Source organism: Malus domestica, chromosome 17 (assembly GCF_042453785.1).
Source record: "Malus domestica chromosome 17, GDT2T_hap1".
Lineage (NCBI taxonomy): Eukaryota > Viridiplantae > Streptophyta > Magnoliopsida > Rosales > Rosaceae > Malus > Malus domestica.
Genome location: NC_091677.1, coordinates 23562406 through 23632187, shown reverse-complemented (window position 1 = coordinate 23632187; position 69782 = coordinate 23562406). Strand labels below are relative to the sequence as shown.

Here is a 69782-nt window from a genome sequence, read left to right as displayed (position 1 = left end):
GTAGGTGCCACACAAAGTAAGAAACCATTTAATACTTTTGTTGGTTCTTATGGAGCACCCTAGTGAAAAGTAATTCTGTCAGCAGTCCAAAAAAGCAGCAGCAGGTTTGCAATCGCAAAATTCTTGGTGCTCGCGTACTCGGAGTGTTCCGGATTTTTTTACAGTTAAATTTTTATTTTTATATTTTTAATTGAAAACCTGACAGTTAATTAACCAGAGTATTCATGAAAGAGGTGTGATATTTAAATTTTATTTTTTATTTTTTACATACTATTTTAATTTTAATAATTAAATTGAAGAAAATTAAAAAACATAAATTAACAAGAGGTGTATAAGAAGTAAAAAATGGTGCGTGAATAGAAAAAAAACAAAGAAAGTACTAGATGCAAGAGATTCAATAATTCAAACTGGAAGATTAAATATATTATTCCCAATTAATTAACAGCATGTATATCATGCTTTTTAAGGGGTAAATAAAGTTTAATAAGTTTGATTTGATGAATTATATAATGCGAAGAAGAACTTAAATAAGTTTGATTTAATGGATTGCTTCAACTTCTCGTGTTCCTCTTTTAATGAAGTTTATCTTAATAATAAATAAATAAACCGTGAAGAGAAAATGTACTACATTCTCGAGATTAAGTAATCCCAGTAAAACATCATAATATCATGCCTAAATGTGTGCTAAAAATTATCAAGCTCGGATATGCTTGACATTGACTAGTAAATTTACCCGATGATTTGTTGCACTAGTTTGACACCACGAAACTAGAAAATCTTAGTAAGATGTAACAACAAAATAACTACATATTTCTTATATTTCTCAACTCCAAAGCTAATACAGTAATTAGAAGCAAAAACTTGAGAGAGAGAGAGAGAGAGAGAGAGAGAGAGAGAGAGAGAAGCAAAGCCAGCTGAACCAAACTAGAAGAAATCAAACACCAAACCACAATTTGTAATTTTCCATCAGCCAACGTTCTGAGCAGGCTGATGGAAAACTTGAGAAGGAACAGCAAACCTAGCAGAAAAAGACCTCGAAAGAACGTCTGGATCTGCCCAAGCCGCCGAACCCTGATCGAAATTCTTGGAATACGTATAAGGATCGTAAGGAACATGCACGACCTGAGTGCTAGTCGAGCAATCAAACAGCTGCAACGTCCTTTTCTTCTCCTTCTTTATTCTTTTCCACAAAACTCTCCACTTAATATTAATCGGCATGTTAATCTTGGTTTGATCTGCACTAAGTACCAGCTCGCTGAGGGACACCATGCTCCCAGACCCAATTTTGGCATCGGTTTGGATGTTTGAAATCACTGAGTTGCACCAAATGTGAAGGTCCATCGAGAGAGAGAGAGAGAGAGAGAGAGAACTGAAACTAAAGCTGGTGGTGTCTTGGTCTTTTTATAGAAGGGTTTAAGTGCATGATGATATCTGGTGCTATTTATGGTGGAGGGGGAACACACTCTGAGTCTGAGGCTTTGTATTTATCATGTTTTTTTGCCAGCATCCATTAAGCCATCTCCGGCTCAAGGTCCAAAAGCCAAAACATGGTCTGATAAATTTGCCTAAAAACTCATTACTGAATGTTGGGCTATAGTTTTATGGAGTCTATCAAACCATTATTTGGTCAAAGGGGTATCAGGCTGGCCAAATATAGCTCCCTCTTAAGCCATCTCTAACCGAAGGGTCCAGATGGCCAAAAATAGCCCGAAAACCGTCTCCAACCGAGGGCTCGTGAGCCCCATGGAATCTGAACGGGCCAGAGGACCCCACTTTGATTTTTTTTTTCTTTTCACTTGCTCAGCTCATTTTAGGGCCCTCAATTTTTTGTGTCAACCCTTTTTTTTTTTTTAATTTCTAATTTTTTTTCCTACACCATTTCTCACATATTTTTTTACTATTTCATACTGTCTTACCTCATTTTATTTCAATTCTTCACATTTCATACTATATCCCTTTGATCCTCGGTTAGAGATGATTTTTTTGTGACAGGGCTAAAACGAGCCATCTGGCCCTTTGGCTGGAGACAAATATGGTCATGTATCGTTCATTAAAATATTAATATCTTGGAGGGCCAGATGGCTAAAACGAATCCTCTAGCGAGCCTTCGGTTGGAGATAGACTTAGCCCCTTTTCCCGAGCCCAACTCCTAAGTTGCAATAATTAATTCAAATTGAACGGCTAGATTTTAAAACATTCAAATGTAGTTTAATCAAATTAACTAATAAATTTAAAGTATAAACTAAAAACTAACAAATTATTGAGGGGACTATATTTAGCTCATTCGGTTAGAGATGGTATATGAGTAGTGCTTGACACGGTTCATTTAAAAATAATATTTTGCACGGCTATAATTCTGGCCATGATTATATTTAATTATTTCGGTTGGAAATGGTTGGACTGAAAATTAATTAGTAGAAGTAGAAGTTCCTAAAAGAGTGAACGCGTATTTATTGTGTTGGCACATAAAAGGGCACCTCTTTGCTCAGAGTATTGAAACATGCCTTTGCATTTGCTCCTCTTGTACTGAAGTGGAATACTAGATCAGCCACTAGTCAAGAACCAAAGGATAATAGAAGGTCCAGCCCAATCGACACCCAATTTCTTTTATATATTGAGATAGAAATGCAACTTAGGATGGCCAATCAATACATATCCAAATTCAATTCTACTTTTAAACTGATCAAGCGAGTTCAGATTTCAAATTAGATAAAACATTGTCTCAAGTTAACGCGACCTCAACTTCATCATTTTTAAGTTGGATTAGGTTGAGGTCTTGGCCGCCTGAACCCATCTTGATTTGTAATTCGAATTCTGATATATATTGTATATGTAAAATTTTGGCCTTTATTACGCTTATGCTAAATTAGACTCTAGAAGTAACATTATTTGTATTAAGTGGTTGTTCATATATATATATATATATATATATATATATATATATATATATATATATATATATATATATATATATATATATATATATATATATATTATGCGTACTTTACTACGACCCAGATAATTAACCCCAGCTCGCCTTTGGTTGGGTTGGATTCACATTTTTTCCAAGTCGATGAAATCCAAACACAAATTGTGAATGATGAGTTAGAGTTCTTTAAAAAAAAAAGAGAAAAAAAAGGATGAGTTAGAGATTAGTTGACCTTCAAATTTGCCTAATCTGCACGGTTGCACTCCTATTTGGACTTTCATGTTGGTTTGTGCACCAGTGTAGGTTGCTTGGCCCAATAACTGTTACGAAATCTTGTGGAAGGTTGTTAGATAGAGATATTTTCACTCCAAAGCGTAGAAGGCTAAAAGAGTAGTGGTATTCCTCTTCACTTGTAAATGAGAGTTTTTAGATTCGATTCTCGTTAAAGGAAAATTTGAACTATATAATTGCTAGCCTATTGTGAAGCTAAGCTCACCCTCCCCCTTTGTAGATAATATCATTTCTTAAAAAAAAAATAATGTGTGCTAAAAAGATCACTAACCATGTTTTTAGGTAAGAGAGTTCATATCTCAAAGAGAAGCTATCGAGTTTAAGTAAGGATTTGAAATGCAATTCAATTTAACCTAGGGTATCTCTACCTTTTCTTATCAAAAGAATTCAACCACAAATTTTCATCGAATTATGAATGACGTAAAAATGGAGAAATCTCTTTCTTCCTAAGTGGTTGGAGTGGAATTTCAATCAGAAAATTTGTCAACCAATCCAAGTTAGTCCGTAGCCAACGAATCGAAGCAAATAAAAAGGGTTTATACTTTTGAATTGCAATAGAGATTTATTTTACACACAAAATTATAACTCTAGCTAATGCTATACATATGTACATTCAACATATAAACACTGACCCATTGAAACTTCTTGTGCTACAAATGCATATATGCGATTCATCACTGCGGGAATAAATAAATATTGAAGATTAGAAGATGTACACACACACACAAAAACACACATTTTATGATTTAACACTAATCCAAATTGTTGCAGACCTGAACGAACTAACGAGAACTTTTTCGTTCTAATTATAATATTGCTTATACTTGATTGATCAATTCATTCATTTTATAACATATGTATATTTATCGATTGATGTGATAAAATTAACATAAATTAGTAACAAAAGAACTTCACCTAAAAAAAAGTTCAAATTAACACACAAATATTTCTCCTCTATATAAGATTAATCAAATTGCATGCTCACCTCATAGCAATTATGACGAAAAATTGTCTGATTTACTGTATTCACCATAACTTCACACGAAACTCTTGCCTGTCAATTGTGGCAAACCAAAACATCACTTCAAGCCTTTCTCTCTTTCCTTAACCATGAATTGATTAAATCTTAATCCACAAATTAATTAATTAACGTTACCTATAACATACGTACCTGCAAGGGGAACTGAAAAAACAAGAAGCCGAGCCGCCCTTGTACCTCCGTGACGGTGTCAAACGGCACCGTTCCCTTAGCCAAGTCCTCAAGCAGGAGCACCACGTCGGAAAACACCCCGACCTCATTAAACTCCACCTCCGCGTCCAAGTACGACGAGCCAAGCGCCCGCACGTAACCCTGCTGGAACGTCGCGTGCCCCAGCCTCCTCCCTCTGTACCCAACCGCCACCTCCAGTGCCTCGTAGTCCATCGCGTAAACGTCAACGTTCTGGACCTTAATCGTCACCGACATGGACACGTCGATGGTCACTCGTGGCCGCGTGTGGACTTGAACCTTGTTAAGCCGAAGCCGTACGATCTTCAGGGAGGGTTCGGACGGCCAGAGGAGGAAGGCGGAGAAGGTGGCGGCTAGGAGTGTAAGTATGAGAGTAGTGGCTAGGATAGTTGTGCGCCGTCGTTGGGAGTGAGAACAAGATGGTGGTGATAGAACGACGTAGTTTTGGTCGGCGAGTAATGGGGTGCATGGTTGGGGTGGTGGTGGTTCTGAGCGGGGGGTGGCCATGGGCATGGGGGTGGTGGTGGGGAGCGTGAAGTGGAAGATGAGTTGTGGGGCTTGTACCGTTTGTTTGTTTGGTTGCTCTTTTGAGGCTTTTCGTTTGAATGTATGGGAAACTCAGGTGGGGTAGAGTTGGTGCTTCCTAGTTATTTCTCAACCGTCCTTTTTATTTTATGCTTTGTTAGAGCATCTCTAAAGATTTTTAATTTTCTTTTTTTGAACAAACGTATTATCTTCATTAAAATGATGAATTAGTTGGTTAAATTTTATAATGAAATAGTAATAATGTGATTTAAATTTATTTTTAATGAGAATTGAAATTAATAACTCTTACTTGTAAATAAAGAAGACTACTATTAGACTGTATTACTATGTATTTCAATTAAATTTGGTCTGCCACCTAAGCAAAACTTGGCAATTCAAACTCGAGTAATTATCGCATATTTGGGCGATGTGCCCCAACCTCTACACAGAAGTTTTAAATTTAAGAAAAACTAATGAAAATGGCTTGAAAACTTTGAGTTTTAATGATAAGGACAAAATAAAGGGTAAAGTGAATAGTACCATGATTAACATTTTAGTGTAAAAATGTGGTTTTTCGTTAAAGTGAACAGTACCGGGTGATTTTCGTTAAAGTTCCCTTAAATTTATCCCACCAACACAGAAAGGGCTCTCTCTCCGGATCCCTTCCACTTGAGTCAACTGAGTACAAAAATCAAGCTCTTAAAATTTAATTTAACGATTAAAATTATTATAACTTTTAATGAAATTCCGTTTCTTAATCTTTAAATCAAATTTTAAGAAATTAGATTTTATGCTCAGTTAGCTCATGGAAGGAATCGAAGAGGCCCTTTCCCACCAACACAATGGCGAGGGCATTGTTGCAAGCTTTCCCCAAAAGCCCACCCACCGACACAAACTCGGATCCTTTCGATTTAAGCTCCATAATCCGTTAGGTGATGAACTTGGCATTCGTGTCGTGGAGGCTTTAAAAGAAGAGATCTTCAATTTGTTTTTTGAGTAAATTATATTTTACCTCCTCAAATTTAAATATAATTGCAACTTTATACAACATTTTAAATTATTTCAGTGGAACACTCCGAAGCGATCTCCTCAGGCAGGCCGATTCACCCATCTTAGTGTTCTTGCTTTCTCTGGTAAAATCCCTCTACTTGGGGTCGTTGAATATATGGCTAGAAATTTGAATTGTGAATTGGAATCCAAGAAATGCGGCTTATTGTGTCCATTCCATGATTGGTTTTACAGTTTTTACCCAAAAATGTGCAGATAAAATGGAGCTTTTTAGAGAGAATGAGTGCCTCTGGGTTTTTTGTTTGCCTTTAATGTTTGGGGTTTTAGTTTGCTTGTTGATTTTCTTGGATGGAGATGTCTCTCTCTATTTTTTTGGATAAATTAGATTTATCAAAATCAAAGAATGCCGAATTCGGCCGGAGAAGAAGGTGGTGGGGGAATTGGTTGTGGTTCTGGCGGTGAGGGAAGGAAAAAATGGGTGGGGGAGGGGACGGATGGAGTGGGAAGAAGAGTGGGGATGGTTTAAATTATTTTACTTTTAAACGATTTTTTTTTTTTTTTGAGTTTTGAGTTTTTGGTTTTTTTTTTTTGTTTATGTGGCATCCATATCAGCATAAAAGTAAGTTTCAGATTTGCCACATTACCACTTAATAATCAAGTCAACGAATTGCCTAACGGTTGTATCATATTGAAATAAAATAGTAATAAATGTATGATATTGAAATGTTTTAAGATGTTGTATGAAGTTGTAATTGAATGCAAACAAGGGGTAAAATGTAATTTACCTTTTATTTAATAGGGATTATTTGTGGAGCTCACATCACATCAAATTTCAATTATCAAACCGATTTTTTTTTCAAGTTACACATCATAGATCATCTTGTAAGATATTAGCCTATTTGGAATGATTTAAGACATCTAATTGAGTTCCAAGAAATTAGCGAATGTTTTGTTTTATACGAAACGATGAAATTTCATCGTGATAATTAAATAAGCGAATAGTTTCAGCACCGCTTGCTTTCTTTCAGATCCTCGCCTTTGAGAAGCGCATTTTTGCAATGTTAATCTATTAATCAAGACTTACAAAATAGACGGTTCGAATAGTTGAAGTTTGGTGTGGAGTGGGTCTCATAACTAAAAAATGGGGATCCCTTTACATAAAGGATTCATGTCGTGTTTTCCATGTTCATGTCATTTTTGTAACATATTCGATATCTTAACGAGTAATGTCATGTAACACTCATTAAAATAAACAGGTAATATGACTCGATCCGAAATTTACCCGTAAATATTAACTGGTAATATGACCCAATCCGTTACTCGTTAAAGAAAATATAATTTTTTAAATCAATAAATAATCAAATGAAAAACATAATGCTAAATAAGTATCTACATACCACATTGTCACATAAATATTATGTCAAAACATAAAAATACATTTGTCCTTCATGTATTACATACGCCAAAATAACAACCTAACGAAAAAAAGTTAGATTAGTACATTACTACAAAATATCAAATGTTCGAGGATATGCAAAATGAAGAGAGTTTTTTTGTTAAGGTTGTGGAGCCTTTCTCAAAAGTCAAAACATTGCCAACAAGATTCAAACCTTGCACTTTTTTTTACAACAAATTCATGCAATTTTCATCAATCACCAAGGAAAATGGTATTGGAACTTTAGCTTAATCTCAGTCTTCATCAAGCATCAATCACCAAGGGAAAGAATGAAAGAGAGATATCGGTCTTATCAAATATAATCATGTAAATGAGATAAAAAATTCAACGGTAAGGATTTATTCTCACATAACTAAGATTAAATCTTATGGCTATTATTGTAGTGACATTTTTTTTAATAGTTAACCATTGATTGTCGTTTACGTTTACGCTCCATTCTTCACAACAAATTTCATTTTTTAGATTTTCTTGTTTGAAAACATGACTTTTTAGCAGATGTAAAAAGATGAATGGTTCGAATCGTTGATATCACATTCAGATTTTTACGGTTAGTGAAAATATTGCTTGAAGATCATAAACTCTCTAGAAACTATATAACATTGAACCATATTTCAGTTAGATGTAAACATCGGAACGTGATAACAATGATCGACGGTTAAATATTGAACCATATTTCAGTTATTATGTTGAAAAATGAAATTTGGTGAGAAAAATAGAGCGTAAACAACAATAAATGATTAAATATAAATCTAGGGTTTATGTATTATCGTGTCGGATTTCGGAGTTTAGTCATTCACAAAAGTTGTAGAGCTTGTCATTATGAGCGATTATATATTCTTTTTACATTTTGCACACTTCTACATTAATTATTATGAAACTTTTGTTAATTTTGCACTCAATTAAAAAAAGTATTCATGAGCTTTTGGAGGGTTTTAAAAATTTAAACGATAATGTACACATCGTTAAAGCGTAGAAGATGCAATCATGAGTGTGTGCATATTTTATTCACATTTTTCACACTTGTAAATGAATTTTTATGAATGTTTTAATGCGCTTTGGTATTTTTAAATTGCTTCGGATTTTTAAGGGAGTTTTATATATAGAGACAAAAAAATATATTATATTTCAAGAAATTCAACTAGTTTTTAAACATATCAATGAGAAAGAAAAACATAAAAACAACTAAAGTCCAACAAAAAAACATCAAAACAATGTTTTAAAATACCAGCCGTACCCCTAAGGCTTTAGGGTTTATAGAACCCAACCCACACAACTCCAACAAAATTAATATGTATCGTAAGCTCAACCCATCCTTGACTATTTGTGCAGAATCAGTTCAATCATTCTTCGACCATTTTCGCAGAATTAGTTCTATCCGTCTTTGACTATTTTTACAAAATCAGTTCAACTCGTCCTCAACCTTTTTTGCATAATTAATTCAATCAGTCATTGACCATTTTTGCATAATCAATTCAACCCACTTTCTTTTGCATAATCAGTTCAACTCGTCCATCACAATTTTTATAGAATCAGTTCAACCCGTCTTCAACTATTTTTGCAGAACTAGTTCAACCCATTCTAGACCTTTTTTGCAAATCAGTTTAATCAATCATCGACCAGTTTTTTGCAAAATCAGTTCAACTCATTCTCGACCTTTTTTGCAAATCAGTTTAATCAGTCATCGACCATTTTTGCAGAATCAGTTCAATAAGTCATCGGCCATGTTTGCAAAATCAATTAAACCCACCATTTTGCAAAATCAGTTCAACTTGTCCTCTACCTTTTTTACAGAATCAATTTAACTCGCCTTCTACAATTAAGTATTAAAAGTATAATCTATATATAATTTTTCCTATTTTTAATCTCACTTATGTAAGATTAAGTACTATGGCTATTGTAGTAACTAGTACGGTTTTCTTAGTAATTTAAAATTATCAAACTAACTTTTTTCTCAACTGTTTGAAACGGGTTACATGTAAACCCGTTAAGTACCCGTTATTAATGAGTTCTTAAAAAGAAACCTGATAACAACTCAATTAGTTGTCGTGTTGACCTGAAACTCGTTATTTCGTGTTGCGTGTTGGAACCAAATTCGCGCACAGCCATGAATTGTGGCTGTGCACAAACTCGAGTAAGTTGCAAAAAAGTACATAACCGTGACCAAGCCTAAAATCGGGGTTGTGCTGGCTAAAAGCTCTCCGATGGTCAAGTTAGTAAATGATTTTAAACTCAAGTAGTGAGTAAGAGAATTCAAGTGTTTAGATTACGGAAGTAGAGAGAAGATTCGGAGTGAGGGAGTCTGATGGTTTTTTATACAAATCTGTTGTTACTTCTTGTGCGTTTGCTTATGTTTTTTAAGAGAAATACGTGTATCAGTGGGTTGATTGGGAGCCAATATGACTTCTCAATCCCTCGCCGATAGCATGTATCGATTCACATTTGATTATTAATAAAATCCATCAATCATTTGAGAAAAAAATGGTCAATGACTCATTGAATGAGATTTGAGATTGGAGAAGTGCAAAGTGCAATAAAACTACCAGTCAATACAACAACCAGTCTACTACTTCTGGGATTGTCTGAGTGCTCTCTCTTCTTTGTCATCTTTCCAGTTTCTTCATCTATTAATTTTCTTGGAAAATCCACACAAAATTTCTTGTCACTTTTATTGCAACAGCTTCTCTCTCTCTCTCTCTCCCCCTCAAAAGCTGCTACAATTTTGATCAAAGTAGTGCTCCAATGGCGAGGCCTGGCAACAAGATCATACAAGCCAAACTGGTGGGTATGTCTTACCCTCTCTTTTATTTCCAATTCTTTTACTTCTGTATTTTTTTTCTATATCTTTTGCCTCTGTTCCCTTCAGCTGCAATCTATCATTACAAAAGACTAATGTGTGCAGAGATTTTCATGAGAATCTGAAGGGTTCTATGCAATTGCTTAGCTCAAGAACCTTAATCTTATATATTACCCAGAATACAAAATTTGATGTCAATTGTGTGTGTGTATACACTTTCTTCCAACTGCATACTGGAAAGAATCAACCCCACATAAGTTTGATGTAACTTCTGTGACTATCCAAATGAAGCTATGGGATGTCAATTGTGTGTGTGTGTGTGTGTATACACTTTCTTCCAACTGCATACTGGAAAGATTCAACCCCACATAAGTTTGATGTAAATTGTATAGTCTGATGTAATGGGATATCAGGTATTCCGTATTCTACCGCTTCGATTTCCTAGTTGATACAATAAAACTATGGAGACTCCCATAAAAATGATAAAGCTTCCTTGTTCGAACGCTTGCGGTGGTTCATTTACTAGCTAAACATTTAGTTATGTTGGCTCTATCAGGATTTCGAGCAGAGCAGCATTTCTAGGTGTGCCATTTTGTTACTCCAGACCGTCTTTTAGTTTTAGGATCGGATTTTTTATCTGCATTTGTAATCACACATTTTTAGTACCGAACGATGTAGAAAAATGTTGATTCTTATTTGCAGTTGTATTTACATGTAGTGCAAACAATATTAGTGGAATCGTCTCACAAAGACACAGCTTATTTCTAAATTTCTTGAATGTTTCCTTTTCAGGTGCTTCTAGGGGACATGGGAACTGGGAAAACCAGCTTGGTGTTAAGATTTGTCAAAGGCCAGTTCTTCGATAACCAGGTTTTTGTTGATCTCTTGTATTTTCGACATAATCTTTCCTTTTCCCGATTTATGTGTTTCACAAGGGAGCACCTCGGTGCTTATCTGTGATGCAGGAACCAACGATAGGAGCAGCTTTTTTCACTCAAATACTGTCTTTAAGTGAAGCCACTGTGAAGTTTGACATATGGGACACCGCAGGACAAGAACGATACCATAGCTTGGCTCCTATGTACTATCGTGGTGCAGCAGCAGCTGTAGTCGTGTATGACATCTCAAGCACGGTACTTAGCTATGAATTAATTTCCACTTACAAGATACCAAAAGTTGCACATTTTAGAAGACTGAATGCAGGGACGGAGCCAGAAATTTCTTCTAGTGGGGGCAACCGAAAACAACTAAGAAAACCTTATTATAGTATGGTTATACGCAATATGATATTAAGGATGGTTTCAAATGATGATGTATCATAATTCCAATGTTACAAAAATTTCAATATAGTAGTGGAAAGTGGCAAAGTGATGAGAAAAATATACGTACATGATAGGCAGGAGAGGGTTTTTTTGTTTGAATGACAGAACAAGAGCACTATTGCTCATATATGGAGTACAAGTAAAATGAATATATGTTGGATATTAGATAGATATATTTCTTCAAAGATAACCCGTGTATATTATATAATTGTAGTCTGCAACTAAACAAACAAATTACTTGAGTGAGTGGGGGCATCTGCCCCCGATGAGCCTTCATTGGCTCCGTCCATGACTGAATGCATGCAGTTCTCTCTCTCTCTCTCTGATTAGCTTGTGAATATCTATGGTTCTCTGATTAGTATTTTGAATTGTCCCCAGGAGACATTTACTCGAGCCAAAAAATGGGTTCAAGAATTGCAGAGGCAAGGTAAACCAGTGTTCGTATCATGTTTTTCCTTTCCTATACTCTGTTTCCAATAGTAAAAACCAAATAGTCAAATTATTAAAAATGATTTACCTCTTCTCTTGTCTTAAGATACTGATAATTATATAATCTTCCTAATATGCTTTAGTTAAATCCAAACTTCTGTATATTTTGCAAATATTTCATCAGATATGTGATATACATTACTTACTAGACTAGTAGTGTTCCGTTGCTTACTGTTTCCGTATGTGTTGCCCTATGCAGATGTCATGCATAAAGGGTGGAACAAACCTTGCTTTTCAGAACCTCCTATTTAGCTCCTATTCTCATCCGAATCTTTCGGGCTATTTGTCACCTTCCATGGTCTAAAACTGTGTTGCTTGTATTACTAAATCTGTGGCAGGCCTCAATACCTCTCTTTCGCGTGCCCTCCGCTGTCAAAATTTTGATTGCTTTTCTCTGGCTAGCTAGTACATTCTGAAACAACCTGGTTTAGCTCTTGTATTGCATACATCTCTGTGTATCCTACGTTATATATTAAAGTAGTAAGTCTGTTTTGGGATGATTTTTTTAGTTGCACTTCGAAAATGATTCGTTATCAGTATTGTGTGCTTATTTTAGAATGATCTCGAGCTGTTCTTGAAAGATGATCTATTATTTATCGCATCCTCTAGGGAATTTAAACTTGGTGTTGGCATTGGTTGCAAATAAGTGCGACTTGGAGGCAAAAAGGGAGGTCGAGAGTGAGGTATTTCCAACAGCTTCTCCACAATTTCCCATTCTCTTTCGCTTTCCTTCTGCATGACTTTTTTAGGAATGCACATTAAATGTTACGCTGTTTGTTCAATCAAAAGTTGTATACAGATCACAGGTCACCGTCTGATTTTTCTTGTAATTGGGTTGCAGGAAGGGGAGCAATTTGCTCAAGAGAACGGGATGTTTTTCTTGGAAACATCAGCCAAAACCGCGCAGAACATTAACGAGCTTTTCCATGAAATAGGTAAAATTTAGGTTTATTATCCGGAAGAAAGATGTGTTTCTGTTATATCAGTGCCTAGGAACTAGGATAGCAGGTTGATCCCAAAGGCTCATATCATATGAGACGTGAGCTGCTTGTTCGTGTAGGGTTGTATTACTCGAAATGACTTAGGATCACGGCCTATTGACATTCGGAAAATTTCATTTACAGTTTTGCATTCTAGCCTGGTTTTTGAAATTCGGACAACGCTTAGACGGTTCTTTTCCTTTCCACCTATGCAGCAAAGAGATTGGCAAAAGCTGCTCCCGCAAAGCCTGCCAGAGTGAATCTAAACAGCGAAACACGAGACAGAAGAAGAATGGGATTTTGCTGCTTGGGATGACTCGACGACATTTTTTGAGAAATCCCATTTTGCCTGTGGCTCGAAGATCGTGTTCTTCAAAGTGCAAGTCGAAGTCTCAACAAATTGCTGACACGAAATCAAACATGTTATTGATTGAAAGATACATCTGTACATAAGATTCTAATACGTTCTGCAGAACACCAATGTTGCCTTGACAATCATATTCGTATGTCACCGATGTTCGTCGAAAGCATATGAAGCAGTGTAGCCATTACACAAAAACTTAGGTTGGATGGATCAGCTCATCTGTAGACTAACTGTAAAGGCAGTCCTCATTCTTTTTCATCAGCTTGTGTGCGGTTTCCAACCATCTATACATCTTTTTCGCGGTTTAAGTCCACTGGATTCTTTATTTGGAAGGAAGAAAGGTATATATAAAGAGTACATCTTCCATAATTCTGAAAACACTTCCTTTAATGAAAGCAAACTGTTATTAGCACTCCAAAAATCTCATTCTACACTCACAAGTGAATTTTTCTTTCTATTTATAGATAATTCGGGGTGCAAAACGAGATTTTTAGAGTGCTAATAACAATTCCCTAATGAAATATTATAGGGGAAGGGGGTGGTCTTAACCTTACAATGGGCTAACAATAATGTGGTTCAAATTCGCTTTTGACGAGAATCAAATATAAGATCTCTCACTTACAAGTGAAGAGGAATACCACTAGACCGTAGTACTAAATGTCAAGTGACTCATTTAAATCTAAACTGCTGGTAAGAGCAACCTTTCCGTTGCACAAAGACTCGCCCACAAATCTAAACCATTGGTGATATTAGTAAAAGAAATTTACAATTCCAACCCTCTGTAACAAAATTAACAAAAAACCAATCCACCACATAAGACAAGACAACACCCCCTAATGACATTACAGTTATGGGTATTTTTGTAAGGGGTATGATATCCACACCGCATTTTACTTCTCACACACCCCTTGATAATTTATGTTCGTTGATCTTCTTTAATTCATCCGATCTGACGGTCGAAAATTAAAAAGGTGTGTGAGAAGTAAAATGGGGTGCGTGGATAACACACCCCTTTTTGGAATATTGGTGTGTGGGTGCAGGTGGTGGTTTGTTCTGGTGATTAGAGTCTCCTTCTTCAACCCGCTGCGTCTCGAGTTTAAATTCTCCTCTCCTACAGTGTAAATTAAAGTAGTTATATCTTGTATTCCGAGGAAAAGGAAATTCGGTGGAAAAGATTGTGTCACCTTTATTAGGAACCACATTCTTTAAAGAAAAAGTACCAAGCTCAAGGGTATCTAGAAACACAACCACATTCTTCCTATAAGTGTCCATGTCTCATAAATTTCTTTAATGCAAAACTGGTTACCTGACACCAACTTGGAAGGTTATAGTTGGACAATGACTTGGATGGAATAATAACACCAATGTGATAGCGTCTCAAATCAATAATACAGTGCCATGTGAAAGAACGACGATACCAAGTTGAGACTCGATATTGCATCATTGTCCGAAACACTTCGTCAGCATTCCAAAGAGAGTCTATACCAGTCAAGGAATATAAACATAATCCCCCCATGACCAAAACCAAGAGACAATTCTCAGTATGTATTGAAACAACTTTATGTATATGATTTTGAGGGCCTTGTCCCATAAGAAAATTGCACAAGCTTATAAGTTGGTAATAGATACAAATATACTTATAGGCAGGAAAAAATCATTTAAACAAACCTATTCTCTTGCTGAGCTCTCACTTGGATTATGGGGTGATCTGGACCTCAAGCCTCTGTACATTTCTGAACAAGAATAGGCGAAATCCGACAACGCCCTAAAGAGTTCTGGCAAGCGAGTTTTAAGACTTACTACCGACTTCTCCCTCACCTGAAGGCCTAGCCGTTCGTATGTTTCCTCCTCCTCCTCTAACCTCTTCTTCACTATCTCCACAGCAAACTGCTTTTCTGCAAGCACATCACTTCGAGTGTGGCCTTCTGGCCCATCTGTATCTCCTTCGTCCGGAATGGTCTTGTGCTTATTTTTATCGTACCATTCTTGGAACTGTCTCATCTTGCGGGAAAGTTCTTTCCGGGTGTCTTCACATTTCTCCTTCATTTTAATTTCTTCCTCTTGGTGGATCATAATAGTATTGATTGCAGCAGCAAAGTTGTATATAGCAGTTCTTGCAACATCGTCTGGAAGTTTCTCAAGATGATCATGCCACGCAAGGAGGAGTCCCTGAATAGGGGGCCGTTGAATTCTTGGAGGGGAAGAAACCTTCTCCTTCAAGCTGCTCTCAATGGGGATGAGATTAAGTTTTAACCAACTGTTGAGGGCCTTTATGTACTCCTTTTGTTGACTCACAAGCTTCACAAACTCACTCTGCCACCCTTGCACAACACCAAACAGTTGTATCGTGCGCTCATGGTGGTGCTCACTTGTGTGCTTGGGACATTGGGAGATGTCCAACCACCTGAGTTCTTTGGCAATATTCGATTGGGTCTCATGGTGAGATCGCATTGTTGCCCACATAATTGTCATCCTGCAGTCCGAGAGTCATATTTTAGTGGTTTCAAATTTTATGTTTGAAAATGAAGCAGTATAAAGATCTAAACTCCCACAAGGTTAGTTCGGTGGTAAAGTCCATCTCTGCCAAGGCACCATTCTGTGCCTAGGCAAGGCAATGACCCCGAGTGTTTACTAACCAAAACAAAATAAAAGAATCTCTGGAAGCAAAAGCATTAAGATCTAGAAACGGAATAGGATGGGTCACCATATATAGGTTTCCTTCAAAATGTGTATAAACAAGACAAATTTTTATAGGTCTTCACAGAGAAGGGTAGCACCATCCACTCATAAGTTGCGAGGAAAGGAAAGCTTACATTGAATGCTTTCCAACATTAAAAATATCCAATAGATCAGTGTCCAAATCCCTAGTTCTACATAGCACGCATAGCTAGTCAAATATGCCAGTGCAGATATTAAAGACTATATCGTTCTTTTCTTTTCTTCATTGCTCTTTCAAAAGAAAATTCTGAACACTCTATATTCTGAAAAACTTATCCAGTAACTACCGAACTTTTCGGGAGAAAATATAGCTATAATTCATTATTTGCAAAATCTACCTACAACTCATTTACCATCTATCAAATCCCTAATCAATCCAAACAATATGCGGAAGTAGACTATTGTTCTCTATCATCAAATGCAATAAATAAATTCAGATGCCGAAAATCAGGAACTCGTCCAAAACTAAGAAACCTGAAACAAAGAAACTGCTCATATATAAATGGAGTTGTCAAGAAAAACTCACCCCTCGACAAGCTGAACAAGTTTTGGGTACAACCGTTCGTCTCGTAATGAGTTTATCTCTGCTACTGTTGAATCCATGGACTGCATGTCAACAATGTATCTTGTATGCAGATGACTTACGGCTGCTTTTGCCTTCTCCAATGCTTCAGAGTTATTACCCCGTTTCTTCACCCTGTTCAGCGAGGCAACCTTCTTTTGGTACTCAAATTTCATAAGCTCACCGGCCTATCCACCAACCAATCCCACAAACGATTTCAGTACACAAGTAATGAATATTGACATCAGTGAAGAGAATTACTAAAGTTTAAAGGACCACAATACAACCGAAGCAAACGACAAGAGGGACAGATTCACAAAGTTGTGTGGAACAATGTAGCATGTAAACCAGGATACTGATATCAGTGAAAGAAACAAAAAAGAAAATGATGGGAGTTTTTTAGTACCTTGACTTCATCGTATAGCTTTTTCTCCCACGCCAACAATTTATCCAAGATGGTAGCGTGAGTTTCGTGCTCTTCCAAGTCGAAGTCATCCTTGCCCTCATCCACATTCGCCAATCCTCGAAAAGACCGATTCCATGTAATAACACGCATCACCCTAGCAGAGTGATCAATATGCCCTGCAATTGTAATCACAGTAATTGCCAGCAAACATCAGACTTACTCTTTTTCGGTCTCAAAACATCATAAGATTACTCCAACGAACATAACAATACCCGACAACAGAATCATAAGATTACCTCGATTATCAGCAAAATTGGAGTGATAGTGGAGCCGGGCGGCCTCCAACATCTTGGAAACATCATGGGCACTCTCCGAAGCCTTGAGAAAATGGTCATCAAGCTCCCCAAATATCTTCACCAAATTCACAGTCCCCTTTGACCCCGCCGCCTTCGGCTTCTTCAGGCTATTTCCAGTGGACCCCCCGGGCACCACCTCCGCCACCGCAGGCGGCGGCGGCGCCACTACCACCTCCTCGACTTTCGGACTCCTCTCCACCTCTTCCTCTTCATCCTTTTCCACCCTCTTCGGACTTTCGTCCAACACCTCCTCTTCTTCAATACTCTCGACTCTCGTTGGCGGCCTTTCGTCGTACACCCTTCGCTCAATCTCTTCGGCGTCGGCCAGCGTCGTCGCCGGCATATTATCCACCGAGAAAAAGTAGTCAAAAGGGCTGTCCCGATGCTGTGGCAACGGCGGCACCGACCGGCTCTCCACCGAAACCGGCGGAGCCGGAGATGAAACTGGCGGTGGACCATCCGAATTGTGATCTTTCTCCACAACCCCTCTTTTACCCCGGCTGCTCCTGCTCCTCCGCCTCAAGCTCTCGCTCTCAATCACCTCATCGTCCTCGTCCTCCTCGATGATGGGCTTGGGCTTGGGCTTGGACTTGGGCAGGGGCTTCGGTTCGGGTTTGATCTCGGGCATGCTGGCGGCGCGCTGTAAAGGGGAGCCGGAGAAGCTAGGGAGCGGCGGAGGCGGAGGAAGATTATCGACAAAAGGAAGCGGGGCGGGGGGGCCGAGGGCGGCGGAGGAGGGCAAATTGGGCTGGGGGTATGGACCGAGCACCTCGCCCTGGGCGTAGTCGCTTAAGGCGGCGCCGGTGTTCTTCAAGTAGATGGCGTAGGAGGAGTGGGCGGCGGCGAAGGCGTTACGAAAGGAGACGGCTTGTTTCATGAAGAGCTTGCGATCTTTGCAGCGGGAGACCGCTTCTTCGTTCTCGATCTTGGACTGGGTGCAGCCCATGTCTGGCTATTCAGCTGAGATTGGGGAAACGGGCAAGGAAGATCGAAGAAGATGCTGATTGGAAGTTGAGAGAGAGAGAGAGAGAGAGAGAGAGAGAGAGAGAGTTGAAGGAGGTTGGAGGTGCTACTTTTGAGTCAGCGTCTCCTTCCGTGAGGAAAAGGAAAGGGGCAAAACGTCAGATTTTTGAGTCAGCCACTGCAGGGCTGCAGGATTCGGCTCTCACGACAACGTCAGATTTTTTTATGTTGCAACTACGACATGATATATGTTAATTATATAAATTTATGAAATTTATTTTTAGAACTTTAACGAAAAAATTTTGGTAGTGTTTATTTTACAAAAAAACATATTTTTACATTAAAATATCAATCATATTACTATTTACTTTACTCTTTATTTTGTTCTTTAACTTCTTATTGTTAAAACTCAAAATTTTCAAGTCATTTTCATTAGTTTTTCTTTGATTTTTATATGTTTTTTCCACATGTACAATGGGACTAGCATTCTCTTTCTTCCTCTTTTCATCCTCTTCCCTCCCCTCATCTCACATTTTTTATTTTGTCTTTCTCTTTTTATATAAAATTAATAAAAAATATTGATATGATTTAATCGTAACCGTTTAAATAAAAAAAAAAAAGATGATGAGAAAAAAGAAAGAAGAAAATCATATTCCAACACAATGACTTGTGTATCTCACTCCATGACAAGTGACAACGGAAACGGTGTCACTTTTCACACGGTTTTATTTGTATTTTTACTTTTCTTTTTTTTTTTAAGAATTGTATTATTTTGGTAATTACAAGTGGGTTGTAGATGGTGATTTGGTGGGGGGAGAGAGAGAGAGAGAGAGAGAGAGAGAGAAGAAGGGACAAACAAGGAAAGAGGCGTTGGGATTTTGGAGTTGGACTTTCGGGGATAAGTTTTTGGAAATTAGCGGCTGAGTCAACAAATCGTAAATGATGGGTCAGATAAGTCAAATTTAAAAATACGATTTATCACAAATAAATATTAAGTAGATTCTTTTATAAGGAAGCTTTTTATAAAAAATTTGCCATCTTATATTTTTAGTATAATTTTTTAGTCATATTAGTATACGTATTAAACTATGAGATGATGAAGAATTCATGAAAAATCTCATTTTAAAATAGTCTCTTTAATCATAAACGTAGGACATAATAATTTTAAGCTAGAAATATTTTAAAAAAATTATTTCTGAATTAAAACCTAAATTTTAAGTGTTAAAGATTTAAATTTCAACTCCAACCACTGGAGCTGGGTTCCGAGATAATCTACCTACCATTCCCATATCAAACCAAGAAGCAAGGGTTCCTTCAATTCAAAAGTAAAATCAAAGCATGCATGATGATAAACTGAATTGCAGCCATTTTATTGACGGCGATGGTTTTGACAATTTTCAGAAAGAAAAAAGAAATGGGGGCAAAATGATCAATGGACCAAATTTCAGAAGAATGTAATCCTTCTTGATTTTTCAATATATCGCTACCGTGTTCCCTAAACAATAATATTAGGGGTTGGCGGTTGGGGATTCGACTAAGTCACACAAGTATCAAACTCCCCATTTCTCGAAAAGGTTTTACACGGCTTACACTTTACATCAGTTTTCTGTTGTTATACTTGATTTGCCAAAGCTCAACATCATTTCCTCGATCATACTCTTTCACATACTGAGGAATCTGTGTAATGTCAATGCATTTGCCCATAAAGCAAGGCACTGAACCACATTCGAGGCCTTCGCAATCTGCACCATCTATTGAAAATCCAAACTAACTATAAGCCAAAAGGATGAACAAATAAACGATAGAACAAGCTCACGAATCATGATATCGGTACATCTTGATACATGAACAATGCTTACCCCCCTCTAACTGCAAAAAGCTTCGGAAATGCAAGTAACCATTTGCCACAATGGCGAGATCGTCAAGACTGAAATTGTAACGCTTTTCCAACGCCAAGTATAACACCTGATATAGAAAGAAATCCCCGGTTATTGTTAAATGATGGACTTTAAACAATATGAAACAGACGAGGAATTGTCAAAAATCAATATGGGAATCTAGTTATCATTCTGATTGACACCCATTCGTTTCATGATCAAGCTCACTCTATATAACGGTTGCTTCAAATCTTAAACTTTTGGTATATTAAAGGCAACTGGGATTCCTATTTTAAAAATAAAAAAGGCAAGTACGAAAGGTCTCAAAACTCTGCCCAGCAGTTATACTCGCTATTTTTTACAATTCTAACATGTTGGCTTGTACCTTTTTTGATCCCAGAGGCATTAATCTCTCTAAAGTGCTGAAAAATGCGTCTGTCAGGTCATCACTGTAGATTACATCTGCAGCTACAAGCACAGAAGCTTCCTGGGCAGCTTCAACTTCTGAAAAGGTCCAAGAATACCTAGGTAACATCATTAGAATTTGATTTGTGTTTCCTGATAAATGATGTTAGGATATAACAAATAGTGTAAGTTGTTAAGCTACGTGAATGAGATAATACCAGAAAAGCAAATACATTAGCAGCGTACAAGACACTATCCGAAATCAATGTGTTTTAGTATCTTTCAAAATTCAACTAGTTGCAACAAACAATCAAAGTAGATACATAATTTTCACCTTTCACCCAGGGAGGATTCTTTTACGGTTATTCTTGGGGGCCATGGATTCATCCAATCAAGTTCACGTACATGAACAGAAGCTTGTTGACTAAACATTTCAGAATTAAGGTCGACATTCTTGGCACAGTTGTCAAGGACTTCATTCCCACGGTCTGACACAGAGGGCAACCTTATATCACTATCAATTTGAATTGGATGACACAACAATAAAGTATATCCGACCTAACTATTCGTAGCAATCATCAATAAAAATCAAATCCTAGTAATATACACTGAACCGATCGAGCACCCACTTTAAAAGAAATTGTTTCAGAGACTTGTATCAAAACTACAATGGAAAAAAAAAAATTAAACTTTTGAGGGACGAAAGGACATGGCAAACGAAATTCAGTATGTACAAGGTTCTTGTACCTGTTATAAACACTGTCTTCGCAACGCGTGCAAGTAATACACCTACCAACCCTGATTAAAAAATCAATTCAAATTCCTGTCATCCAATAGATAGTGAAGTCTCAAATTAAAGTCATTGAAATCTTGAATGAGTAATGAATGTGTAGTATGACTCCACAAAATTTTATATGTTTTAGTGGTATATTGAGAAACAATCATGAACATAAATCTAAATTAAAGCGTTTTCCTCCCGCAGACTATGTTTTTAGCATGACTCCTATGATTCAGTTCAGCTATCCACAATTTGAAGTATCTAGAATCTCTAAGAACTCACGAATACACGTTGACTTAATCTGAAACGGGTGTTTATGAGTCACTGACTGGCAGATACAGTATAAAAGTTAACATTAAGAAATATATTATTAATGTACCTGTACCAGCACCAAGTTCTAAACAGACAATTCCATCGAGTTCAGATGATGTAAACATCTTATGCAGCAAAAAATCAGATAAGACAAGTTCTGCCCTCCACACCTGAGGGGCAAAACGAGATTCAATATAAACACTTAGCAAACAAACCAAACTTAAAATAAAAGTTCAAAACCAACAGCAGCAACAACAACAAACAAAATTTACCTGCAAGCCGACACTTGGAATTGACGATGTGATATTATGCTGGATACTCACACTGCAACTTGATGTTGATAATTCTGCACATTTTTCGTGTAAATTTTGTATAGAAAACAAAACAAAATGAACTTGAAGAACGAAATGTGGCATTTTTCGATAAGAATTACTGGTTTTGGTTAATGGGTAAATACAAAGAAAAAAAAAAAAATCAACCACCACAAGCATGCAGGGTTGAAGTACGCCATCAAATGCATGATACATTTTGGTTAATGGGTAAGTTAGCGCGCATCGCCGCTACATAACGGATATTGTATTGCAGTACCTCCAACATGACGCGATTTAAAACTTTGGTACTAACAACCACAAGTGAAAACCGAAAACTTACTGCTGCGCCTCGGAAGAACAAGATCACCATCCTCATCCAAGCTAATCAATTGATTTGGGGAAGCAGGTTCAAATCCTATGAGTAATTGATTGCGTTAGAGGCCTAGTTAAAGCTTGGATTTTTTTTTCCATTGAATAAAAACCTAAATAAATAAAATGAAACAGAGGAGAGGCTATGGAGGTTAAATTCAGTACCAGGTGGGATGGAGAAGGTGAAGTGGGAAATGTGGGGGCCACAGAAACCAGGTGGGCAGCCCAAGTGCACTTCACTCATCACCTGCTCTTCCTCCTCTGAATCTCTCCGCTTCATTTGCCCCGTCACCTCCATTGGACCTTCTTCCATTCACACCAATATTGCTGAGAAACCAAACCCTAACCCTAATTGCAGTGTATCTCTGGGAAGATTTCGATTTCTAGGCGTTAAACGCCCCGTTTTTTATTTACGAGAAAGAAAACTGAATTAGTGCTTAGCCCATCTGGAAAATTCATAAGCAGACTAATCCATATGAGGGGAAAAAAAAAGCCTCATAATTTTTTGTGTAAAAAAATACCATTAATTTGTTTTAAATATTTTTCTTTGTAAAAAATGTTGGAGAACGGAATCAAACACATAATCTCGAGTGTATGGTTGAATACTTAAAAAAATATTAGAACTTATAATTTTTTTCTTGAAAAATAAACGGTTAGCTCTTGAATATAGAGATTTAGTTGATCTTTGCAATAATTACATCTTGTATGAAACTCGTATCATTAAGCAGTAGCCGAACCTTATGTGATTTGTGCATGATAGAATCTAATGGACTTTTTTTAAGTGATAGGTTTTAGAGAATTTCAATGGACTTTACAATTTTATATGGATTTTGACAGATTTATATGGAATTCTATTATAGATTTCTATAAACTTGTTTCACTAATTTCTATACCCGGTTTTAAATTTTTTTAATACTTTCAAAATCTCAAATTCACTATACCTGAATTTTAAAATATATTAAAATTTTATCAAATCATAATTTGACTGCACCCCAATACACAACTGAAAACATAAAATATACAATTGGAATTTATATCTAAAGTATTGTTAGATTGTGAACCCTAAAGTTCAACCGTGCAACTTTGGGGATTTTTACATTGATATAGGACCAGTAAACTAATGATTAATGAATGTTTATCAACTCTAATAATATTTTCCTATTAGGATTTAGGAGGTAGAGAATATGACACCAACTCACTTTTTACATATAGACACACTTTAATTTCTAATGCTTTCTTTCTTCTATATTCCCCTAAGAGCCGCAATTCGAGCTGCCAGTTCATCATACTCCGGTAGCTTTGGGTGCACATGCGCATCCGGTTCCAAGGACACTGCTCGGCCATGCTTTCTCGGTGCCTCAATTGGACTTGTTGGCTCTGGTGGCAGAGATGATGCTCTGGCCGATGGAGCTTCTCGCTGAGATCTTCTGCTTCTCTTCCATGTGGATTCACCACCATCATACTCGTCTACATTTCCCTTCTTCTGGCTCGATTCATAGGGTGACTGTTTCTTGCTGTAATGCAACAAAAGCCCGTCCATTATCCTCTCTTCTTTGTCCCTTGGATCACTATCATCTCCGTGTCTAGTTTTATCGTTCATGTCAAGATTCTCACGACCTGGTGGTGGTTTCAAGTTTTTCCACCTTACTGATCTTGGTTTTGTATTATCTTCGTCGACTGAAACATTGCTAGGCTGATCTGTTTCCTTTTCGCCGTGACTGCTTTCCTTTTTTCCAGGTCTTGGTTTGTAGTAAGGTGGTGGAATAAATTTGGAGTGGAAGGGCATCTTCTTGTTATCTGCTTCATCTGCGGATGTGCTTCCTACTGCGCTTGAAGAATACTTTGGGGCAGATTGGGATGCGTCTGTTGTGGTTTCATCTTCACTGCTGCTCTGCAGCTTGTATCTGTCATAAGAGTCACCCTTGCTTGCCTGAGGTTTCAAGTCGATCTCACTTCCTACTGATGCAGTAGAAGCCGTTGTGTGGCTTAATTTGTCCCCAGCATCCTGGTTTCTTCTCTTCGGGAAAGCATTATCCTGCCCTTTATGTGATTTGTGCATATCGTTATCTCTGTCAACTGGAGACCCATACCTGCGCTGACCCTGCAAAATAGGTCATACTGTTACTATCAATGAGATGAGACAATACGAAGCATTACAATAACACAACGTGGGAAAACATGGAGGGAAATGTTTGGCATCTAAGCAGATTTGGGATAATGATTTGAGACGACTTATATTGTGACACATAACTCAGCCTTCCTCGTTCGCCAAAAGGTTCATACTATGTGCCAGATCCTAAGATTTCCATATGATTCCTTCAAGCATAAGTAATTTATAACAGATATATAAATAGACTTACTTGGTCTGGTGCAGGCGGAGTATACAGTTTCTGTTCCAAGGCCTTTGAATCCCATTCAATTGAGAATTCCCGTGCTATGTCATGCATTAACTGAATCTTCATCTCCTTCGTTGAAGGCTTTGATTTCAACCTCTCCACAAACTGAGCACAAACGAAAATTGGGTCAGACGAGAGACAAACCTATAGAATAAGTATGCATCGTCTGATTATTCGATAACTAAGAACTTAAAGGGCAAGTTCTGAATTATCACCTCTTTATTCAGAAAAGGTTCGAGAGAATTTCCATATTTTTCACTAAACAGAGTTCGGAGGTCACGCAGTTCTGGCAAATCAGAAAATCGTGCTGCAGCGTACATCAAAGATGGAACAGCTTCCTTGCATTCCTCAGGGCACTCACTGTAGAACAAATGAAGGCTAAGGAGAAAAAGTCTAAAAAACTTAAGGACATATTATTCTGGAAGCGACATATACCTCTGACTTTGCATGAGAGACAGATGACTCGAGATGCATCCAAGAAAGTTTTCAGTTGATTCGTAACAGGCGGACATATTTTGCTCAACTAGAAGCCCCTCAGCCTGTTTCACCAATTATGAAGCGTTAAGAGCATTGAACAAGATATAATAATTGAGGCTCTCTGAGTGAACTACTGCCGCAAGCATATATGTAAATCATGGATCATCTGCAACGATGCAATATGCGAGTAATCTTCATTCAATATAAATGCAACGCAATCAACAATTCATCACATTGTGAGCAGGTTTATGTGAATGTGGTAGGGGATGGAAGATTAACCACTCCAAGACCTACCAACTTAAATTTTCGTGGACGTTCTTGCCAAAACGCCAGTGCAGAAGAAAATGTCATCCAAAATCAAGTATTGCACCTACGCCTAATATAAAAAATGTTTTGACATTTGCCCATGTAACTCGTTATTGTCAACATAATTGGTAACTTGGTAATTGGGTTAACTAGGTAAAGAAAACACAGAGCAAACCTATTCAGTTACCTAGTTAACTTGGTAATTAGGAAGAATCACAGTTAATCATTTGGAAGCAAACTAATAGAGACAAAGCTAAACAAGTCTTTCAAATGAATGATTTATGAGTAAAAAGAGGGCATGAAATGGATGACCAGCATGTGAGGAACAACAAGCCATGGCGTAACGAAAAACCGGGCCACAACCAGTTGTTCTAGCTTGTGTATCAAGTTTCAGAAGCCGTGAGATAATCTCTGTGCAAGTGGGATTTGTGTGTTCAATGGAAGCAACAATAACATGCCGCCATCGCCGAAAATGATGCACCAAAAAAGGCGAAGGAAAAGACACAAGGAAAAAGTCATAAGGCAGGGCATGGAAACAAGCCTATTTCTCAGGCCACAGAAGACCATAAAATCAACAAAAATTGAGAAAATTATAAACAAGATTAACGTTAAATATGTTTAATTAATTAATCAAAAACAAAAACCAAGAACAAGATTAATTAAGCAGAAACATACATACCCTGCCATAAGCATTGATGCCAAGGCCACTGCTCAAAAGATCAGCCATATCGTTCTTCAAAAACTTCTGCACTGCGTTCCTCTTCTTCTTTATCGCCTCGAGCCGCATCTTCGTCATCTTTATATCCGATTTGCTGCATCAGAAAACACCCAAATTAGAAAGGAAAAAAAAAGTAACAATCAATGAACATAAAAAATAAAGAAATAAAAAACTGAAATGCGACTTGGGTTTTTTGCAACGAACCATTTGGTGACGAATCTCGGCTTTCGGAACCCCCTCAACATCTTGTTCTCTGAGGACTCTGCAAATTCACAAAACCTCGGTAAAAAGGAAACAAAGAACCGAGCTTTAAACAATGACTGAGAATGTAACGACAACAAGGAAAAGAATGACTGAGGGATTAAAACATTTCGACTCACCGGTCCACGCCAAGGATCGGATTCAAGAAAACCCGGAAGGAAAGAAAACGGGTATTTTTGGCATTCTAAGCAAGAAACAGAGAAAGAACAATCTGGGGTTTTTCCTGCAAACGGGTTCAGAATGTTGGGCAAATTGGTAACAGCAATGCCTTGGAATTGGGATCACCACGAAGAACAGAGCTGGAAGATTAAGAATTCGGAGCTGTTACATACACACATACATAAAAATATACATATTTATATGTGTGTATGTATATATATTTTTTTTTCTGGGAAGAAGGTCGACAGATGGAGACGAAGGGTCAATGAAGAACCTATATATCCTAGGCAGACTAAGCTCTGGGAACAACTGAAAGGACGTGGGCTTTTGCCACGTGGCCTCCCGTTAAAAATAAAAACTAGCGCGCTGCATTTACGAATTTCGCTACTGAAAAACCGAAACTTACCTGGATTGCCTTGTATAGACAACGAACTGACGAGGGGTAATTTGGGAAGAACAGTTTGTATTGGTTGCAGGCCTATTTGTTTTCGGTTGGAAAGTGGCAAGGAAGTAAATATAAGATCGCGGGAAACCAAACCGTCGAGAATATAGCGGTTTTATTTTTGTGGATTTGATCTCCGAAATTCTTGGGTTCAAAAGATTTTCATGGATTTTGGTAGTATTAATGGTTCTTAATTTAGCCACCGAATAATCGGCTATGTAATTAATTTTTCTGATCAAATGCCTACCATTATCAGATTATCATGTGAGTTTTCATAAATACACTATCGCATTATTGTTTAAAATCATCAATAATTGGAATTGATTTTACGATGACACTCGAATAACCAAAATCTTGTACAGAAGAAATTTTAAAATCAAATCTTATGAATTCAACATGCAAAGAATACAAGTTTACTTCATTTAAGGGTTTGCTTTGGATTGAAATTTTGACTGCTCAAATTCTCAAATCCTAATACAAATATTCATCAAAATAATGCATATAGTTATTTGTTGAAATTGTTTGTGGTTTTGAGTGAAGGGACCAGATATGTAGGAAGGGAGACAGATAAGGCATGAACAAGATTAGGTTGAGTGTTCCTAAATTTATGAGATTGGAAGGCAATTCAATAATGATAATGTCACTTAGTATTACAATCTAGTTGTACTTCTTTCTATTTGTAAGTGAGATGTGTTAGGTTCAATTATCGCTAAAGGCAAATTTGAACAACATTATTATGGATAACTCAGTGTGAGACTTAGTCTACTTCCCCACGTTTTAATATAGATAATGCCGATTGTTCAAAATAATAATAATAAATGAAAGCAGCCCGTACATAGCTGTCCCTATCTTTACGGGCCTGCATGGAGCTTTTCAAGTATACATCAGCTGGCAGGCACAAATAAAGGGAAATAAAGAACCATAGATTGCTTGACCCTCAAGACTCAAGTTTACTGGTTTTTCAGTTTTCTACCATATAGGACTCTTGTGTGAGAGACTGAAATTTATCCTTAGTTGGATAACCAGTTGTTAAGGTACCGTTTGGTACGCAGACGGGACGGGACAGAACAAGACGGGACGGGACAAGACGGAACGGATGATGTAAATATTGAAAAAGATAAGGAGAAATTTTGTCATAAAATGTTATAAATTTGTGTTTCATGGATATGGAACAGGTTGTTCCAGGGGGAAAAGGTGGAACGAAAAATCAGCCAAATTTCATCCTATGCGACAACCCGTTCCACAGTTTTTAGGCGCACCAAACGTGGGACGAAACTGCAATAATGCAAAGCAGCCAAAGAAAAAGGATTTTTGAACTGCATTACCGACTTACTAATCAATAAACGAATAATGGATTAAAAGAGACACACAGATATGAAGCTTTGATAGTGCATGTAATTTGTCATGTCAATTGTTTGCTAGTACGTGGACGTTACGTACCTTACTAACGAGCACAAAACAAAACAAGTGAATTCACAAGCTTTTAAATTCTAAACGAGAGAACTCTCAAAACTCTAGAGCAATGGTCAAAATAGGATGCTATAGGCTTTATATTTGTATGGGCATGCATCAAACACTAATTTGACTATAAAAATCCTCATCAACCAACGAAACCTAAGTGATTAAGTGATATAAAGTAAAGACATAAATTAAGTGTATTAGTCTGCGTCCACTTTAAGCCAGCTGATTAATGTAAGTATTGAGCATGTATTATATATCCACATGTCACTACCAGCGTGTTGCGTGAAACGAGCAAAAGCAAGTGAACTGAAGCAGGCCAGGTCTATTTGTCATCCGGTGGAAAAGTAGCCAAGCTTACTGTGACCCAGCTGTGTGCATCATTAATTATGCTTTGCTGGCATGATTATATCATGCTTATATTAGAGTCGAGATACTCTTTGGATCTCTATGTCTAGAGTAATGAGATTTGGAAATCCGAACCGTTCAAGAGAGAGATTCAGACGTTTCAAAGACTTCATTTTCTGTGAGGGTGGACTAATAGAATGGGTTAATGAATACCGCATAACTTAAAATGAGATGTCCGAATTTCCGAATTTAGCTACTCAAGACACAGAGATTCAAAGAGAATCTCAACTTCTTATATGGCATAGTGAATTGCCATTCGGTACTTTATTTTCTCTAGAAATTGTTTTGGTGTCGTCATAATAATTTTCATTGATATTACACGTGAACTAATAGCATTGCATGACATTTTGATCGTCAGTTTTGAAATTTTTTTCCTACCGCTCATGTTAATATTAAACTGTTAAATTTAGTTTTTTTTTTAATTACACTAGCATGTGGGCACACACAAAGTGTGTGAGAAAATTTTTTATTTTTGTTTTTGAAATAGGAGAGAGGAAGAAAGTGATAGAGAATGTGGGAGTGGGAAGTTTTTTTTTATTTTTAATTAGAGATATGTTAGTATTACATGTAGGTGATGCTTTAAAAAAATATAGCAAAATTTAGTTGTGTGAAATTACATTTATGTCCCATATTTATTATTCATGTTCTTTCTTAATTAGTAGGTTAAACTGGTAATTTCATAAAGTTTTGGTTGACAAGACCCAGTACGAGCCACTAGAGTCTTAACTCTTGTTATTTGTACATTATGCAATTCAAATATTATATAGTTGTAGGATTATATAACATATTATAATATCAAGATATCAATATGGATGATTGATTAAGAATTAATTTGACTTACGTATATAATTAACATTCATGCAAAATATTTGACAAGAAAACATGACTTTTTGCTTGCAATGGTTGGTCTTCGTCAAGAAAGTTGTTTAGAAAAGAAAAAGTGAACCTTTCCGGCCAAAAAAGAAAAGTTAATAAAAAAGGAAAGCCAAGCCCGTAGTTCTATTGAATGTTTAGTCGGAAAAAATAATGTTAGAGAAATTAAAATTTTTAAATTAAATGATATGGTTGTTAATGATTGAATTATTATTTAAACGTTGATTAACGTACTTATTTCTTATTGATGATACATCATTTGATTTAAAATTTTAATCTCTCTAGCATTAGCTAAAAAACCAAAAAAGTGTGAGAACTTTGGTTTTGAATAATGGCAAGTTAGGGTTAAACCCTAAACATGTAGGCACACGACTTTAGGGTTACAAAAAGCTTAAACGATGCCTAATCATTTTGGTAGAACACACGATAGCCGGATCAGTTAACTCTACCTCGTTTAACGAAAAAAGAAGGTTAACTTATTACCTTAATTGCATGCTGATTCGAAGGAAAACCGAGAACTAATGTCTTTTCAGTTTGAAAGTTGAAATCCGAAAGTAGTTAACAAGTAAGTTTTCAAATCAACGAAAACTAGAAGCAAAAAAAAAAAAAGAGAAATGGTTTTCAAATGCAGTGTCAGAGTTAGTACGGGATCATTGGTCATTCATGACCCCAACAACTTTAAAATTCCGTGTTTTTTGTATTTGACCTCTATAAACAGTTGGAACAAACTAAATTATAATTTCTTCCTCCTCCTACTATTTCTCTAATTTTCTTCTATCATACATGTCTTTGTTTTCTCTCTTCTTGTGTGGGACTCTATTGTGCTTATCAAGTGCTCGATAAAATGCCTCAGTTGACTAGCGTAATATTACTCCACAGTTTCCTACAGCCACCCTCAAAACGCCTCTACAGAACATGGTAATTGTCAACATATGTTGGCATAAGATTTCGAACATCGGCAGATGGCTATCAAGTGCTTAATTAACATCGTTCAAATTAATCAATATATATATATATATATATATATATATATATAAGAATTGTTATTAGTAGTTATTAGTACTTCAAAAATCTCATTTAGCACTCCAAACTTTCTATAATTAGAAAGAAAAATACACTTATGAGGAATGTAAAACGAGTCATTTGACACTCCAAACATTTGGTTTGGTTGGACTTTAGGTTTGTTTGCCCACCCTTATGTAGCATTTATATATACACACATGTGTACTATAGAGTTTAAATTTTAAGCACCATATAATGCTCCTCTTTCATTTTTCGATGGTTTAGGCACCATATAGTTGAAGTCGCTTGACTTCACGAAATTTTAAAGTAGGCGTTTTGTTTCAAAGCTTTGTTCTCTGTTGTCAACGAAAAACAAACAAAGACATCTTCACATAGCTTTATAATAACAAAAGCATGGAATTTTTTTTTAAAAATTAATTTGATAGCCATTTTGTTTTCATGCTTCCTTTTTTTTTTGTTTTTGAAAACATTAAAATTGTTATTAAACGAGTTTTTAATTTTCAAGAAAAAGAAAATTGAAAATAAAAAACCGAATGCTAGACTCAGAATTTAACCTTTAGTTTTCAATATTTATTTTTTGAAAACTAAAAATAATTAACAAACAAATTTTATGCTTTCTAAAAAGTGAAAAGTTAAAGTTAAAAAAATAAAATAGTTACCAAACGATTCCTAACTTTTTTTATTTTTAAACCAAGGGCACGACGAACCTCCTTTCATTTTTTGTCGTACTGTGGATATGCTTAACCCAATTTTCCCTTCTCCTTTGCACAATATATACATTGAAAATTGTAATCCAAAAGATAAAGAACATGAAACTGAAGATTGACATGACTCCTTGTCCTAGGGACATTGGTGCGATTTCATTATTAAGGTGGGATTAGTTGCTCAATGATGGGATGCAGCTATTTTAAGCTTATGGGATTTTCAGGTTAGGATTCTTCAATTCTTGAGTCTAAACTATATTTGGGCCTACTTTTAGCAACCCAATATCCATTTGGACTTCAACATAATATGTTTTAGTGTATTAGAATAGTGTGGGGTGGCCCAATTAGTTTCTATTTTAGAAGTCTATCGCTTTGTTGGAATAAGGAAATTCAAGATTATGAAAAAACAATTAAAATGACGAAACTTTATTTTCTATAATTTGTGAATTTTCTTGTTTGATTAAGCTAAAAGAACAATAGAATTTGAATACTGAATTTTTTATTTTTAAATTCTCATTCAAAGAAATTTAGAAATAACACCTATTTACATGAAATTTAAACTTAAAAATTGGAGGTCCAAATCCTAAATTTTTTTCCACGCGTAAATTGTAAGTTTTTATGTTCATGAATTCAAACAAGAGAATTGGCTAACTTTGATCCAAATTCTAAGTTTATTTCCTTAATCTAAACTTAGCGTAAGTGGTATCTAAGAAACATGGACAGAGCCACTATAGGCCTAGAGGGGGTGGATGCCCCTACTCCTTTTTTTTGGTGCAAACAAAATTGTATAGTTTTGCATCCCAATGACCAACCATGTATGTTAATTGGTATCATGGGAAATGCTAAGGAGACTCTTCTAAAAGTTTACATCTTCGTCATCTAATGTTTTTAGCATAATTCTCGTACCAACATTATTAAACATTGTGCCAAAAACATGAGGTAGTAGAGAGTCAATGGAGAGTTCCACTTTGAGAGAGTCTCTTTAGCATTTCTTTTAATATCAATATGGCTAACTTCGCCAACAATGATTCTAAGTGTTATGTATGAAAAACTTTATAGATTAATATATAAGTGTTTTGTTAAGTAAATATTTTAGCTTTTTAATTGTAACTTTGTTGTTTGAGGATGTCTCCATTCATACAAATATCTAGCTTCGTCCCTACCAAGAGGTATTAATTTAATAAGCTAAACTATCTACCAGAACAATCCACCACTTACAGACCCAAGTAATTGAATGAGCAATTTGTGTTTAAAAAGATGGATCAACAATGAAAGATATGGTTGTCTTTCAACTAAATATGTTTATAACATATCGGATTAACGAGTCGTGCAAGACTTTGTTGGTGTAATGAGCAAACAATAGAAAGAAAACCTCAGATTGTAAAATACTAAATTTGAAATAGATGACCAAAAGGATTGACTCATGCCAGATCATAAACAGGGGTTGATTCACGCACGTGAGTACCACGTGCAATATCCAATATATACTGGTGATTGGTGAACGATTCATGAACAAGGGCGGCTGCGTGTTATTGCAAGTAGGGTTGTCCTGACTCCCGTGGATTTGTGGTCGCTCTCAAATACCAACCGAGCAAGCCTTTTGCCCCAGATCCCAGCCATGTCTTCCAAGCAAGGTATGTCCTTTACGATAAAAACCCTAGATTTTAAAGATTCAATTTTCAATTCCGACCAATTTTTTGTCAATTCGGAAATTAGGGGAAAAAAACCCTAGAAATTTGTTAAGCTTTTCGAACACAGAAGTATGAAATTGTGCTTTATTTTTCAGGTGGAAAAGCAAAGCCCTTGAAGGCACCCAAGGCCGACAAGAAGGAGTACGACGAGGTATGATTAATTGTTTGATTATGTTTGAATGATGAAGTTGGTAGCTTTGGTGGTATTATTATTCAGGACCTTACTGGGTATATGAAATAGGAAAATAATTAGAGGAATGTTTAGGTTTATGTTTTAGGTGGATGATGATTTCAGATTTGTGTTTTGGGTGGATCGGATCCTTTTAGCTCTGAATTTTTTTGTACTGTATGTTGAAATTTTAAAATCCCATTTATTAGGTAAAACTTATGCTTAAGGGATTAGTATGTAGTTGAAATCGTTATCTTGTTTGATTAATCAGTAGGTAGGAGCTGGGTGATTTTATTTAGTACTCTTGCCTAAAGTTTGTATTTCGTAGGAATTGAGGTTATTCAAAGAATGGTCTATTGTTTTTTGTAAAGTTGGATTCGATTATGGAAACAATAATGCAAATAACGAATTTTCGATAGATTTGGTATAGTAACCTGGGAAATTTGTGTCGAACAAATATAAACGGATGGATTCTCTATGTGTCTCCGACTAGCAGATGCTCAATGTTCAGCTCATAGTATGCGCATTGTATTAGGCTTATAGCTTGAATTTTGAAAAACGCTGTTTTTGCCCTGTTCACCGGAGCATATTTTATGTGTTACTCTTACAGGCTATGCTATTTTATGACTCCTTTGTCACTCTATGTTGAATCTTTCATGTTTTGAATGTAGAAACAAAGGAGCTTCTGAAACTGTGTTTATTTTAAACTTGCCCCAGCTAAATTGTTCTCAACTGCGCTTATATTTGAATCTTTATACTTAAGATTTCGCCCATGGTGGTTTGTGTCATTATATTCAACCGTACGTTGAACCTTATCCTTATACAAATACATGTTCAAGTTCATGAAGTAATTAGCTTGTTTTTCAGTGCCTTTCAAAATTACTTGTTATGTCCTGGAATAAGAATCTTTATCTTCTAATGTGCAGTCCGATTTGGCCAACCTTCAGAAGAAGAAAGAGGAGGAAAAGGTAGGTTTTTCTTAACATAACCCGGTTCGTTTATCGAGTGTTATGATAAATTATTTACTAACTTATCATGCTTGTGATAAACAGGCACTGAAGGAGCTTAGAGCCAAGGCACAACAGAAAGGGTCCTTCGGAGGTTCTGGGCTCAAGAAAAGCGGGAAGAAATGAGTGGGTTTATCGAACCCCAATCCGGGATACAATATATTGTTCTTGAGCTGTAATTATGAACTCTGTTGTGTTAACGTCTTTCAATTCATGTTATTGTCGAGCATCTAATGTGCGCGAGATGCTCGAGTGAATTTCAGTGTGTAACATTATGACCCGGTCTAAATAAATTGAGTTGTCCAATCTTAAGCTTTTCTGAGTTGTTTCTAGTGTTACCATGTTTGTTTTTTTTTGTTATTCTCTAAGATATCAATGAGATTTCGAGATTGGCTCTCGAATATCTTACAACATGCCGTTCTGTTTTTTGTGTTACGGAGAAAAACATATATGAAACAACGCAAAAAATCCCGCGCACTGTTTTTGTGGGAAATGGTCACAACATCTTGTTCTGGACCCATAATTGGATTTTTCCTTTTCCACTTTTCCGTCTCATACAGGAAGATCAATTACGTAGTATTGATTGGAACCTGAAAGTTTGTCATTTTATTTTCAGTAACTGCTGGAATAAATCTCTTTTGCTTAATTATGTCAGTATAGATATTGCTAATAAAGTTTGCAGTATTCCTTTACCAATGTGTTTTTTTTAATACATTGCTATTTTTAACACTAAGGGGAGGAGGAGTTTGGTTATGCCACACAATGGTTAACTTAATTTGATATCGAATTCACAATCCACGAAATTCGAATCTAATTTGATAGAAATGATTCGATCTGTTGGGGCATGAATGCCAATGGTCGATGAACTGTCAAATATGCGACTTGGATTCAAAATAATGTAACATGAAATAATTCAAAAACTGAGTTGCTAAATAGAATGTAGAAGTTAATGTTCCTCATAAGGTTAAAAAATTTAGTTGGAAGGAAAGAACTCAAGTAGTGTTCCGAAGTGTTAAAGCAGTTCCCAATAGACTTATTAAATTAGATGGAATCCCCCAAGTGGGCTTCATAATCAGGAATGAGGATGGAAACCCAATTGTTGTTGGTGCTAGATGTTTGGGGGAACATTCAATATCTGTTGTTGAAACTCTGGCTTTGAGAGATGCACTTTGGATGACAAGAAGTAGAGGCTTCGAGAAATTCTGTGTGCAGGGAGACTCTAAGCTTGTGATTGATTCAATCTTAGGGTCTTGCAAAGTTCCTTGGCGTTTGAAGTTTATTATTTGAGATATTAAGAGTCGTTTGAAATTCTTCTTGAATCCAACTTTTGAAACTCAAAAACAATTTTCAAGTTTTAAGCTTTAAAAACTTGTTTGGTAGGACTATTTTCAAAAACTGAATTCAAGATTAACTCAAAAATATCTAAAAACACAAAAAGTGAGTTTTTAAACTTAAACTCACTCTTTTTTTTTCTTTCCCTCCTCCCCTCTCACTCCAAATCTATCTCTCTCTTTTCTTCTTTCTCTATCCCCCTTCTTTTTTTTAATACCTTTTTCGTCTCTTCTCTAATCCGCTCTTTTCATTCTATTTGTTCTTTCTCTCACTTCTCTTCCTATATATCTCCTCTGATCCTTTCACTTCTTTCTCTTTCCTCTAATCATCTCTTACTTTCTTTTATCCTCTCATTTTTCTCTCTTAACCTCCTCTTTTTGGATGTCTTTATCCAGTTTAAGTTATGTTTGTACCATACTTAGGGCATCCGTATTTAGATCTCGTATAAATACTTGGGGGACTCAAATGTAATTATGTAATAAATGGAGGGGCAAATATGTAAAGAGGGGAGGAGCCCTTATTCTATAAAAGGGCCTCCTCACCCTCACACACCCAGAGCCTCCTCACATCCCTTAAGCTCTAAGCTCTCTCAAAGCTCTCACTCTCATATTCAGAGCTATCTCTCCCTCTCCAACATCTCAGAGAAATACAATAATCAGTGTGGACGTAGCCCAAACATTGGGGTGAACCACGATACATCTTGTGTTTTTTACTTTCTTGCAGATTCACGGTCGGATTTACGTTGTTCCAAGACCCCTTCGGTTTTGTGCATCAACATTTGGCGCCGTCTGTGAGAAACGACACAAAAAATTACGTCGGTTCTCTTTCAATTTTTCACCTCCACCGTGGATCTGCAAAACCCAAACACAGATAGGAAGTCAAACGGGTCAAGCTATCTGTTTGAGAGTTTTCTCAGCTTATGTGACAATTGCAAAAAGAATCTTGGCCACGGCAAAGATATTTTCATCAGCAGAAGCAGAATCCACCTGCAACAGCGCAGACCAAGCCCAAATCTCCAAGGCATTCAAATCAGTCTCCGGTTTCAACTTCTCCTGGCTCCAAAATTCAAACTGACCCAACTGCTCCAACCCAACCATCACTTAAATCAACCTAAGCGGAATAATCTCATGGAAGTACCTCAGAAACTTGTCGAATCTGCAGGACCTCAATCTCTCTTCCAACAATCTCAAGGGCTCCATCCCGGGCTGGTTCTGGTCCCTCCCGAACCTGGTTCGAGTCAATCTCTCCAAGAACCAGCTCGGAGGAAGCTTCGGACTCGAAGACACATTCGGAAACGGCTCTGTTTCTTCGATCCAGGAGCTCAATCTCTCATATAACCAGTACACCAACTTGGGCCAGCTCTCTGGGTTCCCGAACCTTACATTTCTCGACCTTTCCCACAACGATTTGTGCACTCTGCAGCTGTTTGCTTTCTCCAACTCAACAATTTGCAGCACCTTGACATCTCCAGCTGCATAATTTCTGGGATTTTAAAACTTATTGATGCACCAGTTGTAGCTACCAGTATCCGCCACAATCACAGTGAATTTTGGTCTTGCAGGAAGTGTTATTGGAGCAGTATCAACTGCTGGCTCTGCGTGGAGATATTCAAGGAGTTTACATGATACCCTGGACAGCCCCATGCTCTTTCTCCTGTCGTACCAAGCATTTTCCGGTCGGGTTTCTTCAGCAAGAGAACCCGCCCATCCACAGTGGGAAACCCAACGGCATGACATGGCAGAAAAACAGCTGTCACTTTAATGTCAAGCAAGAAAATCAAGTGAGGCGGGACAAGCAAGAAAATCATCAACCAGCACATGGGGGACAATGCAAAAGAAAAAGAAAAGGAAAAAGAGGAAAGAGGAAAGCATTTGAATAAGTATACTGACCTTTCATCATGTATATTCCCATTTTGAAAAACCCATTCGGAGAACATGCAAAAGTATCAAAGTATGAGAGACCATGCCTGCTGACCAAACCTGCCTTCACGTGAAGTTTTCCTCAAATAGCTGCACATGCTATCCCATTATCCAACCATATATGCATCAACTTTTCTGAATGATGTAATTTATTTTTCTTATCTTTCGGAGACATCTGTATAAACCCCATCATAGGGTAGTAAAATAAATAAATAAATAAAAAAAGGGCCAAGTCCAAAATAATGGGCTGGAATGTTATGTGGAGTGCCAAGGCCCATATGCCCAAAAGAGCATGCCCTATGGCTCCAAAATTATTCGGCAACCTACCGCTATTATCACCAACCAGGTGATCAAAAGTACGCCCAGTACTCTAAAATTATTCGGCAACCTGCCGCTATTATCACCAACCAGGTGATCAAAAGTACGTCCAGTACTCCAAAATTATACATGAGCATCACTCATGTCAATCATACATAAACATTTGTAAGTATTACTCATGTCAATCATACATAAACATTCATGAGCATCATTCATGTCAACATTCATGAGCATCACTCATGTCAACATTCATGTCAATCAACATAAACATTCATGAGCATCACTCATGGAAATTAGCTTCAAAAGCTTCATTTACAGAGCTCTAGCTTCAAAAGCTTCATTTACAAAGCTCCAGCTTTGAAAGCTTCATTTACAGAGCTTTAGCTTCAAAGCTTCACCTACAAAGCTTCAGTACAGGGTATACAAATACCGCCTCCAAACAACCGCCACTTCGGCCCATACATGGATTCAATTTGAAGTCTCCAGCCAACAGACTCTATTGACTGAATACTTGGAGGACTACACTATGTACAATATATTGGGCCTCATAAGAAAAATACTTGGGGGACTTAGCCCATTATTTATGTATTGAGGAGTGAACCCTTATTTTATAAAATGGACTCTCTCACTTTCATTAGAGAGCACCTATTATTCATGTAATGAGGAGCGAGCCCTTATTTTATAAAAGGGACTCCCTCACTTTCATTAGAGAGCACCCATTATTCATGTACTGAGGAGTGAACCCTTATTCTATTAAAGGGACAAGGGACTCCCTCACCATCATTAGAGAGCATCGCCGCCTGCTATGCAACCGCCTCACCGCGAGCATCAACTCTAGCCCATCATTTATGTATTGAGGAGCGAGCCCTTATTCTATAAAAGGAACTCCCTCACCATCATTAGAGAGCATCGCCACCTGCTGAGAACCGCCTTGCCGCAAGCATAAACTCTAGTCCATCATTTATGTATTGAAGAGCGAGCCTTTATTTCTATAAAAGAGACTCCCTCACCACCATTAGAGAGCATCGCCGCCTACTGAGCAACCGTCTCGCCACGAGCATCAACTCTAACCCATCATTTATGTATTGAGGAGTGAGCCCTTATTCTGTAAAAGGGACCCCCTCATCTTCAAACGCCACAAGCCGAGCCAACCAAGGCAACATAAGCCACGAACCGAGCAGCCTCGCAACATGTGCTACTTCTAGTTGAGCATCATTTCACTTTGAGCACCACCTCATATCAAGTATCAGTGCAAGACAACATCTAGTTACTTCGGCCCACACATGGACTGAATTTCAAGTCTCCAGCCAAAAGACTCTCTTGACTAAAGACTTGGGGGACTACTGTTTGTACCATACTTAGGGCCTCCATATTTAGATCTCGTATAAATACTCGAGGGACTCAAATGTAATTATGTAATAAATGGATGGGCAAATATGTAAAGAGGGGAGGAGCCCTTGTTCTATAAAAGGGCCTCCTCACCCTCAAAAACCCGGAGCCTCCACATCCCCTAAGCTCTAAGCTCTCTCAAAGCTCTCACTCTCATATTCAGAGCTCTCTCTCCCTCTCCAACATCTTAGAGAAATACAATAATCAGTGTGGACGTAGCCCAAACATTGAGGTGAACCACGATACATATTATGTTATTTACTTTCTTGCAGATTCACGGTCGGATTTACTTTGTTCCAAGACCCCTTCGGTTTTGTGCATCAACAAGTTATAAGATTTAAAAATTTTAATTTCCATGCCAAACAAGTTTTTGAGTCTTAACAAAAACTGTTTTCAAGAAAAATTCTTAAGAAATGTTTTGAGAAATTATAAAAAATTTCAAATAGGATACCAAACAAGTCCTAAAGGTTTAGCAGCCTCTTTTGATTTCATCTCTTGGGCGCACGTTTATAAAGAAGTAAACTTCTTGGTGGATGCTATTGCGAGCACTGACTTTCAAATTAACAACCTTCATGTATGGGATAAACCTTACCTAATGTTGCTCACAAAGCTTATTTATTTGATTGTATGAGGATTGGTTGCGACCGTAGTCACTCTTTTTAATGTCTTTTTTAATTAAAAAACAACTCAGGTACTTTTACATGAAAATTTAACAAATATTGACACTAATTTAAAAGTACTTTTATAATTATAAATTACCAACATTTAACTATTCTATTTCATATTTGTTTATTCTCAAAACACAGTAAAAAGCAGTTTTCTTTTTTTGGTCAAGGAAGATAATTTATTTCAAACAAACACACAGTACACAAACTTACAACCGAACAGAGACGCAACAGCACCTATAAACAACAAAAAAGGACCTAAAAACAAAACAACAGAAACATAAAAAAGCCCGAAGGCCCAAAAAAGAAAGAACATTCGAGAAGCATCCACCACTTTCTCCACAGTTGATCCGAGGAGCTTCAAGCCAGCCGATTCTTCGACCATCGTCAATCATCTCCTTCTCAAACACCTCCCGTGCATAGTTATAAGCAAGAGGTAATCGGCACTCAAACGAAAGAGGCCAACCACCTGTGTGAACCTCAGAAAAATTCCCGAGCAACACTGCCGGAAACGGCAAACACCAAGGAGAACATGATGGTGTTGGAAACACCCAAGCCGGTGAGAGTACTGGAACTCTACGCACGAACTCAATAGAGAGCATGGCTGAAAATCTAAGCAAAGATGGGCCAGGAAGAGGAAACCCACGGAGGTTGGGAAATTGGATAGGCCGAATTGAAAATTTGGGAGAACCAACTGTAGATGCAGGGAGAGCAAAAAGAGAAGAGGGAGAAGAGGACCTAGCAACTGACCCTAGCCAAAGCTAAGGCCGGTGCCACCAAAAGTGTTTAAAACTGAAGATCTCACAAAATCAGTGAGAAAGACTCTCACTTTGGAGAGAAGAACTCTCACTTCGGAGAGAACTAGAGTTGCGCCCATTCAATAAAAAGCAGTTTAAAAAAATAATACAGCAATCTCAGACAAGCAAATTGATTGATTTGAGTGTATAAATCCAAATTCCTCCATAGCAATGTCGAAAGTGATGTCACTCTGCCCAACAAACAATCAATCGCATGTTTATAAATTGGGGGCACAAAAGGCCAAACCTTGTACAAACCCACTTGTGCAATCTCCTGCAACTTTTCACATGATAATTATAGCTACCCCACAAAATGAATTACGACACGTAACTCTGATACTAAATTGATACATTTCGGAATATTCATTTAGACTTCTTGACACCTGGAAGATGACTAAAGGAGAAGTCTCCTGCATGATAGTTTTTTTACCAAAAATTCTCGTCCTCATGAAACATTTACCACTAAAATCCTGAAGAGGCGAAAAACAAGTGTGAGTGGGTCTGAAATTGAAGTTTCAGTTTTGAAATGTGTAACCCCTCGCTGTAAAATAAGTATATAATTTTCGGAAAATATTATAATAATAGTACGTAATAGATACACTGCATATCAATTGAGTCTTATTTATGTTTTAACCTTTAAAAATTAATATTTTAAAGTATAATATAGGATTAGATTTTTTTCATCTCCAATCATATACTGCTAAATCTTTCAATCTTAGCTTAGGATACACATATTATGGTCCGTCGAGGAGCTTGAGGGCTCGCTATGTATAGCCTGCCTTTAGCTAAACTTAGCACTAATTCCTTTGGCCCTTGACTGAAGACAATTTTTGCTCAAATTGAGGCTAAAAGTTGCCTCTAACCCTTGGTTAGAAATGGCCTTACATGAGCAGTCAAGAACGGACAATATTTTATATTGTTTTTTTATAAAGATAATAAGACAAAAATAAATAGTAATATAAAATGTTGATGTGGCTTAATCGTGACCACACAAATAGGAGGGCATAGAAGGGCACCGGAAGTGGGAGGGCAGACAATCCTTGTCTGTCAAGAACAACTTAAACAACACATATATACCATCATCATAATGTTTCCTACTAACAATACAATAGTACGTAAAAAGAAATTTACATAAGTCGATTATTTGAACGAGAAGCTCACGACGACGGTGTATCTCGTGTCATGTAATTCTTTCGCCAGCAGCCAGAAGCTCTCAGGTTTCGTCATTTTGTTGCTTGCATCAGCCAACCACTGAAAATTGGTTGGATTGGGATGTGATTCACAAGTTCACAATCCCAGACCTTTGGTTAACGTACACTAGGATGAAAGCACTAGGTCATCCTCAGCTGCCACGTGTGAGCCTGCTAGTGGTCCACTTGGCGCCCCCTGATTGCTTCTCTGAAAAGAAAATATTGGCCGTTTCCTTCGCGCTTAGCTTTTAGGCACACTCCCCACAAATTAGAAACCAGTGGCTTCTGTTGAGAGAAAGAGAGAGAGAGAGAGAGAGAGAGAGTTGGTGAGAAAAGAGAAGAATTTGGATTCTACGGTGTTGAAGGAATCCGTAAACAGCCTCTGCAGCAATTGAGATAAAAAGACTGAAGTGAAAAGAAAGATAACTTTTCCCTTTTTGGTTGATTTTGTTGTTTCTGCATCGTTTTCAGGAGATTTTGATAGAAAACAGAGAATCCAGAAAGGAAATTCCCACAACCCTTTCCAGAATTGTATATATTTTTGTATCTGAATTGGGTTTCCCAGCTGAATCCGAATTTTGAGAGAAAAGCAGAGAATCCAACAGAGAGAGAGGGACAGAGAGATAAAGGTCTGAACTTTTAACACAGATCCTACAATCTGAGGCGAAATTTTGATTTGGGTTACTCTGAAAAGGGGAAACAAGAATTGGTTTTCGATCAGAGAGGAGGATAGGGCGGTGGAAATAGGAATTTGGGGTGTTTGGTGAATGGGAAAATGGATTTCTGGCCCGAGTTTCTTGCGAGCAGTTGGGGAAGAGAGTTTGTGGCAGGAGGGGTTGGAGGGATGGCTGGTGTTGTTTCTGGTTATCCGCTCGACACTCTCCGGATCTTGCAACAGAATTCGCATTCGGCATCGGCCTTCAGCATCCTTCGCAATGTTGTCTCTGCTGAAGGCCCCGTTGCCCTTTACAGGGGCATGACTGCTCCCCTGGCAGCCGTTACCTTCCAGGTTCTTCTCCTCCTCCTCCTTTTTTATCCAACAAAAAATATCTCATATTTACTCTACTTTCTTTTAGCTGTAAATTGATTGATTTTGTTTGTTCATGTTGATCACAAGATGTTTGTGAGGTTAGTTAATGCCCTTGGTGTTACCATTTCCTGGAAATTGGAATACTAAGGTGACAACTGTTTAATAAACTTCCATGTAGATGTCACACACTAGTCCGATCCCATATTTCAAAGGGTATATAATATCGAGTGATACAGAAAATAAATGATTAAGATTGAAGATAAAAGATCTAATATTTATGAAAATTGAATCCGACGACTGAAACACTTGTAGTCTTGAAGCGAGGCCCGTAAGTTTATTTGTAAACAAAAGTGAAGATTATAATTTTCTTATAAAAAGAGACGTGGTGAATGGTGTGAGGTTACGAAATATATAATAGAAGTAGAAAACAAAACAAATCTGGTGGTTTGGTCATTAGAGATTGTTAGTGTTATGAGTGATGACTCAAATCACAAGTGCGATTACGTGTTTGTAATAGAGACTTAAAGCCTTTTTTGTGGGGTGGTGGTAATGGTAGGTTTTGTCATTTTTTATTTTGTTAATAGTATTTGCATTTCAGACGAACTTGCTTTTTGTTTCTCTTTACACGTCACTATCTAGCAATGGGCCATAATATCCACAAAACTTATCGACTCATAAATTGATATTGTTTTTGGTTGAATACTGAATAATCTGTCTTGTGGACCGTTATATATCATTTTGTATGTGTCTATTTTATAATGTGATTTTGGTACAACCGAAAATTATTAAGAATCTCTCGAAACATATGATGTTGGTGCTTAAAACCATCGCCCATAGATAAACCCTAGACAAAACAGAATTTACATGGCCTTCGTAGACAAGTTTTTGCTTGCATCGAAAGCAACATATAATAATTGTGACCAAATTAAGCATAAACCATCCAATTCAAAAAAATTGATCGATGCTGACAAATGATTTGTTGATTGCAGAATGCCATAGTTTTCCAGGTATACTCCATCCTCTCCCGAACCTGCGATCCTTCCGTTTCCGCCAAAGACCCTCCTTCATACAAAGGTGTTTATCTAGGGGGAATTGGCACAGGTGCTATACAGAGCCTAATACTCAGCCCTGTAGAACTCGTAAAAATCCGGCTTCAACTCCAAACCGATGCAAAATCGAAACCTCCTCAGCTGCAATCCCCAAAAGGCCCTATAGATGTTGCCAAAAGCATTATGAGAGCAGAAGGCTTAAGGGGAATATATAGAGGACTTTCTATTACTGTCCTGAGGGATGCACCGTCGTTCGGTTTCTACTTCTGGACTTATGAGTACATGAGAGAGAAGCTTCACCCGGGCTGCAGAAGGACCGGGGAAGAGAGCTTGCAAACAATGCTGGTGGCGGGAGGGCTTGCAGGAGTAGCCAGCTGGATTTGTTGTTATCCCCTAGACGTTGTGAAAACGAGATTGCAGGCTCAGGTTGTGTCTCAGTACCCGCCCAGATATTCCGGCATCGTTGATTGCTTTCAGAAGAGCGTTAGAGAGGATGGTTATGGTGTGCTCTGGCGTGGACTAGGAACTGCGGTTTCTAGAGCGTTTCTGGTGAATGGGGCAGTTTTTGCTGCTTATGAGATTGCTCTGAGGTGCCTATTCTAGGAGGAAAGTGAATGTAAAATGGAATTGGGAATTACCCAAGTAGTTCTCTCTTCAAAATGAAAGTCAAAACTGCGAAATAAAACTGATTTGGTACGGTATACTTCTGTTTTATAAGAATTTTCAATCAAACCAAACCGAGCCAATTGAAGAACAATTTAGTTTGGTTTGAAGCTAAAAAGGGTGAAGGGTGTGTGCGGAAAGTAAAAAGGAATGTGTCCTCTGTATACACTATCCACGGTAACACACTTTTTATAGCTACTACTCCGTTATTCCGATTTAGTCACTGGGCTGGCAGGAGTTGTGAATCCTTCCGTAAGTGTAAGAGAGGACGGATACTGAGTGCTCTGGCTGTTGCAAATGTGACCAGATTTCTGGTGATTGCGGCCATTTTTTCTGCTTATGAGATTGCTCTCCGGTTCCTAATCCTATATAGCAATGCTGCAACCGATCTTGCGGTGAATGCCCTATCTTACCCTACCGGATGATTCTATTGACCTGCCTGCATCAACTCCGTTCAGAAAAATACATGTTTCTTGACTTGGTGCAGGTTAATCTTCGCAATAGAGCGAGGAAAACCAGATTCTCAAGCGATATATGCATATGGCAGGAGTTGTGTAAAATGCACCCTCCATTTATGTATAGCCTAGGAAAGGAGACCCACATGGTGAGTAACAGGAAAGACAGCAGATTTAAATGGGCAGAATTCTTCAGGTTCAGCCATTCACTAGTGTCCCCTGCCATTAGCATTTCCATGCTAGTAGCTGACAATACAGTAGTTTTACTTTGTTGCAATGCTAGACACAGCCTCAACAATCTGACCTAAAATCCGAAATCCGAAATCAGTTGGCAATGGGCAGAGAGACCTATTCTTTAACTAACTAGGGTCGAGCTCAATAGGGTTTTCTTTTCCCATTGATTCTGCCAAGCCCATGCCCTTGACCGTGGTTTCGCTAGATAATAGAAAAAGCCATCGAAAATTTCATCAATCTATTCATGCGCACGACCAAGTACATACTGATGAACTCGCATTCTCAACCATCCCCAGAATCCCCGAAAAATAAAATCACCTTAACAATCAATCATGCATCAATCTCATTGTTCCACATTCTGTTATTCTCACTCAAGCCTCCTAAAGCTGCTGTGACATTCATTCTTGGCTCCTTACACGTAACAAGCAGTACTTGCTTACTCGCACTATTCAATTTGACACATATGCATATATCGCTCGTTGAAATGACGAAAAGAAAAGTTTCTGCAAACATGTCTAATAAACGAATCAACACTCAATCGAAATTACAAAACAAAATACAACTCGTCTGGATGAACAAAATTATTCTCATTAACCTCACATGAAGTAGATCATTATTCCTAAACATCTCGACGGAGTCGAACAAACGAAATTATTATTCTCAATCCTATCTGCATTTTCACAAAATTGGCCTCAATACAACATGAAAAAATGGACACAAGTGACTAGTCACAACAGAGAGACGCAGATATCCATGTATAATAACATTACTCTATGCTTTAACACCAAGCAAAGAAAGAGTTTCGAGCTACGTTACATGATTAAGTCGCCTAATCAAACACCTCCGTGGCCGCTGCCAAACTGTTCGATCCTGTCCTCACCGAAACCCAAACCCGCCATCAGATCCGACAACCCGGAACTCACCTCCACCAGCACATGCGGATCATTGTAGTTCCTAACCGCCTGAACAATGTCGATCACCCGCTTATACGGATCCGAGCAATTGAATACATCCGACCCGATAAACACTCCGTCGCAACCCAATTGCATCATCAACGCCACGTCGGCCGGCGTCACGATGCCACCGGAGGCGAACAGCACCACCGGCAGCCGACCCATTTGCTTGGATTGTGCAACCAGGTCGTACGGTGCTTGAATCGTCTTCGAAAACGCGAAGACTTCGTCGTCGTCCATGTTGTTGAGCAGCCTAATCTGACCCATCACGGATCTGACGTTTTTTACAGTCATGGCGACGTTGCCGGACCCGGTTAGATCGCCTTGGATTCGTATGATCGCCGCGCCTTCTCTCACTCTCCTCAACGCGTCGCCGAGCGTTTGAGCTCCGCAGATGAAAGGGGTCTGGAAATTGTGCTTGTTTATGAAATGTTCCTCGTCCGCCATCGCTAGATACTCGCTCTCGTCGATGTAGTCGACGCCGATTGATTCGAGGATCTGGGCCTCGACGAAATGCCCGATCCGTGATCGGGCCACGACGGGTATCGAAACGGCACGTTTGATGTCCTTGATGAGACAGGGGTCGGACATGCGCGAAATGCCTCGGTTGAGGGGCGGGTCGGAGATGATGACGGAGCAAGCGCCGGCGTCTTCGGATAGCCTTGCTTGCTCGGGGGTGTTCACCTCAACAATGGTGCCGCCGCGAAGCATCTGGGCGAGGCCGACCTTGATCGAATATGGGTTCTTCTTGTTGTTGGCGTCGGTGATTGCGCTGCTGTTGTAGATTGTGACCGCGCCGTCCTCTGCCGCCATCGAGGTGTTTGTGAAAATGCCTGAACGAAACTAAATGCCGCGAGGAGAATGAAGACCTGGAGATTTGGTTGGTTTTGGGAGGCGGGGATTGTGCAAATTTAGAGAAATCTGGAGGGAAGATAATGGGGGGATTGAGGAAGGAGGTGGGGGTGGGGCCGATGAGTTCTTGAAGCTTCGGTGTGGGTGGTGGAGTTTTCTGGGATGGTATGGGGGAAGTTTTGGTTGGTTGGTGATTGACTGCTGACTCGCGTGTTAGTTCGGTGGCTTTGTGAAAATATAGAAACTTCGGTTCCATATGCCAAGATTGAAGGTATCTTTTGCACGCTGTCTGTCTCCTCTTGTTCGGTTGTGCGCGATTCCGAATTAATTATAAAGTTTGTCTCCCAAATAATAAAATCCCTTTTGCTCTTTTCGGATTTGCCTTGTTATTGGCTCAAATTAATGGACTTGGGCTGAGTAAGATTATAAGCTCAGTCCATAGTTAGACAGACTTGTTTGGACAAGAAGCTCAGCCCAAAGTATGTAGCCGAGTTTTATGATGGACACTTGAAAATCAAGGACGGATTCGATTAAATCCTGATTCAATCAAGAATCCGGATGGCATAGGAAGATTCGTAATATTCTAAGGGTCTGGTTAAAACAAGGAGTGAATTGTATACCAAAAGATGACTAGGTTCAGAGTCCCAAGTCTGGAAGGAGTGATCGAGTCCAATCCAAATGAGAAGGTAATTCGTTATTGGATCAAGATATGCCGAGGAGATTTTGTCCGAGTAGGACTCTACGTCGGCACTAGGTGAAAATCACTCCTACAAATAGAAAAGGTTTTCAACATTCAAAGGCCCTTCAACTCAAGACATAAATCTACCCTGCGCAATTTCTCGCTCTACGCAAAACCCTTTCATCTTTGGGAAAACACTGACCTTCATGACTCTATCAAACACACCTTACAATTTGTACTTTTTAGTATTTGTGTACATATAGTCTGATACCGATCGGTGCACTTATACTTGCACAAATATAATTGAAGTAGCTAAGCCCGATGCCAACAATTCGTGAACTTTGAAGTAACTACAGCCTTGTCTTCGGGCTCTAGAACCCAGAGGCAAAGACAAGTTCCTTCCTCGCCTGCAATCGCGAGCTATAGAAGTCAGCATCGTGTTCGACACCACCAGCACATTCATTCACTCATCGACCGAGCTCGGTTGTCGAGTTGGCACAATCGCATTCAACCAAAGGACGTAGTTAGCTCATTAGCTATTTGGCCTGCGCGCCACGAAGGCTAAGTAGTTTTTAGGGTCAACACCTTGTTAGATATTTTCACACAAATTGCAATTATAGTCAGTTAATTAGAAAACTTGTCCGCACGCTGTTGCGGGTTCTGATTTCGTAATACATTTTCAATTACATTAATCAAGAAAATGCACATCTTAGTTCAACCAATTGCAAAAAAACACAGACGAACATAGATAATTCAACATAAATTAAAACCAAATACCCAGGTTAACCAATATGGCATAATAAGTATTTTAGCTTGCATTTAGATTGAATTTATTTTTACATAGCTAACATCACAAAAATTAGATAATGCACCAAAATACACCGTAAACATAAAAAAAAAAATAGAATGCACCAAAACTTGAGGCCCAATTCTCTGTTTACAGAAGAGAAAATCCCAAAAAAAAGGTGCATCTTAAAATCCAAGCATACATTAAAAATTCAACAACAAAGTTATAAAATGATTGTAAATGAATGAATATACCTCAAAAAGCCAAAGGCCCAAGTGCTCTCTCCAACGATCTAAATTTCTGAAATTCACAAATATAGCAAATCCATTAGCAACTTGACATGCTTAGTACAACCAAAATTCACAAGAACAAACAAATGATTGAATGAACAAACTATGCGAGCTAATTAAATATTCACACGCATTGTACTCACACACACTCCATACACATACACTAAGAACTAGAAATTTTTATGCATGTCATCTGACGTGCAATCTTGAATATTGTGCCAGAAAGCTTGCAATGATGAGACTCTGCATTCGTGGTGTGTACATGAAGAACAAGAAATTTTCTCCATATCTCATTAGTTTCAACCGTCCGATTTAAGGATCTTAAAGTGAGTCGATCCGGATTTGACGACTGGATTTATTTTTTGAAATGACATATATAAATCCTCGAATCTTTCCTTTTACTTTACCAAAAACTTTAAAACTATTTGTTGTTAAAAAAGGGCTCCAACATTCTTTTCGTACTGATTTCAAACATTCTTTCCATTTTCTTGACACTTTTCGCATGGCGTCTTCAAGTAATAACCCTAAACTGACCAATATGTCACTAAACCAATGATCATTGTCAAAGGGGAACAGTCTGATTTTCTATTCATCTCCATACAGAAAACAGAACTGGATGATATAACTAGTTAGTTCGGTAATATTGTTCCAAGGGGAAGATTCAGAGAGAGAAAAGATAGGAAGAAAGCAATGTTCTAAAAATCGCTAGGCGGTAATCGAGTGGCAAAAAATGGCCTAGGCAGGGTCTAGGCATTTTATTCTACTTTAATTAAATTGACTATAATATATATAAGCATTGTATTATATGTTATTTTTTAATAGAAGAATATAAATGTAATGTGAGAGTTTATAACAGTAAAACCTCTCTAAAGTTACATAGTTAGGATGAAACTAGTTTTATAACTTTAGGCAGGTTATTACTTAATAAATGTGTTTATACCATACTTGACCAATCCTGAAACTACTGAGCACCGGTCAATGTTATACCGTCAAGTACCTAGAAGAGTTTCCCTCCAACCAGGAGGCCAATCACAGTGCGACACGTGTCGACACCATAAGCCAATCATAGCACGACACGTGTCAACATTAGAAGCCAATCACAACACGACACGTGTCAATGTCAGAATGAAACTAGAAACTCTCTTCTATAAATAGAGATCATTCTCTCACAATATTTCCTAATATCATTGGTACTAAATCATTCACTAGTACTCACTAAAGGAGAGCTTGAACCTTTGTACTTGTATAAACCCTTAACAATTAATGAGAACTCCTCTACTCCGTGGACGTAGCCAATCTGGGTGAACCACGTACATCTTGTGTTTGCTTCCCTGTCTCTATCCATTTACATATTTATCCACACTAGTGATCAGAGCAATCTAGTGAAGGTCACAAACTTAACATTTTATGTTGTACCAAAGTTCTCACTGATTTTGTGCATCAACATTTAGCGCCGTCTGTGGGAACGACACTTATTCCCACTCTCTTCAGCTTTGCGAAGCTGGTTTCCACCATTCGTACACTCTCTTTTGACCAGGCATCCCTTTCGAACATAGGGAGCAAAGGAAGCCACATCACACAGAATGACACCCTTCTTGCACCTAGTGTGAAGTAACGAAAGAAGAAAGGAAAGATGGTTGCTCTTCAAGCTAAAGTCGATGAGCTAGAAGCTCAGAACAACAAGATAACAATGAAGAATAAGGTCCTCTAGGAGCAGTATGAGAAGCTCTTTGAGACGCTTCACGAAACTAGGCGTACTCAAACACGCGAGCTCGTTGCCCTTGTAGACATCAACCATCATCTGGGTGCCCTCCAACACGAAGGGTCACCTCCATTCGACATGGGTATTCCTGATGAGGAGCGCGCTAATCATTAAAACATTGATCAACATGAGACTTCTCTCAACCAGATGCTTCGACCTGAAGTAGAAAAGTGGAGGAAGACACCTCATTGCAGAAGGGTTGGAATGATCGAAAACCGTTTATCATAATTGTCGAGACTTTCTAAAGCAACGTCGAGAGAATCCCCTCCACATATGTTCGAAGATCAATGACCCAAGGGTTTATGAAAGACTCGGTCCCCTCTCACGACCCAGGCCAGCTGCCAATCTAGGGAAGGAACGACAGGTCCCAGAGGAACATGAAGGTACAGGAGACTCTGAGATATTTCGACAGACTCGCCCTAGAAGTCAGTACGGTGAGTCCAAGAAAAAACCACACGCCCATGCTCAAACTTTCCTACTTTCAAGAGGCGATGGAGACTTACGAAAGAAAATTCCAGTGATACATAACTCCACTCATGACCCTCTTGTCCTACAGCTCATTGATGAAGTAAACAAGTTGAAGGCCGAACGTCAGGCCAAGATACCAGACTGGAACCAACCTAGGCCTGACCCTCTCACAAGAATGATCCTCAACATCCCTTTCAAGCGAAGACAAAACAAAGGCTTGGTTTACAACTTTATACTGGAAGGGAGGACCCAATTGAACACCTTAACCTCTTTGAGTCCACCATGGCATATCAGATGCACACCGACGAATAACGATGTCTTCTCTTCCCCTCCACTCTATCTGACGGAGCTCTAAACTGGTATTGCTGTATTTCACCTGAGACAGTACACTCATTTGAGGAATTGAGGAAACTGTTTGTCTCTCAACACATCTTCCAGGCCGATCACTTGCATTCTGCAGATGACTTGTACACTATTCGCCAGAAGCCGGACGAGTCACTACGAGAGTATGCCGGTTGCTTCAGCTATGAGTATTCTCGCTGCGCTGAGGCAGATGACAAGACCGCCCTCAAGGCCTACGTGATTTTTTCTTCAAGTACATGATCAATGTCAACACTTGGAAGACTTACTTTGAGGTAATGACACAGACTTACAACCACATATCCGCCGAAGCAAGGACATACCAAGGGAACCCCCATATGGTTAACCCCTATCAACAAATGGGAAGTGGAAGTTAAGTTCTACCAAGTGAGGAGATATTGGCCATTCAGACTCCCATTGCATCATCTCCTGCCTTATTTAGCTACTCGCTAAGTCAACAAACGTATCCGTCTCTTGGTAAGAGGAATGATTTTTACTCTCATCAAGCCCATTACAACAAGAGGGATAAAAGTTCGCATCAAGACAACCAGGGGTGAACGTACCGTCGACTATTATGACTATGGGGCCAAGCCTCACTCTTTCAAAGTGGAGGACTAGGTACTGAAGGAAATGTTATCATAAGAAGACATACACATTACAAATGTTTTGACTTTCAATCGCTTGAGATCTTTTGTCACACAAGCCATTCGGCAAATATTTAAAGAAGAGGGAATTCAGACAACTTCTTCTGAGTCTTTTGCGTTCCTAGCACTGAAACACTTGTTCTACACTGACCTACCCTTATACTCCAACTCAGAGGTTCAACATGCGTACTTTGACACAAATTATGTGATACTAAGTGTTACAACCAACATGGTTCACATATCAAAAGCATGGATCCCTTTATGCATAGCAAAACATTCATAAGCATCACTCATATCAATCAACATAAACATTATACATTCAAACACATTCATACATAAACATCATACATTCCAACACATTCATACATAAACATCATACATTCCAACACATCCATACATAAGCTAACTGTGCTTCGACAGGGTTCAACATACTTTGAGAGCTCTCCGAACTTTGAGAGCCAGATTTCATTGGATAAAACTTGTTTGCAATCTTCACACGCAACATCAGTTTTCCAGATACAACAGACTACTTTTTCAAAGTGCTCTGACAAAGTTAAAACACGTGAAGCTTGCAGCTCCCACTACATTACTATGACCAAGAAGGGTAAATGAATAACACTACTACTTGTTGTTAAAGAGACTTCTATATATGTTGACCTCTATCCTCCACAGCCAGACAGATATGCAAATAAAAAAAAATGCTCAACTTTTCTTCACATCCAAGAGGGCACTCTTAGCAGAGTCTCTCGAAATACTCAGCTTCTTTTCCTCCCGATAATACCTCTACAAACAAGCCACACCAGAGCAAGAGTATCCCATATCATGCTTTTTCCCTGTCTTTTCCTTTGGCCTTGTTCTTACCTGCAAGACAAGGAGAAAGAGAGCAATCAGTCAGCACTTGGAATCAAGCTTCCAGTCATGAACTAACTGTCTGGAACCCCTTACCTGACTACTTACCTGACATAGCTTTCGAGTACTCATCTTCAACATCTTATGCTTCCAGAGAAGATACCATATCTGCCTGAGGAACATATAGGGCAAGTGAGAAGGATACAAGGAAGCATGTGGAGACAAGCATAACAGAACACGTGGTGATATATCCACTACTTTGTCAACAGCAAAAGTATCCCATATCATCAAGGTCGAACGTACTCATAGATTTGATGGATTTGTTTTTACCCTCAAATTCTTGAGTCGACCTTATACTCTAGAGGAAGCCAGAAAACCCTCCAGCCCAGTTCAAGAATAAGCCTGTGGAAAGTTACTTCTTTAAAAGCAAAAGTATCTCATATCATCTCTTTTCCATTTGTTTCTCCTTATCCTTATTGCTGTTTACGACACAAGGAGAAGGAGAACAATTAACCGAAAGCCGAAGTCGAACCACCGATCCAGGTTGCTTGATTGGAAGTCTGATTGCTTACCTTGTCTGTTACCTTATTCGGCAAATCTCCTAGCTCGATGACTTGGGGGACTCCTACTATAGGGTTTGTATCGCACTTGACCAAACCCGAAACTACAAGTAAGCTTCAAGTGAAATTGATACATTACCTTGTGCATCTTCATCGTTTAAAAATACCACCCCTGGATGGAGGAAAAATACTTCCAGAGAAGATGCCACATCTACATATGAGACAAATAAGGCAAGTGAAAATGATACCACACTTCGGTACTTCGAAGTTTTGTGATTACTCAATGGCTTGGATCTTGCAAGTCCCCAACCGAGGAGTTTCCCTCACTCAGGAACTTAGGGGAGCATTGTTTATACCATACTTGACCAATCTCGAAACTACTGAGCACCGGTCAACGTTATACCATCAAGGACCTAGAAGAGTTTCCCTCCAACCAGGAAGCCAATCACAGCGCGACACGTGTCGACATCAGAAGCCAATCATAGCGCGACATGTGTCAACATTATAAGCCAATCACAACACGACACGTGTCAATGTCAGAATGAAACTATAAACTCTCTTCTATAAATAGAGATCATTCTCTCACAATATTTCCTAATGTCATTGGTACTAAATCATTCACTAGTACTCACTAAAGGAGAGCTTGAACCTTTGTACTTGTATAAACCCTTCAAAATTAATGAGAACTCCTTTACTCCGTGGACGTAGCCAATCTAGGTGAACCACACACATCTTGTGTTTGCTTCCCTGTCTCTATCCATTTACATACTTATCCACACTAGTGACCGGAGCAATCTAACGAATGTCACAAACTTAACATTTTATGTTGTACCAAAGTCCTCACTGATTTTGTGCATCAACAAAATGTATAGTTAAAATATATTATTTATTAACTTATTTATCTTTAACGAGTGTTGCATTTCCTAAATAGGATTCCTTAGGCACCATGTATTTTATTTCTTACATATTTTTGTACTGATTTATAATTATAACCATGTAGATGTGTGTTTCCTTAAGATAAAGCCAAGAAAACTTTATAACTTATAATAATATGGAGTTTATTTTACTACATAAATGGTCCTAAGTTAGGACTCAAATTTTTTTTTATAACTTTAAGAAAGTTATTCTATTATAAAGTATTACTTTAGAAAGGCTTTACTGTATAGTGGTGGGATATATGTCATATCCTGACCCGGGGCGGACCACTTCCCTGGCCCGTTCCACCACCGTAGCACGATATTGTCCACTTTGGGCTTACCATTCCCTCACGGTTTTATTTTTGGGAACTCACGAGCAACTTCCCAGTAGGTCACCTATCATGGGAGTTCTCTGGCCTCATTCTCGCTTAACTTCAAAGTTCCTACGGAACCCGAAGCCAGTGAGCTCCCAAAAAGCCTTGTGCTAGGTAGGGATGAGAATATACATTTAAGGATCACTCATCTGGGCGATGTGAGATGTTACAATCCACCCCCCTTAGGGGCCCGACTTCCCCGTCGGCACACTTCCGGCCAGGGATTGGCTCTGATACCATTTGTCACATCCTGACCCGGGGCGGACCACTTCTGGCCAGGGATTGGCTCTGATACCATTTGTCACATCCTGACCCGGGACGGACCACTTCGGGCCAGGGATTGGCTCTGATATCATTTGTCACATCCTGACCCGGGACGGACCACTTCGGGCCAGGGATTGGCTCTGATATCATTTGTCACATCCTGACCCGGGACGGACCACTTCGGGCCAGGGATTGGCTCTGATATCATTTGTCACATCCTGACCCGGGACGGACCACTTCCCGGGCCCGTTTCACCACCGTAGCACGATACTGTCCGCTTTGGGCTTACCATTCCCTCACGGTTTTATTTTTGGGAACTCACAAGCAACTTCCCAGTGGGTCACCCATCCTGGGAGTTCTCTGGCCTCTTTCTCGCTTAACTTCAGAGTTCCTACGGAACCCAAAGCCAATGAGCTCCCAAAAGGTCTCGTGCTAGGTAAGGATGAGAATATACATTTAAGGATCACTCCCTTGGGCGATGTGGCATGTTACAATATATAATAAGGAAAACTAATGAAAAAGGCTTGAAAACTTTGAGTTTTAACAATAAGGACAAAATAAAAGGTAAAATGAATAGTATCATGATTGATTTTTTTAGTGTAAAAATGTAGTTTTTCGTTAAAGTGAACAGTACTTGAAGTTTTTCGTTAAAGTTCCCATAATAATATGGTGGGGTCTTAAAAAGAAAAAGAATAAAACACAACCAAACAAAAAAAAAAGGTCAAAAGATGATGGGTTAAACGAAAAGGAATCCTCTCCGGATCCCTTCTTCCTGATCTACTAAATCAGGGAATCTGTGCTATTGAAATTTGATCCAACACCTAAAGTCATTATAACTTTTAAAGTGGACCCCTGTTTGTAGCCGTTGGATCAAAATTCAACAACATGAATTCTCTGATTTGGTGAATTAGGAGGAAAAGATTCAGAAAGGATCTATTTCCAGGTTAAGATAAAAGAAAAAAGGAATAATAAAAACGAAATAACATGAAAAAAGAAGATAGTGGTGTCATTTTAATGAGAAAAAATGAGATAATTATGTTGTCAAAACCACTCGCAACTTTAGAAAACGACGCCATGTTGTCTGGGTAAAGATTAAACAATATCTTCTTCTTTGCGAGTTGCACCGCCGGTTTTGCAACAAAATTTTTCTCAAGTTTTAGCATAGTTCTTCATATAAGCCTATCTAGCCCATCCCCACATAGTCCCGCTTAGTCTTGCCCAAGCGGTCGCCTTATATACTTTTCGATTTTGTGATTGATTAGGGGTTAATCGCGGCGGTAATCAACCGTCTAGAGCTTAGATGCTGCTAAGGCCGATTTTTAGAACACTGGAAGAGAGGAAAATGGTAAGAGTAGAAGACACAAAGAGAAAAGAGAAAGTCGTGAGTATAGATAGAATGGAGAAACAAGAGGAGAGAAAAGATGAGAGATGGCTTCTCATAATGAAGATGGTGTTAGGATACTAATAAAATAATTTATTCAATTTGATATTTTAAGTAAGAAAATCGCAAACCAAATTAGCCAAAACTAAAACAATTTTTTTTCAACTCGATTCGACCCGTTTGACTGGTTTAAATGCCAACATTTATAGTAGAACTTTTTAAGTATTTTTAGTCAAAATGATCTCTGAGATTGTCATAACTCCTCACTTTGATTCTTGATATTTAAAATCGGTAGAAGGAGTCCCTCAAATTGTCCACCGTCAATCATTTTACTCATTCTGTGAAAAATCTCTGTTAAATTAAAGAAACCACATGTACTCTTGATTTTTTGGGCCGGGCTTGAACCAATTTATATAAAACAAGAGCTTCGAAGAGTCCAAACCCAAAAGCCGAAAATAAAAGTTTGAGAAGGGAATAATTGCGCCGAGCTGCCCAAGCGGGTCCCAAAATCCAACGCCATACAAGCATTTACCGCCGGTTTGATATCCGTACCATTCAAATTCGGCCGTCCGATGACCCACCAGCCAAAACCCTCGCAATTCCTCGCCACGTGGCACCGCGAGTCACAGAATTTGAATGAGGATCGTCAAGCGCGCAACAAAACAAGTCGGCCCCACCACGTGATGGCAGGCCCGAGGCATTCGAATGCAGAATGCCGGGTCCCACGAGAGCTAAAATCCCTTGTCACGTGTAAATCTTAAGCCGCACGTGCCGCACTGTTTTTTCAAAAATTCGAAGCATTTCTCCTCCTCCTCCTATATCTTGGGGTTTACAGTAGGTCCGCTAAAGTTCAGCTTATATAGCACACCAGATTTTTTACTTTTTTAAAAAAAAAATTAAAAAAAAATGGAAAAATATTCGGAGAGAAGCTTCGAGCTGTGAAAAAGGAGCCTCCCTTGCAGTAATAAATGATCGAGATTTTTTTGTGTGCTTGAACATAGAGAGAGAAAGAGAGAGGGGTTGAGGTTCCGATCTGGGTTTTTGATTGGAGGGTCCGATTGAGATTTGGATCGGGTCGGAGTGAGAGAGATATGAACGGAGTTGGGAGGCAAGGGCAAAGATCTGGTGCGGCGGGGGTGCACCACCAGCGGCAATACTCTGATAACTTCTTGGAGACTTCGTCCAATGGGAGGTGGCTTCAGTCTGCTGGTCTTCAACACCTTCAGTCTTCTTCCAACTCATCTGGTCCTCCTGCTCAGGTATTTTTATGCTTTCCCAATCAAACCTATCCGAATTTAATCAAAACATTGTACCAAATCTGAAATTTGGGTACATTGTAATCAGCATTTCTTGTTTTTTTCCCTGGAATTTTTTAATTTTTTAAAACTTTTTTGGGTACATTCTGATCGGACCCAGATGGGATTTTGACTAAAATGTTGAAGCTTTGATCTTTGTAGATCTGATGGTATGATTTTATATCTAAGCTATTTCATTGTTTTGCTTTTTGGTTGAATTGAAAGCAGGACTATGGTTTCTATGGTGGAGGTGGAGGAGGACCGCCTTCTAGAGTGTACCGGAATGCGCAGAGAGGGTACAATGAGTTTTACGCGGAGGCTCCGTCGACACCTCCCTTCAATTCCCGGAGGAAGAGCGACGAGGAGTCGCCCAATGAATTCAGTCCTGGACTCTTGGATCTGCATTCCTTTGATACTGAGCTCATTCCTGATGTGGGTTACTTTCCATTTCTGAATTTCATTAAAGATTTTTTCCGTTCAGGTTTTATGATCCGTATTTGGAAATGTGTCTGTGCCCATGCATTATATTGCTATTGCATCTTGATGTTGTAATTATCTTCATGAAAACTTCCCATTATAAACTTTGTGATGATTAATTGTTTCATTTACTTTTCCTATTGCTTCGGAAATCTTAAACTTGGATTCACAGTAATGCGACCGCAAGTTAATGGAAGAAATTTTATTTCTTTGTATGTGCATTCCTCTTTTCTTTGATGAATTAGAATTTGTCTACATTTCCAACTACTAATGTTTACATGAGGTTCAGTTTCATTTTTGTTTTGTTGATAATAGATGTTTTGTTTTTCTTTGTTTTTGTTTCATTTTTTTGTATTTAATAAAAAATGACTTTTGATGTATTGTCCTTCTAAGTTCTTATGTATCTCATGTACAGCTGCCAGTCTCTGGGTTGTACGATGGCGCTTCTCTATATTATCCTTCACGGGGAAGAAGCTTTGATGATTCTGAACCCTACATTTCAAATAACAAACAAATAGAAAGGGCTCGGGTACCAGAAAACAACCTCCAGAAAAGTTTTGCTGCAGACAAAGAGAAAGCTAGTTCTGTAGCAAAGATCAAAGTTGTGGTATGTCCAGTTGTAGCATCATAATTAGTGCTTGTGATTTATACTTTTTACCTGAAATATTGCAAGCGTAGTGCTATCCACGCACCCATTTTTACTTCTCACACACCCCTCTCAACTTCTGGCCATGTGTGGGAGGTAAAAATGGGTGCGTGAATAGCACTATCCATATTGCAATACCCATAAAACCACCAGGCATTTGCCGATTCACACGTTGTAATTCCCGTACATATGAAGTGCCCTCATTGGTTAAGAAGAAATTATTTGGACTTCATGCAGCATCAGGCCTGTTATATTTGTCTTTTATTTTATTTCGAAAATTTGTTTTGTGATGGCATGAATGCAGGTACGCAAGAGACCACTTAATAAAAAGGAGTTAGCTAAGAATGAGGAAGATATCATAGATACACTCTCAAACTCTGTCACAGTTCATGAGACAAAGCTCAAGGTAAATGCCACTTAATGATGATGGCATGATTACAGCTTGCCGGAGATATATTTACCATCTGGCTAAAAAGAAAAATGAAGGTGTCTCTTTTTGTGCCCAAGAGAATGATGAAATTATTGTATACGCATAATGATGAAAATTCTGCATTGCTTAAAGTTAGAATGAACGAGCTTGAATAAACTCCAGATGCGTCAGCCTTAGAAGAGAGTTAGAAAAATATTGCTAAGTACACAAACTTGTTGCCACTTGTGGTTGTAGTGTGGAAATATTTAAGATTTGTGTTTTATTTGTATGTCTTGTTAAGTTGTTAAGCATTTCACTATAATCTTTTAGGGTGTTTCTTACATTCCCTTACTCCATTGTGAACCTGATACTTAGCTCATCAATCTACCTGTACCAATGCCTTTATATCTCTGAGTTAGCTTTTGATGTTCTGCAGGTTGACCTAACAGAATACATGGAAAAGCATGAATTTGTGTTTGATGCAGTGTTGAATGAGGAAGTGTCCAATGATGAAGTATGTATAGTGCTATTAAATGAATCTCATAAAACAAAAATTACAAAAACGTAAAAATCTAGAATGATTGGATTCTAATCAATAAGATTATAAACTAAACATGGCTCTCAATACATTTTAGGCTTATCATACGGTTTTTATCCTGTACTTTTAGGTGTATCATGAGACTGTGGAGCCCATAGTTCCAATAATTTTCCAACGCACAAAGGCGACCTGTTTTGCATATGGACAAACTGGTTAGTAGCCCTCCCATATCATGGTTTTATTTTGATAAACAATGAATCATTCGTGAGGACACCTGCTGATAGATCCTACTTTGAGCATATTATCCTATGTTAACTGTGGAATGGTGTAAATTTCTAACACCACTGTGTATTCTTTTCCTTTCATCATTAGTCATTACAGACCCAAACAAACTCACATGCTTAAAAACTATGCAATTCTCTCTCTCTCTCTCTCTCTCTAAGTAAAGACTGTAAAGTGCGCGTTGCACACACACACACACACCTCAAACTGTCAGAGTGAATTGACCGAAAATCTGTAGCATTAGAGAAAGGGTCAATTAATGCCATTTTATAACTTTTCACCCTTGTTTTGATATATGTTATTAGTATGGTAAACATGTGCTTACCTTTTGGTTGCCCAATCAGGGAGTGGAAAAACTTATACGATGAAACCATTGCCTCTTAAGGCATCCCGAGACATCTTGAGGTTGATGCACCATACTTACCGGAGCCAGGGATTTCAGCTGTTTGTGAGCTTCTTCGAAATATATGGGGGGAAACTTTTTGATCTCCTCAGTGATCGAAAGTAAGCCATTCTAGCCTTTATTCTCTAGTTAGTATTTAGAGGTTTATGACATCTTGAAACTTGAAACTTACAATTTGAATTCTACAGAAAGCTTTGCATGAGAGAAGATGGTAAACAACAGGTTTGTATCGTGGGTTTGCAAGAATATAGAGTGTCAGATGTGGAGACCATTAAGGAGCTCATTGAGAGAGGAAGTGCCACAAGAAGTACTGGTACAACTGGTGCAAATGAAGAATCCTCTCGTTCACATGCAATACTTCAGCTTGCTATAAAGAGGTCAGTTGATGGCAATGAAAAGAAACCTCCCCGTCTTGTTGGCAAGCTGTCCTTTATAGATCTTGCTGGAAGTGAACGGGGTGCAGATACTACAGATAATGATAAACAGACAAGGTATAATCCATTCCATCTTCAATTTATTTTATCCCAAAGGAAAACCAAGATATTGCTTTTATGCATTTCACATGGTAGCATACAGCACTAGAAGTCACCGTTTAATATATTAGACAAGATATCTGAAATCACCTATTCTTCTATGATTATGGGGTAGTAGAGATTTTTAGTTTGTCACGATTCACATCAGTGGATGAAAACATTGAAAGGGACCATAGCTCAAGTCACATATAAGATTTTCATCTTTATTTTTGTTATTATTTAGTATAATTATCAATAAGTCACACATAAGATGTAGATGTTCTTTTCTCGATAATTGTGGACTTCAAGCTAAAATTGCTGTTTTGAAAAAATTCAATGCAGAATGGAAGGGGCTGAGATTAATAAGAGCTTACTGGCATTGAAGGAATGCATTAGAGCTCTTGACAATGACCAGGGTCATATTCCTTTCCGAGGAAGTAAACTAACGGAAGTTCTTAGGGATTCATTTGTTGGTGACTCCCGTACTGTGATGATATCGTGCATATCACCAAGCTCAGGATCCTGTGAACATACTCTCAATACTTTAAGATACGCTGACAGGTAAGATGCATTCTTGTACCAGTACACTTTCTGGTATATATGTTGCTCGTTTGTTCACCTGCTAATGTTTCTTGCTATTAAAATCACATTCTAGGGTCAAAAGCCTTTCGAAAGGGAACAACCCTAAGAAGGATATGTTACCTTCAACACTAAACCTCAAGGAATCAACAAATATACCCCTACCTTCAGCTTTACCCACTGCTTCTGCCTACGAAGTTGACACAAATGATACATGGACTGAACAAGTTGAAAAGGAGGAATTTGATGCATCAGAAGAGTCTTATTATGAGGCCAAAACATCATGGAAGAGAAATGGGAAGCTAGAGCAGTACAATGTATCAGCTACAGAGGATAAAGTACGTAAGCCCAATGGTCAGACAAAATCAGAACTGCCAAAGTTTCATTCAAGGAAGTCAAACTCAGATGACGATTTGAATGCCCTGTTACAGGTAACAAGAGACTTGAGTACAAAGACTTAGTAGAAATATTTTAGAAATTGTGTGGTGGATAAATTTGTGAGATGAGCAATAATTTGATAACGTGGTGTAACAGTCACCAGAAATATTTGTGAGACAAGCTTTCTATAATTTCTACAGATAGGATTAACCACTATATAACCTAGAGTTAATGTGCAAAGCCTATGTTGCATTTTCCAGGAGGAGGAAGATCTTGTAAGTGCTCACCGGAAACAAGTTGAGGACACTATGAATATTGTTAAAGAGGTATGTGGTTGCGATTGAATAAAATTCGCTGGGTCATAGTTTAGCATGCAAGAGCCTACAACTTGGATGAGGTTTCTAGAGTTTTTAAATGCCATCTTATGTCGTGTTTTTGTGTTTACGCTTCCACAGAACCTGATGCACAACATTTTGTTAGTTTTTCCAAACATGTGGATATACTTTGGAAGACCTTATTTTGTCTGCACGTATGATGTTTTGACTTGTGTAATGCATTTGCAGGAGATGAATCTCTTGGTAGAAGCAGATCAACCCGGGAATCAGCTGGACGATTATGTTTCTAGACTGAATGCCATTCTATCTCAGAAGGCTGCAGGCATCCTGCAATTACAAAATCGTTTAGCTCATTTCCAGAAGCGTTTAAAGGAACACAATGTCTTAGTGTCCTCTTCGGGTTACTGATTTCGTGCGGAACTGCAGACTATAGTTGGAACACGTGCTGCTGCTCAACAAAGTAAGATTGTAAAATGGTGTTCGAAATAGCATTATGGATTGGTTAATTCTTCATGTAATCTTTGATAAACTCTACCACCCCTCAGGGGACTTGGAGTTTTCCTTGGATTTACTGTCCAATTTTCTCTTAAATATATACCATTTTCACAGCAATTCGATATCTTTTTATTTACCAGCCATTGCATGGATTCCCATTTACATGCCGCATGGGCATGCTTCTGTAAAGTTCTGGATTGTGCTGTAATTTCATTACATTTTTAGTTGTTGGAGACTGGTTTAGTCGTTGTACCTGTCTTCTTCAGCAGATTTTTATGCATAAAAGATTTCTGCACATTTTTTGTTTTTATGTAATTCCGTAGGAAGATGGATATCCATTAGAGAGGAACTGCATTAATGCACGATGCATACAAGATCACATTCATGAGAGAGTAAATGTGAAGCTTAACCTTTGGTCAGAAGTGTTGGAAACTAAATGTCTTTGCTTAGGTTGGTTAAAGACAATGTATATGAAGAGCAAGTTCAGTGGAAATAGTAGTCCCAATGAGATAAAGTTGAGGATTAGAGAGTAGGAAGTATCACCATTTGGATTGCAAGTATCAATGATAAGATTAACTCATGCTCAACTGATCCTAACATTTCAGCAAATTAATCCGGGAGTAGGTGCCCCTTAAGAATTCAAATGAGGTGGTGCATGGTCCCCTTTGCAAGTTGGTATCATGTTGCGGTGATATGAAGATAAGATGGCATTTGGAAATATCAAGACTCAAGTCACTTTCCCACAGTTGCAATGCTTTAAAACCAAAACCTTCTACCAAAGAGTGAGCGCTTTCGTTATATTGGATCTTTATTGCAAAAGAAGAGAGAATTGTAGGGAGATCTCATCCATAGAATACAAGCTGGATAGATAAAGTGAAAGAGTGTATTGGGAGTGTTATGCGATCGACAAATGCCACTAAAGCTAAAGGGAAAATTTTATAAGATGACAATAAGGCTAGCAATGCTGTACACCACGAAATGTTGGCCGGTCAAGCATCAACGCGTGCAAAAATGTATATAGCGGAGATGTGAATGCTTTGTTAGATGTGTGGGCACACGAGAAGGGACATGATTAAGAACGGGATATCTAGGTAAGGTAGGAGTGGCCGCAATTAAAGATAAGATAAGAGAAAATTGGTTTAGATGGTTTGGACATGTGAAACGAAGACTTACAGATGCTCCGGTTAGAAAGTGTGATTATGAGACAGAGGCTGAGAGCAAAATGGGTAGAAGAAGACCTAGGAGGATTTGGAAAGAGACTTTAAGAAAATACATGAAGTACTTGGAGCTAACAGAATACTTGAAGCAAAACCGAGCACAATAACGTTTTGGGATTCATATAGCCAACCCCATTTAATGGGATAAGGCTTTTTGTTGTTATTATTCTTGTTGACGTTGATTCTAATGAGCTCATGGGGCTTTACATTTTCCATAAAAAGCAATATTGGGGGTGAGAGAAATTCGAATTTGAGACCTTGGGTGTAAGGGAGAATGCTCATGGCGCTTTGATTTATTGTTTAACTACCTATGGATAGAAGGTGTTATTCCATTTTTCTAACAAACATTTGCAAACTTTGAAGTCATGAGGGCATTCTTGTCATTTTGCCTTTTTTTTACCCGCTACTTTATTCTGTTTTAAAACCCTGCCAAGTTGTGAAGGCTGGAAGCAACTGACAACCCCTTATTAACAATTTATTTTTTGCTCAAAAGTGTTTGCTTATTAATTTTTTCTTATTGTTAAAGAAACTGCATTTGTGATTTATATGTTATTGATAGATAACTAATCTGTTCAAAAGTGTTTTCATAATCAGTTCAACTATAAATCAAGGTACGGTTAAACATGAAATTGACAAGATTGTATATACTTCATTTGCTCAAAAGTGTTGAAGTTCAGCTATGTACTCTGAGTTTGTAATTTATGTTTTAATTGTGAAAATCTAATATAATCGGATTATGTCCAAAGAGGATTACGGAATTATATGCTTTTGTTGCAATCAGAAAACATCTAGTTAAAGTTGTATGTTTCTATCAAATTTTAGAAGAATAAAATTGACCATATGATTTTTTGTTTAGCTTTTCAGTCACTCACTTCTTTGCAACATTTGGCATAGAGATGAAGTTAGAAAAATTAGTAGTTGATTGAATCCTCAAGTTTCGTAATTATAAATCCTTTTACTAATGCTTGATTAGTGGGAGTGTTTAAGAGGTATGTGCGTTTATGAGTTTTTTACTCTTTTTAATCAGTGGGAGTAATAGTCTGTCTATTGGGGCCCAAAAATGTCACACACCAATCCAATCAAGTCTCAAGGCTCAATTGTCATGCAAAGCCTACATTCAAGCCCAAAAACATGCCAAGGCATGGGATCGATGAAGAATATATTTACAAGCATACCATGCCGTGGTGATTAAGCTGGATGTTCATGCCATGCTCATGCCTATTCATCACGCCATGCTTCCTTAGCCACAAATCATGCTAAGCCTAAGTCACATAATTGGGGCTTACCAAGTGGATTGTAGTGTGGATGGTTATGGAAAGTTATTAGGCCTATGTGAAATTCCTTCACCTCATGAGATCAAGATGCAACTACAACTTCAGTGGTACTCATAAGCCTGGCCCATCTTTGGATGTTGAGTTCCTTCACCTCATGAGATCAAGATGCAACTACAATCACTCAACACCTGCTTCAGCATAAAAACCTCATTCTTACGGCTTTGTGTCATCACGAAGAGCACCATTTCGATTCCACAAAGACCTGCAGCGATCCTCATTCAAGGAGGTATGATTGGCAATGGACAATGAGGGACCTAGATCAGCTTTAGGCACGCTGTACTATCAGAATCTTATGCAAGGCAAATGAATCCTCTATGTTGAATAGTAGTTGACGGTTAGGGAAAAAACATGGACTTGGGTTAGAGCATATGCTTTTGATGCCTAGTTGTTCCGTTATGACTTTGCCATGGCAATGATGAAGCTCTTAGACCTCCAAGTGTTGATAACACCAATGGGGTCAGATCTGGCTCAATTGTTCAAAAGCAGTATGATACGAGTTATGAAGCATGGATAAGTTTGGGTTGTTAAAGAAGAAAAGTTGGAAATCTTATCCTGCTTATATATAGTAGAAGAAGTGTGAAAGTCGTATTCACGGTTTTAACTAAAAGGAAGCTCATTGTATTTATCAACATGTCTCCTAGTTTACTGAGTTGTTGCAAAAGTTGTGAAGCGTGCTACCAGTTTTAGCGCCTGTGGAAATCACCCTGGGAAAGCCGCATCTTGGGAAAAAACAATTTGCAGGTCTCAACAGTGCATCTAGTTTACACCAAAAAGGGAATAATAGGATAGCTAGGGAGAAATGGAGGGAAGACTATGCTACAAAGGGATATTCCCTTGAAATCTTGAAAAGAACCCTTTACCTACATAAGGAGGAGGGGATTTCATAGTAACACATAGAGAGAAATGGAGAAAACGCGATAAGATAGAACCACCCAAGAAGAAGCCTACATAATTCTATTTAGTCCATGAGCATACTCTAATCTTCAAGCATCACTGTTCATGCAGCTGTAGCAATTTCCACAGCCTTCTATCAAACATCTTAACCATTTGAAGCATTGCTATCACCTTAGGAAAGCCCAAAACATGCAGCTAAGAATGCCATGTAACCATGCCAACCTTTTCTCTCATGTAAACTGATAATCTTCTAGCTTCCACACCACACTTCACTTGAGAAAGTCATTATCTTGATCTTTCATGCTATTTTCGAGTTGTTGATGTTACCAGAGTATTTCCTAAGATAAGCTATCTCTTTCGAGATATCCTGCGACTTGTTGTGAACCCGCACCAATGGAGACAAGAAGACGTTCTCAAAGCTCAAGTCCACCTCAACCTAAAAGTCCCCTAACATAAATTTGCGACTCTGCTAAGGATAGGTCATAATCTTTATTCAGTGGCTCCTAGGTCCAGAAGAAACACTACCAGGAGCGGCAACGCCTCAGACGCAGGTGAGGCTGCTTCCCAACTTGACAAGTCTCAATGTGAAGGCCAACACCAGGAGAGCTAGGAGAACTTGGATGAATACGACATGTAGAACATCATCGCAGCCATTCATGCCTTGGGTGAAGCCCAAAAAGAAATTGCCGTGTCTGTAAAAGAGTTGAAAAACTCAATCCCGAAGCCAAGCGAATAAGCTAGTGACAAGGATTGCATGCCTAGGGAAAAGGTTTCTCAGGAGGAGTCGACTACTGTAACTGGCAAGGGTCATAAGAAAGCACCACTCATTTGTCACTCAAGAAGACATCATAGCCATGCTCGAAAATGAGCTGCATAGAAGCTCGAAGGATTGGAAATATGTTCCTGAGCCATTATATCCAACTAGCGTTATCCACATGCTATATCCTAAAGGATATGAGGCTCCCAACCTTGTTCTCTTTGACGGAAGGAATGGTAGCCCTAAGGAATATATAAACCATTTCAATGACGTTTTGGGTCCTCATGTCGGCTACTGCAACCTATGCCTCAGAGAGTTCTCGAAAAGCTTAACTGATCGTGCCTATACTTGGTACACTATCATCGCACCAGGTTCCATCTGGACCTAGGAAGAATTGGTAGGCAAGTTCTGTAAAAAATACTTTTAGCATGAGGAAAGGGTCACGACAACTCAGCTCAACAATACATGCAAAAAACACGGGGAAGATCCGGTGACTTTTGTCAAACATTTCCGGGACTTCACCATTGACTACTATGACAAGAAGGTCGAGGAAAATCTTGTGGAGATCTGCATCATCAACATTGTAGTTGATTATATAGTGTACTTGGAGAACACTGGTATCAGCTAGTTATCGAGACTCTTGAAGGCAATGAGAAGATCAGCTTGTCAGTCAAGCTTTCCATGGAGAGATCCTGGAAAACTGACAAGAATGAAGCTCATTATGCCTTAGCTGTGGATGACAAATCTGACTACAACCCGCAAAAAGGAAGGAAATGGAGAGCGATAGGAAAACCTATCCAGCACTAGCATGCAACGATAAGGATTTCCAAGCCATCCTTGATACCATGCTCGCAGATAGGGCACCAAGCTGCCCTGGTCGTATAAACCCCTTTTTAGGGAAGACAAAAAGGATCCTAGGTACTGTCGCTACCTCAGTATATGGGACATCCCTCTATTGCATGCCAAACTTTGCAAAAAGTTCTCTATGCAAAAATCCGTGAAGGAATGCTAGAGCTGCTATGCAAAACGTAAGCCATAAACATTAACACTTTGCTGAAACGTTGAGGGAAGGAAATGGCAGCTATCATCACATGCTCTAGAGATGACGATGATTACCATCTATAGATCTACGATCCCAAGCCACCGGAAGCTATTTAGGAATTGTCCTGGAACATAGAGAAGTCTTATTGGTGCAAATACTCCAAGCTACAGAGCTATGATACACCATGGCCTCAAGCTGAAAGATGGGGAGATGATGATGCAAATCTCATGGATTTTGCCTCAAGCCTAAGTGACGAAGTCTTCACCATTGATATGGTAGAATAATACAACGAAGAAGCCGCTGAAGAGCAGCTGTTCAACCAGGAAACGATGGCAATGACTTTGTACAACCTTCTTGACATGGAAGTTGACGTAACTAAGTGATACCTTTCCCCAAGGCAAGGGCCCATTACAGTGTAGGTTCTCCAGGAAAAACCCGAAGTTCAAATCCCTCTTCGACCAGCTTGAATATGGCATGAAAACAAAGATAACTACTGATAAAGCTTTCATACATGTGTTTGAGGATTATAGCCCTCAATGCTATGCTGCCCAACTGCAAAGGGCTTTCCTCGAGAATAACAACTCTATCATTTTCACTGACGAAGACATGGAAGTGGCTTTCCTTGACCACTGAAGGCCGTTGCACCTGCAAGGACAAATTAATGACATCTTCATCAGGCGAGCTTTAGTTGACACTGGTTCCTCCGTTAACATTCTGCCATTGGCAGTACTTACTGCAGTAGGCGTCCCAATGACAAAAGAGGGAAGGTTTCAAATCTCTATCAATAGTTTAGGAATAACAGTGAGAAAACTATGGGATATATCAAGATCAATTTGAGGATCAGCCCTATCATGTAATTTACTAAGTTTTATGTGATGGACATCAATATGGCTTACCATGCTTTGCTCAGAAGGCCATGGATAAACAAGCACAGACTCGTAACCTCTACCTACCACTAGTGTGTTAAGGGAAAGATTGGGTTGAGGCATATTCGCATCCCAGGAAACCAGATGCCATTCAACTTAGACGAGGTTCACTATTCCGATGCCGAATTCTATAATGATTTCTCAAGTGCTAGAAGTGGGATATCACAGGCCTCAGGGATACCTTTACCTCTTTGAGAAGAAGTTCAAGATGTCAGTGACTAAGAATTCCTAGCCACTGTGAAAAATGGAAAACATATATAGCCAGAGACCAATGTCAATGCTCCAAGGTTGTGCTTCCCGACGATCGCGTCATCTACCGCTTATGACGGGTTGGAGGGCCTAACCATATTGAGTGGGAAAGCCCCGAGTATTGAGTCACTGCACCCCAAGCAAATGAAGACATGCCTGCACCTGTTTCCAATGACGAATCCTTGTAGAAAATCATGCATGCGCCAAAATGCATGCATGATGGATCCATTGCAGTGGCGGAAAAGCTTGAAGAGTTAAACCTAAGTGATGATTCCTCTATGAAAAAATTAATTTCTAT

General features: G+C 38.4%; 8 protein-coding genes and 1 long non-coding RNA gene across 17 annotated transcripts; 4 read left to right on the top strand and 5 right to left on the bottom strand.

The window, feature by feature from the left end:
* Positions 1-3736: 3736 nt before the first annotated feature.
* Positions 3737-5244, bottom strand: LOC103405480 (uncharacterized). The gene is made up of 3 exons (XM_008344486.4): positions 4392-5244; positions 4206-4274; positions 3737-3897 (listed from the first exon to the last, which is right to left on the bottom strand). Exons 1-3 carry the CDS (start codon positions 4959-4961, stop codon positions 3895-3897), a joined length of 642 nt encoding a protein of 213 aa, XP_008342708.1. The 5' UTR covers positions 4962-5244; the 3' UTR covers positions 3737-3894.
* A 4530-nt stretch (positions 5245-9774) lies between these two features.
* Positions 9775-13694, top strand: LOC103405478 (ras-related protein Rab5-like). Of its 8 annotated transcripts, none has more exons than XM_008344485.4 (7): positions 9775-10215; positions 11024-11101; positions 11197-11364; positions 11932-11980; positions 12652-12725; positions 12884-12977; positions 13238-13694. In XM_008344485.4, exons 1-7 carry the CDS (start codon positions 10177-10179, stop codon positions 13336-13338), a joined length of 603 nt encoding a protein of 200 aa, XP_008342707.1. In that variant the 5' UTR covers positions 9775-10176; the 3' UTR covers positions 13339-13694. The 8 variants fall into 8 exon arrangements, 6 of the variants coding, with proteins under 6 accessions (XP_008342707.1, XP_070672824.1, XP_070672822.1 ...); XR_011577769.1 differs by lacking the exon at positions 13238-13694 and adding an exon at positions 12242-12522 and having other exon boundaries at positions 9895-10219; positions 11197-11345; positions 12884-12909; XM_070816721.1 differs by having other exon boundaries at positions 9920-10219.
* Positions 13695-14930: 1236 nt separating this feature from the next.
* LOC103405477 (protein ROLLING AND ERECT LEAF 2) lies at positions 14931-18632 on the bottom strand. The gene is made up of 4 exons (XM_008344483.4): positions 17369-18632; positions 17073-17248; positions 16631-16854; positions 14931-15859 (listed from the first exon to the last, which is right to left on the bottom strand). Exons 1-4 carry the CDS (start codon positions 18372-18374, stop codon positions 15055-15057), a joined length of 2211 nt encoding a protein of 736 aa, XP_008342705.3. The 5' UTR covers positions 18375-18632; the 3' UTR covers positions 14931-15054.
* Positions 18633-19740: 1108 nt separating this feature from the next.
* LOC103405476 (uncharacterized) lies at positions 19741-22939 on the bottom strand. The gene is made up of 9 exons (XM_008344482.4): positions 22609-22939; positions 22415-22489; positions 22036-22109; positions 21831-21933; positions 21421-21471; positions 21008-21161; positions 20654-20792; positions 20251-20356; positions 19741-20142 (listed from the first exon to the last, which is right to left on the bottom strand). The coding sequence occupies exons 1-9, from the start codon at positions 22754-22756 to the stop codon at positions 19985-19987; spliced, it is 1008 nt and encodes a 335-aa protein (XP_008342704.3). The 5' UTR covers positions 22757-22939; the 3' UTR covers positions 19741-19984.
* A 508-nt stretch (positions 22940-23447) lies between these two features.
* Positions 23448-26948, bottom strand: LOC103405475 (uncharacterized). Its single transcript, XM_008344480.4, has 7 exons — positions 26721-26948; positions 26545-26602; positions 26302-26434; positions 25275-25378; positions 25055-25199; positions 24804-24944; positions 23448-24544 (listed from the first exon to the last, which is right to left on the bottom strand). The coding sequence occupies exons 2-7, from the start codon at positions 26583-26585 to the stop codon at positions 23687-23689; spliced, it is 1422 nt and encodes a 473-aa protein (XP_008342702.3). The 5' UTR covers positions 26586-26602; positions 26721-26948; the 3' UTR covers positions 23448-23686.
* Positions 26949-33012: 6064 nt separating this feature from the next.
* Positions 33013-34847, top strand: LOC103417301 (uncharacterized). Its single transcript, XR_526520.4, has 4 exons — positions 33013-33302; positions 33455-33510; positions 34455-34496; positions 34581-34847. It is a non-coding gene; the product is annotated as an uncharacterized lncRNA (long non-coding RNA).
* Positions 34848-42021: 7174 nt separating this feature from the next.
* LOC103405473 (mitochondrial arginine transporter BAC2) lies at positions 42022-44925 on the top strand. The gene is made up of 2 exons (XM_017323833.3): positions 42022-43154; positions 44165-44925. Exons 1-2 carry the CDS (start codon positions 42921-42923, stop codon positions 44825-44827), a joined length of 897 nt encoding a protein of 298 aa, XP_017179322.3. The 5' UTR covers positions 42022-42920; the 3' UTR covers positions 44828-44925.
* A 1219-nt stretch (positions 44926-46144) lies between these two features.
* Positions 46145-47736, bottom strand: LOC103405472 (pyridoxal 5'-phosphate synthase-like subunit PDX1.2). Its single transcript, XM_008344476.4, has one exon. It carries the CDS (start codon positions 47340-47342, stop codon positions 46410-46412), a length of 933 nt encoding a protein of 310 aa, XP_008342698.3. The 5' UTR covers positions 47343-47736; the 3' UTR covers positions 46145-46409.
* Positions 47737-57493: 9757 nt separating this feature from the next.
* LOC103417300 (kinesin-like protein KIN-13B) lies at positions 57494-63182 on the top strand. Of its 2 annotated transcripts, none has more exons than XM_008355493.4 (12): positions 57494-57975; positions 58240-58443; positions 58904-59095; positions 59439-59540; positions 59980-60057; positions 60212-60293; positions 60708-60867; positions 60955-61257; positions 61621-61839; positions 61934-62288; positions 62496-62561; positions 62799-63182. In XM_008355493.4, exons 1-12 carry the CDS (start codon positions 57808-57810, stop codon positions 62976-62978), a joined length of 2109 nt encoding a protein of 702 aa, XP_008353715.3. In that variant the 5' UTR covers positions 57494-57807; the 3' UTR covers positions 62979-63182. The 2 variants fall into 2 exon arrangements, with proteins under 2 accessions (XP_008353715.3, XP_008353714.3); XM_008355492.4 differs by having other exon boundaries at positions 57564-57975; positions 58237-58443.
* Positions 63183-69782: the final 6600 nt, after the last annotated feature.

Coding starts and splice junctions, on each gene's coding strand:
- LOC103405480 (XM_008344486.4), bottom strand. CDS start 4,961: ATGCCCATGGCCACCCCCCGCTCAGAACCACCACCACCCCAACCATGC. Junction 4,275..4,391: donor TTTTTCAGTTCCCCTTGCAG/GTACGTATGTTA, acceptor CACAATTGACAG/GCAAGAGTTTCGTGTGAAGT.
- LOC103405478 (XM_017323860.3), top strand. CDS start 9,935: ATGAGATTTGAGATTGGAGAAGTGCAAAGTGCAATAAAACTACCAGTC. Junction 11,102..11,196: donor GCCAGTTCTTCGATAACCAG/GTTTTTGTTGAT, acceptor TCTGTGATGCAG/GAACCAACGATAGGAGCAGC. Junction 11,365..11,931: donor TGTATGACATCTCAAGCACG/GTACTTAGCTAT, acceptor AATTGTCCCCAG/GAGACATTTACTCGAGCCAA.
- LOC103405477 (XM_008344483.4), bottom strand. CDS start 18,374: ATGGGCTGCACCCAGTCCAAGATCGAGAACGAAGAAGCGGTCTCCCGC. Junction 17,249..17,368: donor CAATTTTGCTGATAATCGAG/GTAATCTTATGA, acceptor TTACAATTGCAG/GGCATATTGATCACTCTGCT. Junction 15,860..16,630: donor CTTGTTCAGCTTGTCGAGGG/GTGAGTTTTTCT, acceptor CTCGGACTGCAG/GATGACAATTATGTGGGCAA.
- LOC103405476 (XM_008344482.4), bottom strand. CDS start 22,756: ATGGAAGAAGGTCCAATGGAGGTGACGGGGCAAATGAAGCGGAGAGAT. Junction 22,490..22,608: donor CACCTTCTCCATCCCACCTG/GTACTGAATTTA, acceptor AATTACTCATAG/GATTTGAACCTGCTTCCCCA. Junction 21,472..21,830: donor AGAACTTGGTGCTGGTACAG/GTACATTAATAA, acceptor TTTTTTAATCAG/GGTTGGTAGGTGTATTACTT.
- LOC103405475 (XM_008344480.4), bottom strand. CDS start 26,585: ATGTTGAGGGGGTTCCGAAAGCCGAGATTCGTCACCAAATG. Junction 25,379..26,301: donor GCATCAATGCTTATGGCAGG/GTATGTATGTTT, acceptor TTGGTGAAACAG/GCTGAGGGGCTTCTAGTTGA. Junction 25,200..25,274: donor TCTCTCATGCAAAGTCAGAG/GTATATGTCGCT, acceptor TTTGTTCTACAG/TGAGTGCCCTGAGGAATGCA.
- LOC103405473 (XM_017323833.3), top strand. CDS start 42,921: ATGGATTTCTGGCCCGAGTTTCTTGCGAGCAGTTGGGGAAGAGAGTTT. Junction 43,155..44,164: donor TGGCAGCCGTTACCTTCCAG/GTTCTTCTCCTC, acceptor TGTTGATTGCAG/AATGCCATAGTTTTCCAGGT.
- LOC103405472 (XM_008344476.4), bottom strand. CDS start 47,342: ATGGCGGCAGAGGACGGCGCGGTCACAATCTACAACAGCAGCGCAATC.
- LOC103417300 (XM_008355492.4), top strand. CDS start 57,808: ATGAACGGAGTTGGGAGGCAAGGGCAAAGATCTGGTGCGGCGGGGGTG. Junction 59,541..59,979: donor TTCATGAGACAAAGCTCAAG/GTAAATGCCACT, acceptor GATGTTCTGCAG/GTTGACCTAACAGAATACAT. Junction 61,840..61,933: donor ACTTTAAGATACGCTGACAG/GTAAGATGCATT, acceptor ATCACATTCTAG/GGTCAAAAGCCTTTCGAAAG.